At 44.1% G+C, this 72,089-nt stretch overlaps 1 protein-coding gene across 1 annotated transcript; it reads right to left on the reverse strand.

The window, feature by feature from the left end:
* Positions 1-27,951: 27,951 nt before the first annotated feature.
* Positions 27,952-38,680, reverse strand: LOC310857248 (alpha-1,3-mannosyl-glycoprotein 4-beta-N-acetylglucosaminyltransferase C-like; the record flags this gene model as incomplete). The annotated part of the gene is made up of 6 exons (XM_083762858.1): positions 27,952-28,428; positions 29,667-29,927; positions 30,296-30,717; positions 31,459-31,501; positions 31,614-31,721; positions 38,552-38,680. 6 exons carry the CDS (start codon positions 38,678-38,680, stop codon positions 27,952-27,954), a joined length of 1,440 nt encoding a protein of 479 aa, XP_083618984.1.
* Between the last annotated feature and the right edge of the window lie 33,409 nt (positions 38,681-72,089).

Below are 72,089 nucleotides of genomic sequence, written 5' to 3' on the forward strand. Positions count from 1 at the left end.
GCTGGGCAGCGGAGAGCTGGGCAGCGGAAAGCTGGGCAGGCTGGGCAGCGGAAAGCTGGGCAGGCTGGGCAGCGGAGTGCTGGGCTGGAGAACTGGAGAGGTAGTGGGCTGAAGAACAGGAGAGGCCGGTGGGGCTACCTCCGGCAGCTGGGGAAAAATGGCTCCCCGACTCTCCCATCTGAAAAAACCCATGTATTGGGCAAATTTCGGATCCCGTCTCCAATATCTTTCCAGTTGCTCGAGGAACTGGGGATCTTCATTGAATACATCCCTGGTTACACCAAAATCCTCAGGGGAAAATGGTAGGCGGGGCTGATGGCTATTGGCCATGGTGGACAGCCAAAGCAGCTTGGCAAAAATCAAAAAAACAAACCTCTGTCCGCTGGGTCCAATATGGTCAGGTCCTTCTGTCACGGTTTGAGACAAGGAGAGATAGGACCCAAGTGCAGGACAGACAAACGGACGCTAAGTACGATGCAAGAGGTTTTAATAGTAGAATTAAATACACGAGGAGAAACACTAGGAATAAACACGCTGACTTACATTGATGACCTGACAAGGGACCGAAACACACTGGGGCATATATATACACACAAAGACTGACTAGACACAGGTGAACAACTAACAAAATCAACACAGGGATTGGCTGAGAGACAAACAAGACACAGGTGGAGAAAACTAACAATCACAGGTGGTGAGACAACACAGGTAACAAAAGCAACAGAGGAAACCAAGGGACCAAAAATACTACAAAACAAAAGCACAACAGAAAACGTCACGGATCGTGACAACAACATGCAGTCATAACAGAACCATCTAAACACTACAACATGCAGTCATAACAGAACCATCTAAATACTACAACATGCAGAGGAGAAGTCATAACAGAACCCTCTAAACACTACAACATGCAGAGGAGAAGTCATAACAGAACCATCTAAACAGTAAACACTACAACATGCAGTCGAGAAGTCATAACAGAAACATCTAAACACTACAACATGCAGAGGAGAAGTCATAACAGAACCATCTAAACACTACAGCATGCAGTCATAACAGAACCATCTAAACACTACAACATGCAGAGGAGAAGTCATAACAGTACCATCTAAACACTACAGCATGCAGTCATAACAGAACCATCTAAACACTACAACATGCAGTCATAACAGAACCATCTAAACACTACAGCATGCAGAGGAGAAGTCATAACAGAACCATCTAAACACTACAACATGCAGAGGAGAAGTCATAACAGAACTATCTAAATACTGCAGCATGCAGAGGAGAAGTCATAACAGAACCATCTAAACACTACAACATGCAGTCATAACAGAACCATCTAAATACTACAGTATGCAGAGGATAAGTCATAACAGAACCATCTAAATACTACAGCATGCAGAGGAGAAGTCATAACAGAACCATCTAAATACTACAACATGCAGAGGAGAAGTCATAACAGAACAATCTAAACACTACAGCATGCAGAGGAGAAGTCATAACAGAAGCATCTAAATACTACAACATGCAGAGGAGAAGTCATAACAGAACCATCTAAATACTACAGCATGCAGAGGAGAAGTCATAACAGAACCATCTAAACACTACAACATGCAGAGGAGAAATCATAACAGAACCATCTAAACACTACAGCATGCAGAGGAGAAGTCATAACAGAACCATCTAAATACTACAACATGCAGTCATAACAGAACCATCTAAACACTACAGCATGCAGTCATAACAGAACCATCTAAACACTACAGCATGCAGAGGAGGAGTCATAACAGAACCATCTAAACACTACAGCATGCAGAGGAGAAGTCATAACAGAACCATCTAAACACTACAGCATGCAGAGGAGAAGTCATAACAGAACCATCTAAACACTACAGCATGCAGAGGAGGAGTCATAACAGAACCATCTAAACACTACAACATGCAGTCATCCCTGCGACATACTAGCGTCATGTCCAGGGGGTGTACTTGTACATCAAGCTGCCTCACGCTACAGGAACAGGAGATAGGCTCCTGCCCTATGGGCCTCATGGCTACACAAACAGGAGATAGGCTCCTGCCCTATGGGCCTCATGGCTCGCCAAGGCTACTTACTTTACAAATACAAGTTATATAACCAATACGTGCATCGTTTTCTTTAAAGACCTACTGAAATGAAAACTACGTTTTTCACACTTCTAGAGCATATCGGTGCTCATGGTCATCATATGGACACACCTAACAATGTCTGTGGTCATGCTCCACGGTTTGGTCATGTTCCGTTTCCCAAAGTGGGGTCCGGGACCCCCAGGGGTTCTTGAGGGAATTCCAGGGGGTCCCCATCAGCTAAATGATAGTTTAGGAACAAAACGGACCCTTATGGGTCTGTTACTCAGAGTGTACAAATTAACATAGATTTTACAATATAAATCAGAAGTAGTCTGCACACAGTTTTCGTAGCTCCCACAGGACATTTATTTAGAATCTAATCCTTATATTCTAAATGAATTTCCTGTGGGAGCAACAAACAGTGTGTGGCTTACTTACTTACTTACCTGGTAAGATGGTGGCTTGGTGAAAATATTTTCCCCTCAACTTATTTCAATGTGTCGTTCTTTACGCATCATGGTGGGGGTAAACTTTTTTTTTTTTTAATAATTTTTGATCCCACGATTTTGTAACCCATTTTTCACCCCTGTGTCAATTATCTAATGTGATCCTGGGCTCTACACACCCTCCACCAACCTAGTCCCCATATATGGGGGACAAGGGGAGAGCAACGGACTTTAACTCATGCTTCCTTCATGCCTGAGTGTCCAAGTTGCTCCTTTACACCTGACAGGGGGGAGTTTCCCTGGTTGGACGTAGTGCGTGGAAGGAACACGTTATTCCGACCAGTTCCTTACTCCTCAATCAGGCACCCCGGCTGGCCAGAGGGAGGCAATATAGAGACCAGTTCCTTTCCCCTCCATCAGGCGCCCCGGCTGGCCAGGGGGAGGCAGTATAGAGACCAGTTCCTTTCCCCTCCATCAGGCGCCCCGGCTGGCCAGGGGGAGGCAGTATAGAGACCAGTTCCTTTCCCCTCCATCAGGCGCCCCGGCTGGCCAGGGGGAGGCAGTATAGAGACCAGTTCCTTTCCCCTCCATCAGGCGCCCCGGCTAGCCAGGGGGAGGCAGTATAGAGACCAGTTCCTTTCCCCTCCATCAGGCGCCCCGGCTGGCCAGGGGGAGGCAGTTTAGGGACCAGTTCCTTTCCCCTCCATCAGGCGCCCCGGCTGGCCAGGGGGAGGCAGTTGAGTGACCAGGATTACTGCATGTTTTTGGTGAGGGTAAACCTACACCCTAGGGGACACGGGGGGGAGAACATGCAAATTCCACACGGACACGGTAAACATTTTTCAAAGCTTTTTTCATATGTTTTCTTTTATAACCAGCGTCTTTCCTCCCAGCATGTGAATCATGGCTGCTTCATATAGTCTAATATATGGCCTTTCCTGTGAGAGATATACAATCTATCTATCTATCTATATATATATATATATATATATATATATATATATATATATATATATATATATAAAGCTGTAGAGTGTATCTATGCCCCGCAAACAACAACAACCCGCTCAACCCGCTCATTAACCCATTTCCGACTGAGGCCGAATCTACAAAATTAATGTTTTCTAAATCCTGAAACTTTTCTCGAAAAAAGACCTTGTTTCTATGTCAGTCGTCCTCAAACATTTTCATGTCAAGGACCACCAAAAATACATCAAATTTGACCCTCGTCTGAAAATATGTTGTTCCAGGGACCACCCCCAATAAGAAGCAACGATTTGTGTTAAAAAAAAACGTTGCTCTGAAAGAATATACAACATACCAAAGATTTGCCAGCAAGGGCAGAATCCATTTTCTTGCGACCGGCGGCTGTCGCGACGGAACTGTCCGTCGGGGGGTCCGCCGGTCCGTCGGGGGGTCCGCCGGTCCGTCGGGGGGTCCGCCGGTCCGTCGGGGGGTCCGTCGGTCCGTCGGGGGGTCCGTCGGTCCGTCGGGGGGTCCGTTGGTCCGTCGGGGGGTCCGTCGGTCGGTCGGTCCGTTTTTGCGTCGCGACGGACCGTCGGTCGCAGGGTTAGGGTGGATGGATTCTGCCCTTGCTGCCCAAATGGTAACTCTGTCATTTCTCTACCGTTTTGGACGGGGGTGGTCTCTTTGGAATCGTGTGGCCCCCCTGGAGGTTTCTATGGGGGTCTCGAGGTTCGGGGACCCCTGGGGACCCCCACGGACCCCCAAATGGTAACTCTGTCATTTCTCTACCGTTTTGGAGGGGGTGGGCTCATTTGAATCGTGTCGCCCCCCTGGAGGTTTCTATGGGGGTCTCGAGGTTCGGGGACCCCTGGGGACCCCCAGGGACCCCCAAATGGTAATGTCACCTGTGGACACTAACTGTAATTGTCTCGCTGTCTCGCTGCTGCGCTGCGCCGCACAGACAGCAGCTTGTGTCAGTTGTGTGTAACATGTGCGTTCGTGCCGTGTTGCTGGTATATTATTATTATTATATTTTTTGCGCCGCCGCGTTGTCTCGCTGCTGCGCTGCACAGACAGCAGCTTGTCCTTCCCAGCCTCCCCGTCCTGGACGGCGCAGAACAGCGTTGGATCGCCGGCCGCCTATCGTTGATCGCCCGCCGTCTCCTCGAGGACCGCCGACGCAGATGGTTTACTGCTATATGCCTTAGTGTTTATTATAGCTACTATTATTACACACTGTGCTATTATCCAGATTCCTGAGGTGGACATTTCAAGAGGAGCTTGTGATTATTGCTTGCCTATAGATACAGTGCCTATTTATATTGCTATTTGCTACGTTTTAATAATTGCCAGTCATACAGTATAAATTGCCACATTGTTATACCTATACATTTACGTATTTTACTTGTATAGTGTTATATTTGATATCCTGCTACATGATTTTATACTTGCCTGTTTTATCTCCGAGCTTATAATAAACTTTGTTACTTTTCTATATACGACCTGCCTGCTGCCCTTATCCGTTTTTCTCAAGCAATGACAATTTCACTGGAGCGCAGCGCTATATGCACGCAGACAGCACATGATACAGGCCTACATCCCGTCCCAAACACTGAGGACAGTGAGGAGGTAAAGTAAACTTGTTTATAATGTGGCAAGAAAAATATATTCCAATTACTTTTCGGTGCGCACTCACCATGAATCCAAGCAGAGGTCCTATAGGTAAAACACCGCCGCCACAGTCCCAATGGCCCGTGCGCAAAAAGTTGATATTTAACATTGGCTATAATCTGCCAAATCTCAACCGATTGGTATAATTCCAAATGGTATACACTCAATGAAATTTATATTTTCCATTTTTCATGGGCGTATAAGTCATAGAGCCAGAGAAAGGAGAGATATGGTATAGGGAAGCACTAAGCCCTGTTAGCCATGCAGCCTATTATGTTTCATGAGCTGTGGTGGCTTCACTGATATACAACCTTTATTCAAATAGTTGCAAATGTATTAATAAAAATACTGAGCATGTATGTTTGATATAAGGCCAAACCTCATTTGAAAGAATATATTCAGAGTATACTCTTCATTAGCAAACTGTACCAAACGAAGGAAAAACCCCCGCGGGGATAACTGACGTTATAAGAAGATAACGCCCCTGCATGACACCTCCCTGGCCACCGTATAGCGCATTGACAGGTCTGTCTGTCTGTCTGTCGTAGCATGCAGATAGACAGGGGGGGGGGGGCAGTTTGACAACAGCGGCTGACACATGTTCATTGATTATGATTAATAGGCCTACTGTATACAGCTACTGTGCTGCTGGATCGTCGATAAATGGACTATAGGCCTACTGGACTTTGACGTTAACGTTAAAACAGAGGCCAGCCAGCGGTACCGTGACCACACCGTTCGTTGTGTGTGTGTGTGTGTGTGTGTGTGTGTGTGTGTGTGTGTGTGTGTGTGTGTGTGTGTGTGTGTGTGTGTGTGTGTGTGTGCGCGAACTTCGAGACGAGTTGGTGACAGTGGTTTGTATTTTGATTTGAAATAAATAATGATGAATAGATGTCTACTGTTCATGCTTGTGTGTGTTTTTTTTAGACAATAGACCACTTAGCAATTGCTTTAACTATGAAAGAAATGAAGACGATGAAGGATATCGATGAAATGTATGTTTCACTATATATAAAATATATACCTTGACTCTCCCTCTGAATGAAATTAAAAATCGGGTCCTAATAATTAACCCTAAAAATCTATAGACCTACCCTTAGTTTTAGCTGGAACACACGCTCAGCATCGCGGGGTTAATGGTAGGCCTACTTGGTAACTATACTTAAAAGGTCTACTTTATCCCATCACAACTATAGTGATTTTGCAGCTATTTTCAATGAACAGTATGGTCTATTGTTGATTAATGTGGTCATTTCAATCTAGGCGCCGTAATGCGCAAAATGGAGTCGACCGGTGGCCACTGATGGCCTATTATTCCTATAAATTCATATCATGCCTGTTGGTGAAATATAAACATCTAAAATGGTTCAGTAATAATTAGCATAAGTTATTATTAACGAAAAACATCTAATACTATTTTAAATTGGTCTAGTAAAGTTAGTAACTAATCAGAAGTTGTTTCAAACAACTGTTTGAAAAAACTGTTTGTTTTTCGTTAATAATAATACATGCTAATTATTATTGAACGGTAAGTATGCTGGTATGTACGCTATGGTACACTATAAGCTTGTATATCTGTTTATTTTAAGAATGCGCCGCTGCATTCTGTCAGAATCTCGTGTGTGTGTGTGTGTGTGTGTGTGTGTGTGTGTGTGTGCGTGTGTGTGTGTGTGTGTGTGTGTGTGTGTGTGTGTGTGTGTGTGTGTGTGTGTGTGTGTGTGTGTGTGTGTGTGTGTGTGTGTATGTGCACACATGTGTCACACATGATGTGTGCTATATATTTTATAGCTCTAGAGACGCAGAGACAGAGACATATTTATTTAAAATCATCCTGGCACGTAGGCCTATAGACAACGGCGTCAACTCCGCGCAAGAGCCAAAGCACCCGCTGGCAAAATAATAATAAGTTAATATATATAGGCTACTCTAAGGTGGGCACCTGTCGTTATAAACCTTCTGCACTTGCCTATAAAGCCAATGAACGGAGCTCATTTCTCTCTCTCTCTCTCTCTCTCTCTCTCTCTCTCTCTCTTTCTCTCTCTCTCTCTCTCCATCTGCCGTGCACATGCAAAGAGCGCATGCAGGTATCCAACTATCCAACATTGATAAACTGGTTCGCTTATATCCGTGCAGTATAACATCAAAGTCCAGTAGGCCTATAGTCCATTTATCGACGATCCAGCAGCACAGTAGCATATACAGTAGGCCTATTAATCATCATCAATGAACATGTGTCAGCCGCTGTTGTCAAACTGCCCCCCCCCCCCCTATCTGTCTATCTGCATGCTACGACAGACAGACAGACAGACCTGTCAATGCGCTATACGGTGGCCAGGGAGGTGTCATGCAGGGGCGTTATCTTCTTATAACGTCAGTTATCCCCGCGGGGGTTTTTCCTTCGTTTAGTACTTTATTTACAGTTTGCTAATGAAGAGTATACTCTGAATATATTCAGCAGCAGGCAGGTCGTATAGAAAAGTAACAAAGTTTATTATAAGCTCGGAGATAAAACAGGTAAGTATAAAATCATGTAGCAGGATATCAAATATAACACTATACAAGTAAAATACGTAAATGTATAGGTATAACAATGTGGCAATTTATACTGTATGACTGGCAATTATTAAAACGTAGCAAATAGCAATATAAATAGGCACTGTGTTGAGATTTGACGGGATGTATGTCCTCACTTGTGTATTGTGTGTAATTCTGTACTGCTGTTCTGTGTGATATGCAGTGTTGTGCTTGTGCCACTGTGAGGCGCCAAGGCGCAAGGTATGGGATGCATGTTTGTCTCCTATGGCGTGATCAGGTAACTCGGGTCACATGACCACTGCCTGTGTGTGGAGCGGACCGGTGTTTTTTCATTCAGTGATTGTATTGTATTGGGTCTGTCACCGTGAGAATGATGCGTGACAGGGAGCCCTTAATATAATAATAAATATGCCATGCTTGGCTAAATGGATCTAATCTTTTCTCCGAATGCAACGTGTAAGCTGCAGAACTTCTCATAACTTAACACACTGTATCCTAAGCAATAATCACAAGCTCCTCTTGAAATGTCCACCTCAGGAATCTGGATAATAGCACAGTGTTTGTTCCCACCCAATCTCCTAAGCAGCCCAAAGATTGATTAGTGCACATATATTATCGATTATCGTATACACATTAGTACACACGACCACAAAAGATGCCACGGCAAATCAAGTGCACACCAACGATCACTGCAATAAGCCTATATCAAAATAGGATAACACTTCTATCGAAAATCACAGCAGTAAAATACAAACATGCGTGTTCACCAATATAGGGGCGCTAAGAGACAGGTGAAGCCAACCCTGAGAATATTCCACCCCTGTAAGCAGCCCTCTGAAGCCTGAATGACCACTGTACCCAATGTACTGTACACTACAATAATACGTGCCACACCGTTAAGTTAGCAAATGCCCAATAATAATAGTAGCTATAATAAACACTATGGCATATAGCAGTAAACCATCTGCGTCGGCGGTCCTCGAGGAGACGGCGGGCGATCAACGATAGGCGGCCGGCGATCCAACGCTGTTCTGCGCCGTCCAGGACGGGGAGGCTGGGAAGGAGGATATGATATATAATAATAATAATAATATCTATACCAGCAACACGAACGCACATGTTACACACAAGCTGCTGTCTGTGCAGCGCAGCAGCGAGACAACGCGGCGGCGCAAAAAATATAATAATAATAATATACCAGCAACACGGCACGAACGCACATGTTACACACAACTGACACAAGCTGCTGTCTGTGCGGCGCAGCGCAGCAGCGAGACAGCGAGACAATTACAGTTAGTGTCCACAGGTGACATTACCATTTGGGGGTCCCTGGGGGTCCCCAGGGGTCCCCGAACCTCGAGACCCCCATAGAAACCTCCAGGGGGGCGACACGATTCAAATGAGCCCACCCCCTCCAAAACGGTAGAGAAATGACAGAGTTACCATTTGGGGGTCCGTGGGGGTCCCCAGGGGTCCCCGAACCTCGAGACCCCCATAGAAACCTCCAGGGGGGCCACACGATTCCAAAGAGACCACCCCCGTCCAAAACGGTAGAGAAATGACAGAGTTACCATTTGGGCAGCAAGGGCAGAATCCATCCACCCTAACCCTGCGACCGACGGTCCGTCGCGACGCAAAAACGGACCGACCGACCGACGGACCCCCCGACGGACCAACGGACCCCCCGACGGACCGACGGACCCCCCGACGGACCGACGGACCCCCCGACGGACCGGCGGACCCCCCGACGGACCGGCGGACCCCCCGACGGACAGGTCCGTCGCGACGGCCGTCCGTCGCAAGAAATGGATTCTGCCCTCCCTCAGATTTGCGCCACATTTTCACGATTCTTTTTCTAAAAAATAGCAGACCTACAAGCTCATAGCACGGCACCGAGTGCCGCGCTATGAGCTTATAGATCTGCTATTTTTCAATAGCTAAAGTATAACATAATGCTTTTGAACACCAAAAGGGTTTCCCGGCCAGAACAAGTTAAGTATGCAGTAAATAAAGAAAGCAGAATAAAGCAGATGAACATTGAACATGAATAATGTATATCTTTGGCTTCGGGGCTCTTATAGACAAAACACAGTTTCCCTCACTGCAACATACTTTTCAAGAAACTGCAAAATGTTCACTGCATGGTTGCATAACGTATACGTTCTCCTTCCATTTATTGTATTTGCACTGCAACGAGAGGGGTGGCCAAATTGCATGATCTACAATTATTTATAAACAATATTTTTCTTTTAAAGGTGCAGTGAAATGAAAAAGACGTTTTTCTCACTTTTAGACCATATCCGTGGTCATTATATGGGCATACCTAACAATGGATGCCAGAAAAATGTGAAAATTCTCATGTCTGTGTGTTTTTATATCAAAGGTCCATAAAAACGATTGTATTATTTATTTATTAAAACGAAAACGCGCTGCGTGATGATGTGTAGAGATACACATCGATAAAAGCCAATAACAATGAAGCTCACCCGTTTAATTTCCCATATTTGCGCGTCCATCCAGCACAGCTGCTACTGATTACAGAAATCCTCCGTTTATTACCATCCAATATAACATCCAGACAGTGTATTACTCGGTTTCAACTTAATCATCACGCTAAAATATGTATCCGAAAACATTATAGGGTAGAAATAAGCCACATAACAGTAAACTGGTGTAGCTGGCCGACAATCTGATTGGTAAACAAACAGACACCATGCGAGTTGCGTATAGCATAGCTAACGTCCCTAGCTACCGTCCCATCGCCTGAAAGGATGCGACGCTCTGATTGGTTCAGAAACTTCAGACCGGTGTTTCATGTGGAAACACCATTTTCATGTTGTTCACCATTTCCGTTTCACTGCACCTTTAAATATCAAAACCAAACATGTTCAAGCAAAGACAGAGAGAGGGGACAAAACATCGGATTTGGGGCCGTGTACAGTAGATTGTGTACAGTAGATCGTGTACAGTGGATCCTGTGTACAGTGCTACAACTCTCTGCTGTCGGGAAAAGAAACCTCTTAACTCCAAATGGTTCCTTTTTCAGGAAATGGAAATAATAAATTTTTTCAGGAAATTAAGAAAACCTCATATTCTTTTCAAAACAAAGCAAAACTAACGCCCCATCAGAGTGGGTGTTGTGAGTTTATATATTGTCAATTACTTCCATGAGAAGGAGAGAGGTGGTGAAGTTAGCTGCTTTAGCAGACAGTTTGAGAGGGAGAGAGGTGGTGGAGTTAGCTGCTTTAGCAGACATTTTGACGGTCCAATGGGGTTAACCCACCCTGGGCGAAAACCCTTTTTGGTGTTTTAAGCATTACGCCATGCTTTAGCTACTGAAAGATAGCAGATCTACACGCCCTATGAGCTTGTGTAGGTCTGCTATTTTTGAAAAAATCGTGAAAGTGTCGCAGAGCTTTGAATATATTCTTTCAGAGCGAACGTTTTCAGATCTTTGCTTCTAGGAGGTCCCTGGAACAGGTCCCTGGGGGGGGGGGGGGGGGGGGGCATATTACATTTAATGTTTGGGGTCCTTGACATGAAATATTGAGAACTACTGATCTAAAAACATGAGGTTTTTCAGAAAAAATACATTTAAAAAGGTTTTGTCCAAAGCACGTTTTACTATACTTTCCATTGGTTCAGTATTTCCGAAACAACACACAGATGTAAAGGGTGTTCAGTAGCACTGATTTATTCCAAAATACCTCAAAAATGGAGTTATGAGGTTTCCTCCCGGCCGACAGAAACCGTTTCTGATCACTCAAACCCAAATCCATGCCCTGAATCTGCAGTGGTTTTCATAATCTATCTAGATTCATCTGGGTATAGTCAATGCAATTCTCCCCCCCCACCAGAACATCGGCATTATTAATTAGTTTTTTAATCTAACATCTTTTTTTTTCTCGTAATAGTTTGTACAATACAACATTTGAAATGATACGTGTAAAAATATATATGTCATCATCATTATCTTACAATACGTACCATTTAAAGAACAATGGAAATAGATCAAAACAAACACAGAAACAACATCTTTACACACTCTCTCCACTCAACGATATACGACACGTGTGAAGCTTTAAAGGTGGAGCGCTGTGATTTATTTATTTCCAGTTTTTCACATGTTTATATGAGGTGATCCATTAGGTCTTGGTGTGGTTCTTAAAACACATTTAGTGCCGGGAAGTGCATCAAAATAGAAGCTCCGGGGTGCCAGAGTTGTCTGATCGCTTTTACTCTGAAAGCCATGAACCGGAAACACTTTCCTAAAAAGTTGACTTTACAAAGTGACCTCACATCCCCCGATCATCTTAATTAATTGTTTTACGCTCCAAAAAGCGTTCATATTTTTGCGGGAGAGACGGATGAGGAGCAGAAATTAAGCGCCAGCATATTGATCCATTCATCACCACGGAGAGCGCCCTGGATTAGGAGATATGAGTCATTCTTTCCGCCGTGCTAACATGGGAGTCAATGACAAGCTAATAGTTGCACAGAGCGTTAGCGTACGGAAAGCGAAAAGCGAAAAGCGAAATGCCAAAAAAAAAAATAGGAAAAATTCTTCCTGGAGGCTGAAACCTGACAGTCCAAAGAACGTGCACAATGAAAGAAAACAGTGATATAGTAACATCACAATATCATCCCCTCCCCCTTTATCATACAACAACAGCTGTGGTGTGGCTTCAGTTCAGGTGGATCACCACCCATCACCACCCACCAGGCAAACCAGGCATACTTAAAACAGTTTCCGTGCCGGGAATGTTTAATCCAGGTTACTGTCGCTGCGATATACGACATACCCGCCTTTTGTTTTATGTTTAATCCGCTGTATTGTAATAAATAAAAATAAAATCGTCTTCGTCGCGGAGATAGAGACTAGATGCATTCGCTTTGATGACGAAACCGAAATCGTCACATGCTGTGGGCTGCTAGGGCTTCTGGGAAATTGAGGCCAATGGAAATGCATGAGGTGCAACGCCTCATTGAGACGAGTCTTGTGTGCGTCTTCCGGGTGCACCAAGATGGTGGATGATACCGCCCTCGGATCACAACAAACCGAGGGAGCTTTTTTCGCTGGATTTTCGCGATTAAAAGCCCAAATAATTCAGCGTATGCTCTAAAGGTAATATAACAATCTCGGCAGTGAAGGGGGGTTGATTAAATGCGGGTTAAGCGTGTAAAACAGTCAAACTGTTAATGAACTGGTTGGTGTGTCTGTCCACATAATAAAAACAAATACTGTACACTTGTTTGAAAAAAAAAAACATTCTTCCTCCTAATATAATAATAATAATAATAATACCTGATGATTTTAGGGTGGAAAAAATGACCACACGCGCTCCATTTTTAACCTGTTTCAGAAGGTAGTTTTTCTAAACGTCGTACACAACTGGGCACAATGTCAGTCGCTGACGTTGAACGATAATAACATTAGGCCATGGACCCTTTGAACATACAAAAGGAGTATTGTTTATTTCACAGAAAGAAAAATGCTTTGTTCATCTCATGCACTTTGTACATGCACCACTGGAAGACGGATCACATCGTCCACCATCACCACCCCCCCCCCCCCCCCACACCCCCCCCCCCCCCCCCCAAAAAAGATATATATATGCTAATGACGTTTAGACGATTTAGAACACTTTCTCACTCACTTACTTCCTGGACTACAATTCCCATAATGCTTTGGTGCACTGCTCCTCCTTGTGGATAGGGGGAGGGCCGGACAGGATGGGACACTGTCCTTAAAAAAGATATATGTAATGACGTTTAGAAGATTTAGAACACTTTCTCACTTACTAACTTACTTCCTGGACTACAATTCCCATAATGCTTTGGTGCACTGCTCCTCCTTGTGGATATAGGGGGGCGGGGCTGTCTTACTGAGACAACATGTAGTCCAGGAAGGAAGTGAGCCCAGTGTCCATGACATCAGAGACACTGGGCTAACTGCTAAAACTCTATAATATCTAAAACCACATATTACACACGTAAAGACCCCCCAGGAAAGTGATCTAAATCAATGCAAAAAAGGGTGAAGTGTCCCTTTAACTCATTTATATTTCCATCTGGTAAGTGTACTGCAGCAGCGCCAGCCAGTCATTTAATTCGGCACGACTCTTAGTTTGAAAGCCATTTCACTCGGAAACCGAGACCCAGGAAGTGAATTATCGCTGTGTAACGCTAGGTGCCTCTATTGTTATTTAAATTAATTCACACAAAACATACATTTCTTAGCGGGTGGTTCACACTCTTGTTCACTCTTGTTCACATAGACAGCATAAGCCAGTGGAATTTGCCCTTATAGTTAGTTTTCTTTTCCATCGCACCGCAAGCGGAGGAAACACATGGACTCACTGGCCTTGGAACGTCTCGGGATCCCCCCAGGAGGAAGTCACTAATGTTGCTCTGGAGAGGGAAGTCTGGAGCTCTCTGGTGGAGCTGTAGCCCCAGCGACCCGACTACGGATAAGCGGTTGAAGATGGGTGGATGAATGGACAGCAAGCGGAGTGTTACGAGTGCATACAGAGAACCGTAATCAATTGATATTAAAAAAAAAAAATGCGTGGAAAGGCGATCTCGGCAAGGCGGGCGTTCGGATCAGGAGGCGCCACAAAAAAAAGGCGATATCGGCGCTATAAAAGAGTTGACAGTGGACGAGTTTACAGTTTAAAGAGTTGACAGTGGACAAGTTTACAGTTTTAAGAGTTGACAGTGGACGAGTTTCGCAAACTTCTAACTTTTTTCATTCTGGCAGCTCGAAGGTCTGCCAACGCAGCTTACAGACGCCTGTTATCCCATTCAGGACGGGAACCCCATTTGGGCGCTTTAACTAAAGCATTATGTCATACTTTAGCTGTTGAAAAATAGCAGATCTTCAAGCTCATAGCTCGTAGCCACCGAGTGGCGCACTACGAGCTTGTAGGTCTGGTATTTTTTTTAAAGAAAAATCGTGAAAATGCGGCACGGATCTTTGAATATATATTCTTTCAGAGCGAATGTTTTTTTTGAGTGTGAGGAACAGCAATGTCTGTGTTCACCTATACCATATGTGACTATGAGCACCAGTATGACTATGAGTACCAGTAGGCGCTGTTGTGCCAAAAACAGAGAGAGAGAGAGATAGTGCTGCACTGTTGCCTGCTAATGAGAGAGAGAGAGAGAGAGAGAGGAGAGGGGAGTTGCACCACACAGTTTACACGGGAGTGTAAACTGGCCTAAATGGGTTATTCCAGCGCTGGGACAGCCAGAGGGGCCATTATTCCCTCATCAGTAATCAGAAGAGAGGCGGATGGATTACCGATCGCGGGCGTACGGCTCAACGTCAGGCTAACCCCCGATTATAGATCGCTCTTTGAAAAACAGGGAGTGCCGACAGTGAAGAATGCCTCACGCAGCACTCTGCCCTGCAGCGGGGAGCGCCAGGTTGGAGGGATTTATGCAGCTATTGTTGTTTTTTTCCCCCCAAGATGTAAATCTGTCGGCAGATTTTGCAGCGTGTTCAGCTGGTTTTCAGCACGCCACACTTTTCCTCAAGACACACGTATACGCTCTCCGTCTCAGAATATCAGCTATACGCAACGACAACTAGGATTACCAGATGCAGGGACGTGCCGTCTGTAAAACAACTGCCCTTTTACCCGTCTGTAAAACAACTGCCCTTTTACCCGTCTGTAAAACAACTGCCCCTTTTACCCGTCTGTAAAACAACTGCCCTTTTACCCGTCTGTAAAACAACTGACCCTTTTACCCGTCTGTAAAACTACTGCCCCTTTTACCTGTCTGTAAAACAACTGCCCTTTTACCCCGTCTGTAAAACAACTGCCCTTTTACCCCATCTGTAAAACAACTGCCCTTTTACCCGTCTGTAAAACTGCCCCTTTTACCCGTCTGTAAAACAACTGCCTTTTTACCCGTCTGTAAAACAACTGCCCTTTTACCCGTCTGTAAAACAACTGCCCTTTTACCCCGTCTGTAAAACAACTGCCCTTTTACCCCGTCTGTATCCCTCTATAAGATGTCTCTTTAAGCCTGTTAAAAGACTGAGAAATATCCCCCTATTAGCCCCTCTCGGGACCCTACGTAAAACTTTTCTGATATTTTGTTGAGTTTTACGTAGGGTCCCTGCTCACTACTGTATTTTCGTATGGAAATTCCTATACGCGGAAGTGGAGATTCTCTCTAAAATAGGACCCGCGGTTATTCTGAATTCGGTAACTTTAAGTAGCTATACATCTCGCTGCGAATATCTCCTGTGGCGCGGAAGCCGTTAAGTATTTTTAATCCATGTTTGACCGATTTGGTCGCTTTATTTCTTCTTGTTTGTTTACCGTTTATTGTACCGCCTCCCGGTGTGCGGTTGGCTTGTGCCGGCTACGTCCCTGCCTCTGATCTGCTGTGTCATAGCTATAGCGCCACTAGCTAGCCAGATAGGCGGTACAATGAGGTGTCAATAAACAAGGAAGGAAGAGAAGAATCCAAGCTTCCAAATCGGGCAAACATATATTAAAAATACTTAACGGCTTCCGCGCCACAGGAGATATTCGCAGCGGTATGTATGTGTACTTATACTTTACATATTCAGAAAGCCTCACACTGAATAATATCGTCATAGAGCGCGGGGAGCAGCGAAACATGTTGTTTATGTTTTAAAATGGGTGCGTATCAGGTGGCATGGTACTGCTGGAACAGGACCCCATGGTCTGTGTCGTCAAAATGTCAGAAACTTCAGTACCATTGGGTTCTGCTTGGAGGGCTATCCCCCTATAGGCTACGGTACGGTACCAAGTCGGCCTATATGGACCCGTTGGGAAGAGAAGGCCTGATATTCCAAGGGGAAATGCTGGAGAAAAGCACTGGAGCCTATACGGGTCCATTTGGTTCCATCATTTTGCACACTCTCAGAGTTAAATTATCATTGATTAACATTGATTGGTTCCAAACTATCACTTAGGGGAGCGTATACCTATGTTCCCCGGGTTCTATTCTCCCCCTTTTATAGAACCTTTTCTTTAGTTATGTGGGGAACATAGAACCTCTTTTGAGTGGGGGACATAGAACCTATTTTGAGTGGGGGACATAGAACCTATTTTGAGTGGGGGACATAGAACCTATTTTGAGTGGGGGACATATAACCTCTTTTGAGTGGGGGACATAGAACCTATTTTGAGTGGGGGACATAGAACCTATTTTGAGTGGGGGACATAGAACCTATTTTGAGTGGGGGACATATAACCTCTTTTGAGTGGGGAACATAGAACATATTTTGAGTGGGGAACATAGAACCTATTTTGAGTGGGGAACATAGAACCTCTTTTGAGTGGGGAACATATAACCTCTTTTGAGTGGGGAACATAGAACCTCTTTTGAGTGGGGAACATAGAACCTCTTTTGAGTGGGGAACATATAACCTCTTTTGAGTGGGGAACATAGAACCTCTTTTGAGTGGGGAACATAGAACATATTTTGAGTGGGGAACATAGAACATATTTTGAGTGGGGAACATAGAACCTATTTTGAGTGGGGAACATAGAACCTCTTTTGAGTGGGGAACATAGAACCTCTTTTGAGTGGGGGACATATAACCTATTTTGAGTGGGGAACATATAACCTCTTTTGAGTGGGGGACATATAACCTATTTTGAGTGGGGAACATAGAACCTCTTTTGAGTGGGGAACATAGAACCTCTTTTGAGTGGGGAACATAGAACCTCTTTTGAGTGGGGGACATATAACCTATTTTGAGTGGGGAACATATAACCTCTTTTGAGTGGGGGACATATAACCTATTTTGAGTGGGGAACATAGAATCTCTTTTGAGTGGGGAACATAGAACCTCTTTTGAGTGGGGAACATGAACCTCTTTTGAGTGGGGAACATAGAACATATTTTGAGTGGGGAACATAGAACCTCTTTTGAGTGGGGGACATAGAACCTATTTTGAGTGGGGAACATATAACCTCTTTTGAGTGGGGGACATAGAACCTATTTTGAGTGGGGAACATATAACCTATTTTGAGTGGGGAACATATAACCTATTTTGAGTGGGGAACATAGAACCTATTTTGAGTGGGGAACATAGAACCTATTTTGAGTGGGGAACATATAACCTATTTTGAGTGGGGGACATATAACCTATTTTGAGTGGGGAACATATAACCTATTTTGAGTGGGGAACATATAACCTTTTTTGAGTGGGGAACATAGAACCTCTTTTGAGTGGGGAACATATAACCTCTTTTGAGTGGGGAACATAGAACCTCTTTTGAGTGGGGAACATAGAACCTCTTTTGAGTGGGGGACATAGAACCTATTTTGAGTGGGGAACATATAACCTATTTTGAGTGGGGAACATATAAACTTTTTTGAGTGGGGAACATAGAACCTTTTTTTGATGGAGGGGAAAGGAACTGGTTGGAATAACGTGTTCCTTCCACGCGCTACGTCCAACCAGGGAAACTCCCCCCTGTCAGGTGTAAAGGAGCAACTTGGACACTCAAGGAAGCATGAGTTCAAGTCCGTTGCTCTCCCCTTGTCCCCCATATATGGGGACTAGGTTGGTGGAGGGTGTGTAGAGCCCAGGATCACATTAGATGATTGACACAGGGGTGAAAAATGGGTTACAAAATTGTGTGGGGGGGGGGGGGGGGGGGGGGCAGGGTGAGTGGGTAACATAGAACCTGGGGAACATAGGGGTGACCCCCTGGAACTCCATCAAGGACCCCACTTTTTAGAACGACTGAGATAAACCAATGAACAGAGAGAAGGGTGATATTCCACTGAGATAAACCAATGAACAGAGAGAAGGGTGACGCGCTGGACAGAAGCACTGAGGCATGCTGTTGTTGTTGTGGAGGTTGTCGAGGGACGTTCTAATTAGCCCATTCTGGGGCGGGAACCCCTTTTGGTGTCAGCATTATGTTATGCTTTAGCTATTGAAAAATAGCAGATATACAAGCTCATAGCGCGCCACCGAGTGGCGCGCTATGAGCTTGTAGGTCTGCTATTTTTGAAAAATCGAAGAACGACTGACATAGAAACATAGCTTTTTTCAGAAAACTGTCAGGATGTAGAAGACACTTTTTAGAATCTGATATCAGGTCAGAACGGGTTAGATTCCAGTCTCTGGGAACACAGAGGAGAGTAACAACGTAATGGTGGTTTCGTTTTGTTGTGCCCGACGGCGTGAAGGGGACTTTGTGCAGCGGCGGCGGTGGTCGTGGCATGAACCAATCAGGAAGGGGCCTTGATCTGTGACACTGAACACGTGAACCAATCAGAATAGGGTCTTGATCTGTGGCTCTGAACACGACCTCGTGGGAAATGAAGGTGACAGGTGGACCGAACAAAACATTACCGAAAAGAAATGAGGACATGACGGTGAAATGGAAAAGAGCATCTCTTCTGTTTTACAGGAGTTATATTAGAGTTATACCAACGGAAGTCAGCTTTGTGTTTAATGGCATTTCTTCTATCTCTGGGAACTATTATTGTAAGATCAAAGTTCTTTTGACTCTGAGAGTGTATATAAATGGAACCAAATGGACCTGTTACGGTCCATTTGGTTCCATCTACGACGGGTCCATTTGTGTTCCATTTGTACAACTCTCAGTTGTTGGCTGGAGGTGTAGAGAGTGAAGCCAAACAAAGAGCAATTTACTGGGGGGAGATTGTGCTGTGGTGGAAAGAATGAAAGAGATATATATATATATATATATATCACCCATTCTTGAGATAAGGGACAAAACTTTTTTCAAACTGGATTCTTTTTTTTTTTAAGATGCATTCAAATCAAATGGATGTATTTGTAGACACAGGTCTCAACTACCAATATTGAGAAGGAACAGGTTTTTCGCATAACATTTCTTTCTAAAATGGGACATTTATGCACTTAATACCCGATTCATGTCAACTCCGTCAGACACACTAAAATACCTTTTAATTGAATTTGATAATTTCAACAATAATATAAAGTCCTCAGTTCTCTTATAATGGCTTTCAGTAATCAAGTTAAGTAATACAATTATTTTAATATTGTTTTTTTCCAATATCACACTATTATGAAATATCCAATTTCTCAAATCCGTCATTTCAACCTCTATTTTCAATATTATAACATGAAAACCATGTAAAAAAAAAAAAAAATCATCATTACGTATCATTTCAGTTGGTGTTTCAATACATATGCACAAAATATTTAACATCACATTTTCTATTTCTTTGGAAATTAACAAAAACATCACGGGACGAACATCTGACGGAGTTGACGAACATCTGACGGAGTTGACAAGTTTAACTGATTTAGGTTCTAGATCACCTAGGATCTTGATTCTGGTGACTAATCCCACATTTTCAAGGATGAGGAATACAGTGGTACTATTTATATTGGCCCTGTGACCATGGCAGCCATTTTCAAAATGGCAGCCACCTGCTGTTATCTTACAATAACTCAAGTTCTACACCACCTAGGATCTTGATTCTGATGACTAATCCTACATTTTCAATGAGGAGGAATACAGTTTTATCTATTTAGATTTATCCCGTGACAATGGCAGCCATTTAAAAAAATGGTGGACCTGCTATTATTTTACCAATTTAGTCAGGGAATAGGCCTATTATCAGAATAATGTCAAATCTGTGAATACATTTCTTACCAAGAATTTTTTCACCAATGTGTTTGTAAAGGTGTCTACTAACATATCCCACATTGGTTTCTATTGAACCACCCTAGAGGCATTTTTGACAGCTGCTGAAAGTTGGGTACCATACCAAGTGGCTATGGCAAAACTAGGGAGTCTATGGCCAAACTAGGGGTCAAACCCCTTGGGCTAAATTTGGCCATATATCCACTTGCCCAAATGTGCTGACCTCATTTTGTGATGATGGCTATGGCCGTTTTCAGCCCAAGGAGTGTTCTTCGTGCATAGCTAATGCTTGGAATGCATTCAGAATCATGAAAACTCCCTAGTTTGACATGTCACATGCTACTTAAAGCATAATGAACATTTTGCCTTATATAGGTTGTTGATGGTACCCCAACTTTCAGCAGCTGTCAAAAGGTCCCCTAGGGTGGTTGAATATAAAGCAATGTGGGATATGTTAGTAGACACCCTTCCAAACACATTGGTGAAGAAAATTCTTGATAAGGAATTTATTACCAGATTGTATTAATATCCCCTGACTAAATAACTCATCTTCTAGACCACCTAGACCCGACTTCACAAACAGAGACCCGATTGACACCTAAACAACAAGTTTGGACAGCCCCACCAATTAGTGTTACGGAAAATAGCAAGTGTCTACCCTAGGCCCAGAGGGAGACACAGAACTTAGATGCGGCTCACATGTTGCACGACTCCTCAACAAGCTGCCACCAGGGATGAGAGCTGAATTCTGCCGCACAATGCTCTGCGGCCCAGGAGCAACCAACACCCTGTTGGAGTTCTCTGAGTGGTTGAAGCATGAGTCCTAGCCATATAGCCTGTGCAAAGGCAAACACCTTGAAGACCTGCTTGAGGTGAACAGTGAGCAGTGAACAGTGAGCGAAAGACTGAAGACAGAAGATCTGCCTTCAGGACTATCAGGCAGGATGTGCAGACACTGAAGGCATCAGTGTCGTTCTGTGTCCCCAGCATGTCAACCAAAGCAATGTTACCAAATCAAAGGAGCCTTCACCTCAAGTCACCTGGGGCTGGGTGAGCAATCGTATCCTGCATCTAGCCTCACAACTAAATACAGACACTTGGCCAGACTGCCGTTTGAAAGGGTCAAACCCTTCATCCTGATTGGGGAAGACCACCCCACCTAATCACACCAACCAAACAAGTGAGGTTGGGGCCTCCAGGTGGGCCAGTAGCCATCTGCACAAGACTGGGCTGGACCCTGCAGGAAAGCAATCTCCAGCCAAGACAATGTAAGTTGACTATAACAGAGCCCCAGAACACAGAGCTCATGAGAAGGATGGAGAAACACTGGCAGGAGGCCACCAAGATACAACGCCACACTGCAGTGGCCAGTGAAGTCAAACTGTGCGTCTGTACCTGAAAGAGACAAGTCAAAGGCCAGAAAGCCCACCTCCTTTTAATGTCCTGTCAGTAGCAACTCAACCTGCACCTGAAATAAGCCCTGACCCCTCCCAGAGAAAGTTCATCCTTGAAAATGTAATGATTAGTCGCCAGAATCAAGATCCTTGGTGGTCTAAAACTTGAGTTATTGGTAAAATAACAGCAGGTTGGTGGTCACTTTGAAAAACAATGGCTGCCATGGTCACAGGACAAATCTAAATAGTACCACTGTATTCCTCATCTTTTAAAATGTATTATTAGTCGGCAGAATCAAGATCCTATGTGGTCTAAAACTTGGGTTATTGTAAAATAACAGCAGGTGGCGGCCATTTTGAAAAACAATGGCTGCCATGGTCACAGGACAAATCTAAATAGTACCAATGTATCCCTCATCCTTGAAAATGTAGTCTTAGTCACCAGAATCAAGATCCTAGGTGGTGTAGAACTTGAGTTATTGTAAAATAACATCAGGTGGCGGCAATTTTGGAAAATGGCTGCCATGGTCACCACGAGACAAATCTGTGATGGCCCTATAGCCAAAAATGTTCCTTAAGGCATGCTCTAACTGTGTGCCAAATTAGAATACGTCCCATTATTCAAAAACTATAATTTTATTGTTTTAGGAACACTTTTGTCAACTCCGTCAGATACATGTCAACTCCGTCAGACACAAAACCTGACGGAGTTGACGTCTGACGGAGTTGACAAAATGTCATTTGTTTTCATCTTAACCCTCTGTAGTACAATGTAGCCATTTTGTTTTTGCTTCATTTGTTAGCTAAACCTAACCCTAAACTTTTATAATAAACATTATTTTGGAATTCTTAACAAAGATCATAATAATGTCCTGACGGAGTTGACATGTAAAAGCTGTGACCACCCTGATATCAACATTGTTTGTTTAAAATATCAAACAATTGAATGCTTTTCAGACCAGGTGCTCCACAGTTGCAACAAATACAAACGGGACTTGGAAAAGGAGTCTTCAGGCTAAATCTGTCGACAATATTTTCTGATTAATTTAAGACTTTTAAAAAACCTGACGGAGTTGACGGGAGACGTGGGACACACATTTGATATGAGATATCTAATGGAAAATATAAATTAAAATTATTGTGTATATTGTTTGCTATGTTGTTGACAATCTACTTTAATTTAGTATGTATATTTATGTGATTGTGACAGTATTAGACACTTTTTTAGCAGTTTGAAATTATGACCACTTGCTGGGGACAGGCTAAATACAGGCGTTTTTGGGTACAGTGCCTGCTTTTAACTAATTCAGATGGCATATGAAAACAATTATAATGAAATTAATGGCATAATAATACACAACTGTATTACATTTAACTTTGCAAGTGCTTTTATTTTTATTAAATTAATTTATTTTTAACAATAATAAGGCTCTTATGTGTGGGACATGTTTTTTCCACTTTTGTCCCTCATCTCAAGAATGAGTGACATATATATATATATATATATATATAGAGAGAGAGCTCTGAGAGAGAGAGAGAGAGAGCTCTGAGAGAGAGAGAGAGAGAGAGAGAGAGAGAGAGAGAGAGAGAGAGGGAGAGAGAGAGAGGCCCCAGTTCGTGCACCCCGACCAATCTAATCTGGGCTCCTGGAGAAGATGGGTGAAAACAAACATTGTTCCGTTCTGTCAGGGGCGTTCGACAGAACACAGGGAAGGAAGGACTCGAGGACTCGACCTCAGAACGGCCCACCCATGCCCCTCAGAACGGCCCACCCATGTCCCTCAGAACAGCCCACCCATGCCCCTCAGAACGGCCCACCCATGTCCCTCAGAACAGCCCACCCATGTCCCTCAGAACAGCCCACCCATGTCCCTCACAACGGCCCACCCATCTCCCTCAGAACGGCCTCACAATGTCCCACACAGCCACCACCACCTCACAATGGCCCACCCATCTCCCTCACAGTGGCCCACCCATCTCCCTCACAGCGGCCCACCCATCTCCCTCACAACGGCCCACACAGCCACCACCACCTCACAACGGCCCACCCATGTCCATCAGAACGGCCCACACAGCAACCACCACCTCACAACGGCCCACCCATGTCCATCAGAACGGCCCACACAGCAACCACCACCTCACAACGGCCCACCCATGTCCATCAGAACGGCCCACACAGCAACCACCACCTCACAACGGCCCACCCATGTCCATCAGAACGGCCCACACAGCAACCACCACCTCACAACGGCCCACCCATGTCCATCAGAACGGCCCACACAGCAACCACCACCTCACAATGGCCCCTCACAATGGCCCCACCAACGGCCCACCCATTCAGATTCAGATTCAGATACCTTTATTAGCCATTGTGTAAAACACATAGGAATTTGCTTTGACATTGACATGTGTGCATTTCTTTTTCCTTTTTTCACATATAACGAAAAAATGACAACAACACAAAAACAACACCCATCTCATGTCCCTCAGATTGGCCCACCCAGCCACCACCACCTCAGAACGGCCCACCCATCTCCCTCAGAATGGTCCACCCATCTCCCTCAGAACGGCCCACCCATCTCCCTCAGAACGGCCCACCCATCTCCCTCAGAACGGCCCACCCATCTCCCTCAGAACGGCCCACCCATCTCCCTCACAACGGCCCACCCATCACCCACCACCACCTCAGAACGTGGTCATCAAATAAAAAGATATATAAGGCATGAAGAATATTCAAGGCAGCCATATAACCTCCGATGCCTTCCTGGTGGGGTTTCCTTTCTACAGAGACTGAATAACTCCAGCATTGAATCGCTCATTGCCAAGGTTTTATCGCGCGTAACACTTATTTTGAAGGGCCAAAATATCCGTAACCGCATGTCAAAGTGACAGAATGCTGTGTGTGGTGTCTTGACCGGTTGTGGTTCTCTCGGTCTCGGTCGGTGGTGAAAAAACCTAACCGCGAGTATCACAGCGCCTCCTGCTGTCGGCCTTTCATTGCGCCGATTTGGACATACAGGCATTTGAACGCGGGCCATTGACTGCAAGTGAATGCGCGTCGCATCTTCAAAATGGCCGCGGAAAACTGTCCCACTTGGACTGTTGTTGTGCTAACGAACGGTGGCTAACAAACGATACGATTGGAAAGGAGGTCCTCGACGCACGTCCCACTGGGAGGAGACCCTGGGGCAGACCAAGGATCACGTCCCACTGAGAGGAGACCCCAGGGCAGACCAAGGATCACGTCCCACTGGGAGGACACCCCGGGGCAGACCAAGGATCACGTCCCACTGGGAGGAGACCCCGGGGCAGACCAAGGATCACGTCCCACTGGGAGGAGACCCCGGGGCAGACCAAGGATCACGTCCCACTGGGAGGAGACCCCGGGGCAGACCAAGGACCATGTCCCACTGGGAGGAGACCCCGGGGCAGACCAAGGACCACGTCCCACTGGGAGGAGACCCCGGGGCAGACCAAGGACCACGTCCCACTGGGAGGAGACCCACTGGGAGGAGACCCCGGGGTAGACCAAGGCGCAGTTGGAGGAAACACATGGACTCACTGGCCTTGGAACGTCTCGGGATCCCCCCCAGGAGGAAGTCACTATATGTTGCTCTGGAGAGGGAAGTCTGGAGCTCTAGGCTCTAGGTAGCTAGGTTTCTGGCAGACTAGACGATTAATTTAACACGGTGTTCTACGTTTCTGGCGCGCTGCATGGTAAATAACCCAGAGGGTGAATAGAGGGAGAAATCCCTTCGTGGGCTACGCTCGTTTCGTGAGCTCATTATCCATCGTAAATGTTGTTCAGGACCTAAGGAATATTTAGCGGGTTTAGAAAAAAAATATGTTGCAATGCTCTGTAATAACAATCCTTTCTTGCCATTTGTAAATAATTAGTCTACAGACAAAAATACATACGGAAAAAAACAAAACATGTGTCATTGGGAATTCATTTGTGCTTCATTAATAAACCAGTCAAAGAACGAATAAGAAAATGAGCAGCAAGACATGGACATAAACAACAGCGACATGAAACAAATGTATATAATGAATAAATTAAACAGTTCAGTTTCTGCCACTTTCTATTTTCAAATAGCTGGAAAGGAGAGATTATGTAGAGCAGTGTTTTTTTTCCACCAGTGGTCCGGGGACCACTGTCCTTGAGGGAGTTCCAGGTGGGGGTTCTTTTTTTTATATATATTTTTATCCCACGATTTTGTAACCCATTTTTCACCCCTGTGTCAATCATCTAATGTGATCCTGGGCTCTCCACACCCTCCACCAAACTAGTCCCCATATATGGGGGACAAGGGGAGAGCAACCTAGTCCTCATATATGGGGGACAAGGGGAGACCAACCTAGTCCTCATATATGGGGGACAAGGGGAGAGCAACGGACTTGAACTCATGCTTCCTTCATGCCTGAGTGTCCAAGTTGCTCCTTTACACCTGACAGGGGGGGAGTTTCTCTGGTTGGACGTAGCGCGTGGAAGGAACAAATGATTACAACCAGTTCCTTTCCCCTCCATCAGGCGCCCCGGCTGGCCAGGGGGAGGCAGTTTAGTGACCAGGATTGAGTTAAACTATTGTTAAAACATCTCTATTGCTTAATTTACAAGAAGTCAGATTAGATAATATTGTAGAAGAATTGTTATTTCGGTCAACGTTTATTGCCTGTTATCTCATCTGGTCTCTCTCGGCCAGAGACGCTGCACTCCGATCAAATGCTGATCGGAGCGATATGTGGTCGTATGCGGCCGTTAGAGGAGCGATATGTGGTCGTATGCGGCCGCTAGAGGAGCGATATGTGGTCGTATGCGGCCGCTAGAGGAGCGATATGTGGTCGTATGCGGCCGCTAGAGGCGGGATCAACGCGATGCCGGTGACGTATTGAAGCGCTGCCACAGCGCACATGTAAACACAACCTTAACACATTGAGTACGCCGACTGCCTTCAAAATATAGGCTGTAGAATACCGGAGGTGTCTGATCGCTTTTACTTTGAAAGCCATGAACCGGAAACACTTTCCTAAAAAAGTTGACTTTACAAAGTTACCTCAACATCCCCGATCATCTTAATATATTGTTTTACGCTCCAAAAAGCGTTCATATTTTGCGGGAGAGACGGATGAGGAGCAGAAAATAAGCGCCAGCATATCGCTCTATTCATCACCACGGAGAGCGCCCTGGATTAGGAGCTACGAGTCATTCTTTCCGTCTTGCTAACGTGGGAGTCAATAACAAGCTAATAGTTGCACTGAGCGTTAGCAAACGGCAGAGGGAAGCAAAGTGCCAAAAAAAAAATAATAGGAAAATTCTGAATATTCTTGCGTCGCTGGGACGTCGCTAGGACGTCGCTAAGACGTCCTCACACGTCATTGAGACTATATGATCGGGTATCCTATGACGCGCTCACACGTGTTTTGTACTGTAAGTGTTAACAGGACTACAACTGTAATGTAAACACAACCTTAACAGGACTACAGCTCTGAATTATTATGGAGATATCAGATTATTTCCCCCCGCTGGTTTGGGTTCATCGTTTCTGCCTTGAGAGAGACCAGATGGAGGTAGGAGGAGGGATTCACTTATGTGAACTCAATACTGCCGCAATCTGGCGGAGTCAGGTTAGATCCGTGGCTCACATGCTGAATAATTAATGGGCCTTGGTGTCTTAGAGTATATATTAATAGAGACGGCACCGGATTTCTCCTTCCATCCACTTGCATTAAGTTGGATTTCTCCTTCCTCACAAATGTCTGAGGTCACCTGATCACATGGTTCCCATGTGATGGAACATATAAAAAACTATAGATTGATTTGGCAATTAAAAATGACTTATCAACAGTTACATACAAAATGAATAAATAAACCTAGAAACAATTAAGTTAATAAATAATGAATAAATAAAGAATATTTGTCTCTATGACATACCGAGTCTTTTTTGTCTACAGTCCTCATTGGTTGGGAGGCCGTGTCTACAGTCCTCATTGGTTGTGAGGCTGTGTCGACAGTCCTCATTGGCTGGGAGGCCGCATCGACAGTCCTGCGTCCACAGTCCTCATTGGCTGGGATGCCGCGTGTACAGTCCTCATTGGCTGGGAGGCTGCCTGCGTCTACAGTCCTCATTGGCCGGGAGGCTGCGTCGACAGCCCTCATTGGCCGGGAGGCTGTGTCGACCGTCCTCATTGGCTGGGAGGCTGTGTAGTCCAAAGGCTTATACTCCTGATGATAATCCACTCCCTCTGTCCCGCCGTGACCACGATGCGAACGCACTCCACGTCGAAGGCGACCTTGCGGTCCACGTCCTGCACCTCGATGTTCCCGTCCCTGAACTCGCCCAGCGTGATGTACGACGAGCACGTCCGTTTCCCCTTCTCGGTCCCGACCACCTTCTCCCCCACCTCCAGCGCCCCGTGGCGCAGCACGTCGTTCTGCCGGTCGTCGGAGCCCGTGGCGACCTTTATCCGGCTGATCCTCGCCGAGCGGTTGAACACGATGACGAAGAAGTCCCCGGTGGCCGGCGGCTTCCCCCAGAAGTACTCGTCGGCGCTGCTGTAGGCCTTGGCGGCGCCGTAGCTCTCGAAGACGTCGATGTTGGTGCTCAGGCTGGCGGGCGGGTTGTCGGGGATGTCCACGGCGTCCTCCTCGAAGTCGTCGTCCTTTTTTAAATTGATTGATTGAAACATGTATTTACAGTTTGTAGAATTTCGGTACATTTCAAGCACAAACTCAATACAAAGACTGTTAACTGTGAGTGGACGACCCAATTAAAGGACCACTTCACCACTTTTCAACCTATCTTCATATAATAGGTCCTCACTAATAATCATGAAAAAATGGCACGATTTTGTTCCTACTCGGTCTGTGTCTCATAGGAGGGATGTGGGCAGTTCATAAATCGTCTTCCAGTAACATCATCATTAGGCAGATTTTTTTTTAAACAAGATGTTTTTACAAAAATGTTTAGATTTTCATTATCGTGAGAACGATGCCATCCATTTTCGCATTGCAACTTTTCAGGACTAGAAAGCCTGCAGTTTCTATTGGCTTGTATTCCCCATCGATGATGTCACTGGAAGACGGTTTCTGATCTGCCCACAGTCCTCCTATGAGACACAGACTGAGTAGAAAGAGATTTTACGGGGGCCAGTTTCGAATTGCAGCCGTCCGTAGGTGCCCTTTGAGAGCGGTTTTGATGGAGTCAAGGGATTCACATGTCTTAATGACTGTTGGTAGGGCGTTCCACATTTTGGTGGCATAGGAGCGAAAATAATTTAGTCCCTTGTTTGTGCCGAATCTGGGTTGCACATGGTTTGTTGCACTCCCTCTGGTGTTGTGGGTGTGGACTTCGTTTACATTAAGGAAGTATCTAGACAGGTACATCGGTATCTTGGTGAAGTATTTAGACAGGTACATGGGTATCTTAGTGAAGTATTTAGACAGGTACATGGGTATCTTAGTGAAGTATTTAGGCAGGTACATGGGTATCTTAGTGAAGTATTTAGACAGGTACATGGGTGTCTTAGTGAAGTATTTAGACAGGTACATGGGTATCTTAGTGAAGTATTTAGACAGGTACAAGAGACAAGAGATCCAGTTTTGTGCTGGGTTGCATGCTGAAAATAGCAGATATACAATCTCACAGTGGCTGCGACGCGTTGTGAGATTGTATATCTGCTATTTTCAGCATGCAACCAAAGTGTAAAATATGTCATTACAACGACATCAAGGCCTGTCAAAACACATTCTAAAATCATATGACATTTAGTCGACTAAAACTAGACTAAAACTAGAACATTCCAGGTGACTAAAATGTGACTAAAACTAAGTGAAAACTATTCAAGAGACTATGACTAAAACTAAAATAGAAATTTGCTGCCAAAAACAACACTGGTACCTTCAGCTTGTTCTCGGCGCCGCGGTACGAGGAGTAGTAGCCCATGTGCTGGAACAGCGAGGGCCGGAAGCGCATCACGTCCTTCTGCGCCAGCAGGCCGCGGAAGTGGATGAGCAGCCAGTCGCACGGCATCTCCTGGTAGAACATCAGCAGGAAGCGGGCCAGCCGCGGCAGGTCCCGCGAGTGGTAGAGCTTCCCGATGTAGCCCAGCTTGGAGAACTCCAGCATCACCCAGTAGGAGCCGTCGCGGGACGCGATGACCTAGATGTAGCATTTGATACATTGGACTTATATAGCATGTTATGTAGACTAGCACTAGAATTGCATTGCCATAGCACTTCATAGTACATATATGTATAGCATACTATATAGTTTATTGTATACAGTTATGTATAGTTTCATTATATAGATATTCCACTGTTATGTTCTTAGCTTACGCATGTTTCATGATAACTATCATGCTTTTTGTTCTTGCTTAATGTAAGTCGCTCTGGATTAATGTAAATTGCTCTGGATTAAGAGCGTATGCTAAATTGTAAACTGTAAACTGTAAACTGTAAACTGCAAACTGCAAACTGTAAACCGTAAACCGTAAACCGTAAACCGTAAACTGTAAACTGCAAACTAACCTTCTTCAGCGCGGTGAGGAAGTTGCGGGAGCAGCGCACGTCGTCCTCCAGCATGACGTAGAAGTGCGACAGGTCGGCGCAGAAGTCCAGCAGGAAGGCGTAGTCCACGTTCTGCTTGGAGCGGAAGCGGACGCGCTCCTCCGGGTCGCCGTAGTTCCGCTTCAGGCCGTCCAGCGCCGGGTAGAACTCCTCGGGGGCGTGGATGACCAGGAGGCGCCCGGCGATGACGTGGTGGGCGAACTTGCGCGTGATCTCCGTCACCAGGCCCTCGCACCACGCCACGTCGAAGTCGGCCAGGTGCACCACCACCACCATCTCCTTCAGCTCCTCGTAGGAGGACTGGTCGAAGATGGACTTGATGGTCTCCAGGAGGTAGTTCCCGCGCTTCCGCTTGACCGACGACAGGCCGACGGTCAGATACTCTGAGACGGAAACAGAAATAACATCAGTCCGTCTTTGCTTATAACCGTGTGGATATGATCTTGTTTCCTGATTCGTCGCGCTATCGAGAAGGCGCCTTCTCGATAGCGCGACGAAAACTCGCGCCTTCTCGGTAGCACGACGAAAACTCGCGCCTTCTCGGTAGCGCGACGAAAACTCGCGCCTTCTCGTTAGCGTGACGAAAACTCGCGCCTTCTCGGTAGCGCGACGAAAACTCGCGCCTTCTCGTTAGCGTGACGAAAACTCACGCCTTCTCGATAGCGCGACGAAAACTCGCGCCTTCTCGGTAGCGCGACGAAAACTTGCGCCTTCTCGATAGCGCGACGAAAACTCGTGCCTTCTCGATAGCGCGACGAAAACTTGTGCCTTCTCGATAGCACGACGAAAACTCGCGCCTTCTCGATAGCGCGACGAAAACTACAAGCTACAAAAAATCTAAAAGCTCATAGCGCGCCACTCTATGAGCTTGTAGGTCTGCTATTTTTGAAAAGTCGAAGAACGACTGACATAGAAACATAGCTTTTTCAGAAAACTGTCATTTTCAAACAGACATTTTTTTAATCTGATCTCAGGTCAAAATGGGTTAAGGGGAACTCTCCAAGGGACAGAAAAAAAAAAAAACACCTCTACGGAATCCTCATTTATTAAATAAAAAGCTTAACTCACTCTTGCGGTTCAGGGGGGACCCGGCGAGGTAGCGGTAGGTGACGTTGATAACTTACTCTTGCGGTTCAGGGGGGACCCGGCGAGGTAGCGGTAGGTGACGTTGATAACTCACTCTTGCGGTTCAGGGGGGACCTGGTGAGGTAGCGATAGGTGACGTTGATAACTTACTCTTGTGGTTCAAGGGGGACCCGACGAGGTAGCGGTAGGTGACGTTGATGCTTCCAGAGGAGTTGGTGAGGTCCCTGAGGGTGGGGGCGTAGCGCTCTGTGCTGGGGGCGAGGTGCGCGGACGCTTCCCTCAGCTGCCGCTTGTCCTGGTCCTTCAGCGCGTTGGACGGACAGAGACAAAGACAAAGACAGGACAAACACACACTTGTTTCGTGAGCTTCGTTATTATCAGTCAGGATATAATGTTGGTCAAAGGGAAATGTTTTTTGTCATTTTTCTCATTTCTTTGGTTTTTGGTTTTCTGAGCTCAATTGCACTAAAAGAAACTGGACTTTTTAACATTCAGTAGTGATATACAGTAATATATAGACCAGACAAACACACACACTTGTTTCGTGAGCGTCGTTATCAGTCAGGCAATAATGTTGGTCTCAAAGGGTCAAAGTTTTTGTCATTTTCCTATATTTTCGTTGTAGGTTTTCAAATGTTTAGGTTTTTACAAATGTTAAATCTGTATAGGCTTCATTATTATAAATAATATACATTGTGAGGTCTGTGTGGTCATCAACAGGCGGGACAAGGTATTGCAGCACTTCAAAACGCTGGTTTATTTGCAGCACAGTAAATTATACAATGTACAGACAGTACACTTATAGAACAGCAGCAGAAACCCCACGTAGGTTTCTCCTAACTTGTGTTCCAGACAGTATTGGTTTGCTTCACAGGCGTTTCCCTTCACAGCCTGGAGAGGGGTGAGAATACAATATTAGTATCACTTCAGTTTATGCAGTTTCTTACATAGCTCTTCTCCTCTCTGGAGGACTTTGTTGTTAATAAACGATATACCGTCTCCGGTCGCTCTTCTCCTCTCTGGAGGGCTTTGTTATGAATAAACGATATACAGTCTCTGATCGCTCTTCTCCTCTCTGGAGGGCTTTGTTATGAATAAACGATATACAGTCTCTGATCGCTCTTCTCCTCACTGGAGGGCTTTGGGTTAACAGATAAGCGATATACAGGTGACGTCGATGCCTTGCTTTGTGACGTCATCAGTCTTTATCTTTATCTGTAGCGGGTTTAGCTCCAAAAGAGCGCAAGTCTTCAAGCCGATCCTGCGTCTATAATGAGCGTCTGTTTGCTAGACAGGCCTCAATGTAATGTCTCAGAATTATATAAAGAATAATACGTTTCTCTCCGACCTTATTATCCGTAGTTTCCTCGTCCTCGTCGCTGTGGCGGGGTAGCCTCCTTCCCGCAGCGCGGTCCGTGGAAACTGGAGCTCCTCTTCTTTTATGCCAGACAGAACTCAATGTTATAGGAAGAATTATAGGCTTCTTCCCGACCTTGTTATCTGTAGTTCTCACGTCGCCGTCTGTGGCGGGGCTGGCTTCCTCTCGTAGCCCGATACGTGAGAACCGGATCCTCTGTCCTGTATGCCTGACAGAACTCAATGTTATATACAGAATTAATAGGCTTCTTTCCGACCTTATTTGTTTGTTCTCACGTCGCCGTCGCTGGCGGGGCTGCCTTCGTCCAGCAGCCCGCTACGTGGAACTGTGATTCCTGTTCCTATATTTCCTTTATCCAGTCCGGTGGATTCTGCCCCTCGGACATAATCCTGGACTGTATTTCCCTCATACAGTCCCGTGGATTCTGTCCCTCTGACATAATCCTAGACGGATCCTAAAAACCTGTGACGAGAGGAGAGTGACAGTTTAAGACATGCAGAGCCATACACATGAGTGTGTGTGTTTGGTGGAAGTGTGTGTGTGTCTGCTTACCCCCCGACGGCGTGCTTGTGCGTGCCTCCTTGAGCGTGTGTGTGAACCAGCCGCTGTCAGACGCACTACTAAGTCTCCCTTTTATCTGACGGGTGTGGCCGCTTGCTGATTTGGGTGCGGTCCGTCAATCAGCTCAATCTGGCGGAGGAGGGCGTTCCTAACGGCCCGAGGCGTCTTCTGTCTGACAGCGTGCCTGGTTGCCCTGGCAACGCACTTACCATCGCGGGGGTCGCTCACCAGACCCCACAACATGTTCAAGTGAATTGAATAGTGATAGAAATACAAGGTGATATATTCAGAAGACATTTATAATGCTCAGCATGATTGTATTTGTTTCTTTGTTGGTGGTGCTTGCTGCATTATAAAGCCTTTTCTTGTAGCCTGCTTTTTCAACGTATCCCTGTGTTAATAGGTGAGTGTTTTTGCTCCTACATGGGGGGGGGGGGGGGGGGTTCGTTCACTAATATATCTTGTTGTATATTAACAGTTTGACTGTTTTTTACGCTTAACCCGCATTTTAATCAACCCCCCTTCACTGCCGAGATTGTTGTATTACCTTTAGAGCATACGCTGAATTATTTGGGCTTTTAATCCGCGAAAATCCAGCGAAAAAAGCTCCCGTGGTTTGTTATGATCTGAGTGTAGCATCCACCATCTTGGTGCACCCGGAAGACGCACACAAGACTGGTCTCAATGAGGCGTTGCACCCAATGCATTTCCATTGGCCTCAATTACCCAGAAGCCCTAGCAGCCCACAGCATGTGACGATTTCCGGTTTCGTCATCAAAGCGAATGCGTCTAGTCTCTTTCTCCGCGACGAAGACGGATTTTCTTTTGATTTATTACAATACAGCGGATTAATCACATAAAACAAATGGCGGGTATGTCCGATATGGCAGCGACATTAACCTGGAGTAATCCATTCCCGGCACGGAAACTGTTAAACAAATAAAGACTTTAATCATTTAATATAGGCTATACAACTAACGACACACAGTGACAGTTGGGCTGGCAAGTATGTCTGTGCGTGCGTGCGTGCGTGCGTGCGTGCGTGCGTGCGTGCGTGCGTGCGGAGGAGGCTCGGGCAGCGAGGCGAGCGGGGGAATATTTCTTATTGTTTTTAAAATAATGGTGAAAGTGGTTCAAAGCTATAATAATGCTGATGCGTTCCAGGGTCTTTAATGTGTTATCAAAAACAAACACATTGTTCGCTTTTGGAACATTATCCTCCTGTGCCATCTTGGATCACTGTATTTTTATTACAACTGTATTAAACCATCCTATTAAAGCATCGTAGCTCTTTGACAGTTCTGAGACAAAAGGAAACATTTCCAATGCCTGCGAGGCGTACAGTAACAAGTAAACACACTTATAGACGGAAACACTGCAGAGAGAAAGAGAGACAATGTTTTAATAATTCAACCCGTTTAGATCTGAGGCCGATTCTAAAGAAAATGTCTTCTAAACCCTAAAAGCTTTCTGAAAAACCTCTGTTTTCTATATATATATGTCAGTTGGTGCTCAACCTTTTTCATGTCAAGGACCCCCAGAATTGTCTGTATTTGGTCGAGGACCCCCATCTGAAAATATGTTGTTCCAGGGAGTAGTCTTGTAGTCTTGTCGAGCTTGTAGATCTGATATTTTTTTCCAATTGCTAAAGTATAACATAATCCTTAAAACATCAAAAGGGGTTCCCGTCCAGAATGGTTTAAACAACAAATACAGACAAGGTGCCATGATCACCACGTCTTGACGCCGGCATGAATAAGACGGCATGATTTCAACTCCTCAGTCATGAAAACACCCTTTTGGTGTTAGCATCATGTCATGCTTTAGCTATTGAAAAATCGTGAAAATGTGCCTCAAATTTGGAATATAGTTTTTCAGAACGAACGTTTTGAACTCAAATCTTTGCTTCTGGAGGGTCCCTGGAACAACATATTTTCAGATGGGGGGGGGGGGTCTCAGAGGCCAATTACAGATAATTTTTGGGGTCCTTGACATGAAATATTGAGTGATATAGGCCTAGAAACAGAATTATTATTTTCAGAAAACTGTCAGGATTATAGAAGACATTTTTTTCCAGGCCTAAATGGGTTAAACATGTTTCCTTTGAAGACAAGAATCTTATGAAAGGAACAACATGGATGTTATTTACCAATACAAGCATATCTCTGGTTTGCACACGCATACTATAGGGTCACATGCATTTTAGGGGAACAAATAATAAATTAAGACCGGGAACTTGACCTAAAAAATAAGAAAGAAGGAACAAAAGCAAAGAACCCATTTCTACACACACACACACACACACACACACACACACACACACACACACACACACACACACACACACACACACACACACACACACACACACAAACACAGCCTCAAAATACAACACAGCTCAGTGTTAGGGAACGCTGTAGCAATTTACAATTCAGGCATTTAGCAGACGCTCTTAATCCAGAGTGATTTACATTAAGCAAGAACAAAAAAGCATGGGAATACATCACATAAAAATGTATCATGAAACATGCGTAAGCTAAGCTAACAGTGGAATATCTATATAATGAAACTATATTATAAACTATACTGTGGCTCAAGAGGTAGAGCAGGTCGTCCAATGATCCATGGGTCGGCGGTTCGAATCCCGGCTCCTCCTGTCTACATGTCGAAGTGTCCTTGGGCAAGACACTGGTTGGTACCTTGCATGACTTCCGCCGCAATCGATGTATGAATGTGTGTGTGAATGGGTGAATGTACACGATCTATGACAATCTATATAAATGCACTATTTATCATTTTATATATACTACTATACTATATGCTATACGTGTGGAAGACCCATAGATCCATAGACCCCAAGGTAGCCGCAATGAAGTAATACCTATAGCAATAGAGTTCAAAGGGTGCAGATGAAGAACAGCTGCACTAATTGGCGTCGTTAAGGCGTGCATGGCAACAGTTTGTGTTTTGTGTGATTTCACACCAGAAGATATAAGATGATGCACCGTGTTGAAAATGACTGTAGACGTCGAGAGAGAGAAGAGAGCGAGACAGACAGATAGACAGACAACGTGATGTTGTCTTGGACCGTTTCCAAAGCAGGAGGACCAAAGCGAGCCTATCATGCTGCTGTAGCAGTGAGGAACAAACTGTATTCCTTTGGAGTTGACTGTGATGTAGGGACCTTCAACAACATGGGACAGATGGATGTCCATGTCTTCAACACAGTGTCTTTATGCTGGAAGAAGTTACCTCCAGTGGAACCAGGAAGAGGAGACGGTCACCTTGAGGTTCCATCCAAGCGCTACGGCCACACAGCTGTGTTGGTTGAAGATACAGTCTACATCTGGGGAGGCTATCGTTACTGCAATGTGCTTTATGCATTTGATGTTGACTCCCACAGATGGTCCCAACCCAGGGTTTCTGGGACTGTTCCAGAGGAGAAGAGCTACCACTCAGCCTGTGTGTTGGAGAAGGTCATGTTTATCCATGGAGGAAACACCAAGCTGACTGGAAGCACTAATGACATGTACAAGTTGGACACCAGCACAATGGTCTGGTTTTGAATTAACACCAGAGGAATTCCACCTCCTGCTTCACAACGTCACTCTGCCACCATCATTGGTACCAAGATGTTTGTATTCGGGGGCTGTACGCCCCAGGGGGGCTACAACACCATCAGAGTGTTTGACACAGAGACAAACGCCTGGCTGGACACACCTTCTGCACAACTTGTACCAGAACGACGCTGGCGTCATTCAGCATTTACCAACAATGGAGAGCTGTACATATTTGGTGGCTGGAACGTTAACCAGAACTTCAATGATGTGTGGAAATTCAATCCAGAGACCTTCTGGAAGAAGGTTGAGCCCAAGTGGAAAGGACCATGTCCAATGATTGGTATGTGCTGTTGCATTGTGGGAGATCGTATCATCCTCTTTGGAGGAAGAGGAGATTACACTATCTCTGATGAGCTGTTCATCTTAGACTTGAGTCCTCGTCTTAAGACGTTATGTAAGCTAGAAGTTATTCAGTACGCTCTGGACCAATCAGAACTCCCACACGACATCAGGTGGGAACTGGCAGCCATGGCAACCAACGACAGCAACAATAACAACAGCAAGCTAAAATGATTCAACAAACCAGCACGCCAGAGACCAGAATACTACAAACCCAAACAAATAGTTAAAAATAGAGCTACAAAACATGTTGGAGATTAAACAACAGATAACAGCCAGCACCAGCAACTGTGTTTATTTAATCACATGTGAAAAATGTGGCTTACAATATATTATGTCGGAGAAACGAGTAAAACAATAGCTGCAAGGCTGAGACAACACAGATACAATATTAACAATGCAAAAAAGACAACTAAAAGGATTGTTCAACATTACATGGCACATGGCATTGAAGCTCTAACAGTATCTTGACTTCAACACAATCCCATCTGGACAGTAGGACAAAGACGTTTTAATGGAAAACAGTGGATTAAGAACCTCAACACGGATTTTCCTGGAGGTTTAAACATGCCAAAATATTAGACAAGTTGTTTGTCAACAATCAACAATGTCAACAATTGTCAGCCAACAATCAATGGAAATCAGACTTTGAATATAGGGGACAAATTAGCACATTCCACAACAAGCCAACCTGGGACACGAAGCAAGAGTGTACAGTGCACTGAAGTCCCCTCAGTCAACCCCCGCCACTCATGGCCCTCTCTCTCTCTCTCTCTCTCTCTCTCTCTCTCTCGCTCACTCACTGCCTTGCTCTCTCCCACAATGTTAATGCTAAGTTAGTAAAGTTACACCTATTTTATGTAAATAACATGGTAAAATGTGCAGCATTGGGAGGTAAAGGGGAGACACTTTAATTGTGAAGGGACGACAGGATGAGGAAAGGTGTTGTTGTTGCTAATTGTCGAGAGTAACGGCTGCGTGTGATATTGAACAGTCAAACTATTCGTATCAATATATAATATATATATATATATATATATATATATATATATATATATATATATATATATATATATAATATATTATATAATATATAATATATTTTGTATCAACAAAATAATGATGTCATAGGTATATATGGGGCCCTCATATTTGGTCTTGAAATGGGCCTCCAGATTCCTGAGGCCGCCCCTGACTACATGTCACAGCCCTATAGTGCCTCTAGATACTCACAAGGACGTATCCGTCTTCGATGTAGAGGTTGAGGAAGAGGAGGAAGGTGATGAGGAAGCCCAGGAGGGGGATGGCGGAACGCTTCCTCAGACACCTCATCTTGTCCAGGGATTTCCACACCAGCCTCATGGCGGAGGAGACGCTCTGTCTCTCTGCTGAGGAGGACAGGCTCTGTCTCTGCTGAGGAGGACAGGCTCTGTCTCTGCTGAGGAGGACAGGCTCTGTCTCTCTGCTGAGGAGGACAGGCTCTGTCTCTGCTGAGGAGGACAGACTCTGTCTCTGCTGAGGAGGACAGACTCTGTCTCTGCTGAGGAGGACAGGCTCTGTCTCTGCTGAGGAGGACAGACTCTGTCTCTGCTGTGGAGGACAGGCTCTCTCTCTCTGCTGAGGAGGACAGGCTCTGTCTCTGCTGAGGAGGACAGGCTCTGTCTCTGCTGAGGAGGACAGGCTCTGTCTCTGCTGAGGAGGACAGGCTCTGTCTCTGCTGAGGAGGACAGGCTCTGTCTCTGCTGAGGAGGACAGGCTCTGTCTCTCTGCTGAGGAGGACAGACTCTGTCTCTGCTGAGGAGGACAGGCTCTGTCTCTGCTGAGGAGGACAGGCTCTGTCTCTCTGCTGAGGAGGACAGGCTCTGTCTCTGCTGAGGAGGACAGGCTCTCTGTCTCTGCTGAGGAGGACAGGCTCTGTCTCTGCTGAGGAGGACAGGCACTCTGTCTCTGCTGAGGAGGACAGGCTCTGTCTCTTTGAGGAGGACAGGCTCTGTCTCTGCTGAGGAGGACAGGCTCTGTCTCTCTGCTGAGGAGGACAGACTCTGTCTCTCTGCTGAGGAGGACAGGCTCTGTCTCTGCTGAGGAGGACAGACTCTGTATCTGCTGAGGAGGACAGACTCTGTCTCTGCTGAGGAGGACAGGCTCTGTCTCTGCTGAGGAGGACAGGCTCTGTCTCTGCTGAGGAGGACAGGCTCTGTCTCTGCTGAGGAGGACAGGCTCTGTCTCTGCTGAGGAGGACAGACTCTGTCTCTCTGTGGAGGACAGGCTCTGTCTCTGCTGAGGAGGACAGACTCTGTCTCTCTGTGGAGGACAGGCTCTCTCTCTCGCTGCTGCGGCCGGGATCTGAAAACAGAGAGATCGAGAGAGACACACGTTAGGCGTCATAGGCCATTTGCAGACGGCGGCCATGTTTTCCATCAGAGTTTGGGAAGCACTCGTTTGCAGGAAAGCAAAACGTCCTGCTGCCTCCTGCATTATGTCATGTGCTAATTCAAAACAGGTGGTACGCACGCACGCACACACGCACGCACACACACACACACACACACACACACACACACACACACACACACACACACACACACACACACACAGGGGCAGTCGAGTTGAGTGATATCTAACGAGCACTTCCAAAAACTGCAACACTATAGGAAAATAATCACCTGCAAGGACAGAAAGTTATAGCTCATAACAACATGATTTATAACGGTGGATTTATATGAAACAAACACTTTGAGGATAGAAAGAGGATAATTCAAGCTTTCCGTAACAGCTGCAATGTTGGTGAGTTTGACGTTGTTTAATACAATCATTTTCGGTGGTGAGGTGACCACCGCTCCGGTGGTGAGGTGACCACCGCTCCGGTGGTGAGGTGAACACCGCTCCGGTGGTGAGGTGACCACCGCTCCGGTGGTGAGGTGACCACCGCTCCGGTGGTGAGGTGACCACCGCTCCGGTGGTGAGGTGACCACCGCTCCGGTGGTGAGGTGACCACCGCTCCGGTGGTGAGGTGACCACCGCTCCGGTGGTGAGGTGACCACCGCTCCGGTGGTGAGGTGACCACCGCTCCGGTGGTGAGGTGACCGCCGCTCCGGAGCTGAAATAACGTTGAGCGGTGGTGAGTAAAAACAGAGAGAAGGGCTGGAGCGGTGGCGGTGGTTTGCTCTTCACCGCGGCTCGTGACGTCATGTTGTAGTTCAGTGGTCACCCCACCACCGTAAATCCAGACTATGTATGAGCCTTTAGCACCTTGCCATTAAAGGTAAATGGTAAATGGTGCATTTATATAGCGCCTTTATCCAAGGCGCTTTACATAGATTGTGCATTACATTCACCCATTCACACACACATTCACACACACACATCGATTGCGGTGGAAGCCATGCAAGGCACCAACCAGCACATCGGGAGCAATTTGGGGTTCAGCGTCTTGCCCAAGGACACTTCGACATGTAGACAGGAGGAGGAGGAGCCGGGATTCGAACCGCCGACCCATGGATCATTGGACGACCTGCTCTACCTCTACCGGATGATCTTCTAAAAGATTAAAAAATTATATCGGCCTACAGAAAAAACAAAAATCTTAAAGACTATCTGGTACACAGCAAGCTAAAAGGAATCAACACACCAGCACGCCAGGGACCAGAATACTACAAACCCAAACAATTAGACAAAAATAGAACTACAAAACGCGTGTTGGAGATTAAACAACAAATAACAGCCAGAACCAGCAACTGCATTTATTTAATCACATGTGAAAAATGTGGTTTACAATATGTCGGTGAAACAGGTAAAACTGGGACAACACAGATACAATATTAACAATGCAAAAAAGACAACCACCAGGTTGGTTCAACATTTCATGGCTCACGGCATTGAAGCTCTAAAAGGCGCTGGGTTCCAACACAATCCCAACTGGACAGTTTTAGGACAAAGACGTTTTAATGAAAAACAGTGGATTAAGAACCTCAACACGGATTTTCCTGGAGGCTTAACCATGCCTAAAATCAGATCTTGAATACAACAAAACTTTAAACTCAGGATTAAACTGGAGAAATCTAAAAGTGATTGGATCAGACTTCCTTCGGTTACATGGTTACATTACATTGTGCTTACAGTAAGCACAGTGCACTGAAGTCTTTCTGTGCCCCCCCCCCCGGGTCACCGTGTATAAGGCCTACAGTATATATAATATGCAAATCATCTGTCATCCTCTGCAGCGCCAATAAGTTCTGGGGGGGGATTCATATTAGTGGCTGCCTGCGCCGCGCCCGGCCCCCGTCGTCTGTCGTATGTCACCCTAATCTTCCTCTGGAATCATAATTACTTTTCAATAATGAGATGTACAGTAACGGGGTACTTGTTCTTCTCAGGGAAGGAGGTGGGCTGAAATTGGGCTGATTGGAATAAAGCAGCATAATAATAATAAGACGGGAGAGAATGAATGGCAGAGCTCTGACGCCTCGAAGCCGGCCGGCCGGCTGACTGGCGGCCTAAATCAAAACACGCTCAAATTCAATAATAACAAAAGATAATGGATGACGTTTTGGGCAACATATCCTGTTATCCATGATGTGAGTTAACCCAATTCTGACCTGAGATCAGATTCTTAAAAATGTCTTCCTTCTACATCCTGACAGTTTTCTTAAAAAAAGCTATGTTTCTATGTCAGTCGTTCTTCGATTTTTCCAAAATAGCAGACCTACAAGCTCGTAGCGAGCCACTCTGTGGCGCGCCATGGAGCTTGTAGATCTGCTGTTTTTCAAAAGCTAAAGCATGACATGATGCTATAACACCAAAAGGGGTTACCGGCCAAAATGTGTTAAAAAAACATTCGCACTATAATATATTCAAAGCTTTGTGCCACACATTCTCACATTTGTCTTTTTTTTCAAAATCACACCTGTGTGAACTGAGTGGTGCAACCCCCCCTCTCTCTTTATGGTGAATTCCTGTTCTGTTCTTTAGCTACATAGAAGTGTCTATTTGTACGTCTCTAAATGTTTTGATGAAATGAACATGGTGGACCCTCTCTTGTAAACAAGTGCAATGCTTTATTGGGTCGTCCACTCACAGTTAACAGTCTTTGTATTGAGTTTGTGCTTGAAATGTACTGTAATTCTGCAAACTGTTAATACATATTTCAATCAATCAAAACTCTCTCATTAGCAGGCAACAGTGCAGCACTATCTCTCTCTCTCTCTCTGTTTCTGGCACAACAGCGCCCCTACTGGTACTAATAGTCATACTGGTGCTCACAGTCACATATATAGGCGCATGGGTGGGTTAACGTCACGTAGTCAGGCAGACACGGACACTGATGTTCCTTGGAGTGGTTGCACCACTCAAAAATAGCAGATCTGCTATATTTTTCAATAGCTAAAGTATACAAATTTATCAGAAAGACTACTTTCGGATCTGAAATGTTCAACGTGCTGCTGTACTGTATGTGCAGATCTGTACAGTATATGTCCACAAACATGGCCAGCAGTCAGTCCTGCAAGGAGGGCTTAAAAAACATGTGCGCTATAATATATTCAAAGATTTGTGCCACACATTCTCACGTTTGTCCTTCTTTCAAAAATAGCAGATCTGCTATTTTTTCAATGAATTTTTTTTTTTATACATACATGTATAAAGTATACAACTTTATAAGAAAGACTTTTCGGATCTGAAATGTTCAACGTATACGGCTGTACTGTATTGTTTATTGTTTACTGAATGGATGGATCCCCATTAGTTGACGTCGTGGCGACAGCTAATCTTCCTGGGGTCCATATAAAATACATACAAAAAAAAATACATATGGTAATTACTAGGGATGCACCAAAAGGGAAATTCTTGGCCGAAACCGTTTACCGAATATAAGAAACAGTTGGCCGAAAACCGAATACCGAATATCCAAATATATTTAATAGTATATATATTTTTGCCTAAGTCATTGCCGTGCCTTAAAGCTACCTGATTTATGGTTATGGCAAAACTTAACTTCAATAATAATCACTGTTATGGGTCCATAAAACATGTATTCAGCTCATTTGAATGCATTAATTGCATACACTATTCGGTGATATATTTTCTGCCTATTCAGGCCGAAACCGAATAGGCCGAAAATGCTTTTTTAGACATTTTCTGCCGAATATTTTCTGCGGCCGAATATTCGGTGCATCACTAGTAATTACAAATACATTCAACAAAATGAAATACTGTACATGAAAGTACAAAATTACGTTTATGTATGTGCAGATCTGTACAGTAATATGTCGACAAACGTTGGCCAGCAGTCAGTCCTGCAAGGAGAGCTTAAAGGACCACTTCACCACTTTTCAACCTATCTTCATATAATAGGTCCTCACTAATAATCATGATAAAATGGCACGATTTTGTTCTACTCAGTCTGTGTCTCATAGGGGGGCTGTGGGCAGTTTAGAAACCGTCTTCCAGTGACATCATCATTAAACATTAAACATTTTGAAACAAGATTTTCTTACAAAAATGTTTAGATTTTCATTATCGTGAGAACGATGGCTTCCATTTTCGCATTGCAACTTTTCAGTACTAGAAAGCCTGCAGTTTCTATTAGCTCGTATTCCCCATCGATGATGTCACTGGAAGACGGTTTCTGAACTGCCCACGGCCCTCCTATGACAGACTGAATAGAAAAAAAGTGCATCGAATTTTTTTGAAAATTCAGGCCGACATTAGCCCGACATTTTATACGATGCCAATTCTCGGATCGTTGGGAGGAAATATTCACACTATAACGGCAGTATGAGTGGCAGCGCGAGAGAGCGAGCGAGCGCCCGGGGAGCTAGAACAGCGATTTAAATACACACATACTCACTCCTCGCCAGCCAGTCATTTGGAGGCACCGGCGGGATCTTTTGTGTCGACCGCTATACAAAAAACCCAAGGGATGTCTAATGGAACGAATACTACGCTCAAAGCCCCGTTCAATGACCGACCGCACGCACACGCACACACGCACGCACACACACACACACACACACACTCATACATCGATCACTCACGCCGGGAGTCTAGCTTGCGTCTCCGGGGAGTTTGCCTCGTCGATATACCTCTTTGAACACACTTTGAAAAGTGAATTTAACGCGTCCGTCCATCCATCCATCTCCAAGCTATTTTCAAAGCCTGACTGCATGCCCATATGTGACCAGTTTGGTCCTGACTGGTGCTTTGGACTGTTCAAACAAGTCTACAGGAGAAGCAGAGTTGACACCTTGGCAGACATCGCGACAGTGATGGCTAAAAGCTCTGAGGAGAAGGGAGTGAACCTCTCCCAGCTTGTCGGACATGAAGATGGGACAGTGCTTGTTGAAGGCTTCGACTGGCAAAAACACCTGACTCCCTACTTCCGCAAACTCCCACAGATAAAGAGCTACCAGCACTTCCGTTTTGACACCACGAAGCCTGGTGTGGTGATGGCCCAAAAACACCGTGACTCAGAAGTAGTGGCGTTTCAGCTGCTCAAAGATCCCAAGGTCTTACCCCCAGTACATGGTCTTCCAGTACAACCCCCACCTGGACTGGACACAGCCCGTCAGGAATATCTTTTTAAAGAACTCAGAAAATTCTGCCGTGATGATGCACAAGACACAACGTGCCCCAAACCGTGCCCCAAGTCCACAGCACCAAAGAAGACTGTCCGAGTGTAACATTTATAAATCTAGTCCACAGACAAAGTGAGATTTTAAACTTTATACTTTTTAGTCCCAGGGAAAGTGCACATTTAAACTGTATATATTTATTTAGTCACAGGGAAAGTGCAATGTTAAACTGTATACATTTATTTAGTCCCAGACAAAGAGATTTTAAACTTTATATTCTGTATACTCTAAGTGCAATTTTAAACTGTATATATTTCTAGTCCATAGACAAAGTGAGATTTTAAACTTTATACTTTTTAGTCCCAGGGAAAGTGCACATTTAAACTGTATATATTTATTTAGTCACAGGGAAAGTGCAATGTTAAACTGTATACATTTCTTTAGTCCCAGACAAAGAGATTTTAAACTTTATATTCTGTATACTCTAAGTGCAATTTTAAACTGTATATATTTCTAGTCCATAGACAAAGTGAGATTTTAAACTTTATACTTTTTAGTCCCAGGGAAAGTGCAAATTTAAACTGTATATATTTATTTAGTCACAGGGAAAGTGCAATGTTAAACTGTATACATTTCTTTAGTCCCAGACAAAGAGATTTTAAACTTTATATTCTGTATACTCTAAGTGCAATTTTAAACTGTATATATTTCTAGTCCATAGACAAAGTGAGATTTTAAACTTTATACTTTTTAGTCCCAGGGAAAGTGCACATTTAAACTGTATATATTTATTTAGTCACAGGGAAAGTGCAATGTTAAACTGTTAGTTGTATTTTATTCTTATGCCACTCTTATTTGTCATTGTCACAGTATGCAAATTCATGTATGTGGAAAATAAACAAACTAATTAGAATTCTCATCTCTATTTATTCTTATTTTAAGAGCCCACTTGGTTTTACTAAGTCCACTCAAGTCATTCTATGCACACTTGACACTTGACAGCTAACCTAGTGGGGGGAGTGGTTAGTGAATGGGGGGGGAGTGTTTATGCAAGTATCTATGGGTCACACCCATTCCAGGCCTCAGAGATGCTAAATACTTTGAAATCTTAGAATGGCAAATTCAGTACCTTGGTGTTTACAGTTCAACAAGTTTCAAATGGTCACATCTTCTTCATTTTCCCCCCAATTTCAATGAGCAATACATCAAATGAAAGGTTACAGTGTGCAGTTTCATAATATGTAAAGAACTGAAAAATGACCATGGCCCCCTTGTATATTAAATCACTGGCACTGGTCACATATAGAACGCTCAGAGCAAATCGCCAGTAATTATATTCCATTCGGTGTTGTTTTCTTTTGTTCTCGACTGAACCACGCTGCAGTCTCTCCGTCAACAGTGAGGTCAGAGGACGCATATATAAACATAAAGTACACACATTAAATACGATGTGGAAAACGTGCAGAAGCAGACCCGATGGAGGTGAACATAATTATACCGGCGCTGTGATGATAATAAAGGCCAAAGACACACAAACCTGTCACTTCATTGGCTCGTTCTAATCACCCTAAACACAGACAGGGGGCTCTCTCTATAAACACAGACAGGGGCCTCTCTCTATGAACACAGACAGGGGCCTTTCTCTATAAACACAGACAGGGGCCTCTCTCTATAAACACAGACAGGGGCCTTTCTCTATAAACACAGACAGGGGCCTCTCTCTATAAGCACAGACAGGGGCCTTTCTCTATAAACACAGACAGGGGGCCTTTCTCTATAAACACAGACAGGGCCCTTTCTATATAAACACAGACAGGGGTCCTTTCTCTATAAACACAGACAGGGGCCTTTCTCTATAAACACAGACAGGGGCCTCTCTATAAACACAGACAGGGGCCCTTTCTCTATAAACACAGACAGGGGCCTCTCTATAAACACAGACAGGGGCCTCTCTATAAACACAGACAGGGGCCCTTTCTCTATAAACACAGACAGGGGCCTTTCTCTATAAACACAGACAGGGTCCTTTCTCTATAAACACAGACAGGGGCCTTCCTCTATAAACACAGACAGGGGCCTCTCTCTATAAACACAGACAGGGGCCTTTCTCTATAAACACAGACAGGGGCCTTTCTCTATAAACACAGACAGGGGCCTCTCTCTATAAACACAGACAGGGGCCTTTCTCTATAGGCTGCTGACCCTTATAGCCAGCAGGAAGGAAGGAAGGAAGGAAGGAAGGAAGGAAGGAAGGAAGGAAGGAAGGAAGAAAGGAAGTAAGGAAGGAAGGAAGGAAGAAAGGAAGTAAGGAAGGAAGGAAGGAAGGGCCAGCCAGTGTTCCATGAGTTTCAGTCATGCCCATATATAGCCCATTCTGGGCGGGAAGGGAAACCCCTTTTGATGTTTTAAGCATTGTTTTATACACTTTAGCTGTTTTTGGAAAAATCGCGGAGATGTGACGCAAATCTTTGAATATATATGTTCTTTCAGAGCGAACGTTTTTTAAGTCAAATCTTTGCTTCTGGGGGAGGAGTCCCCGGAACAACATTTTTTCAGATGGGGGTCGGCGGCCAAATACAGACCATTCTGGTAAAATCACACCAGTGTGAACCAAGTGGTGCAACTCCCGTCTATTGGTTCTCTGTATCGGTCCAATTTGTATCATTCCAATTTCTTCTCTGTATCGTTTGCGTCCAGCAGGTGGCAGCCATGTCACATACTTCTCTCATTCCAATTTCACGCATGCGCACACCACTCGTGCTCATGTCGGATACGGACATGATACGGAAATTGCTGGATGTAGAAGTGGTTGCACCACTTAAAAAGGTTGAGAACCAACTGACATAATAGAAACATGAGGTTTCTGAGAAAACGTTCAGGATTTAGAATATGTTTTGTCTAGATGGGCCAGACGTGAAGAGGGGAGAGGGGGGGGGAGGGGGGAGGGGGGGGATCATTAGGGCCGCCTCAGCCAGCGGATAACACAAAGCCCCTGTAGGGACCCCCCCTCACGGATAACCCTAAGCCCCTGTAGGGACCCCCCCTCACGGATAACACTGAGCCCCTGTATATAGGCAGCTCTCTGCTCACGTTGCGCGACACAAAAAGCCGTCTATAGCACTTCCAATTCCCTCCTGGATGAAAAATGGAAACGTGTTGCTTTATAGCTGTACGACGTGTTCTTTTTAATAAACAGACACACAAGCTCTTTTGAAGGCGAACAATGCGAGGCTGGGTGGTGGGCGGGGGGGAAAAAATCAATGGGGAAATAAAAGTTATTTACGGCCTTTCCTATTGCAGGACACAGTTGTATAACAGCTGGGTGTCTTTTAAGTTCTGTGCACACTGTGATTGATCTGGTCTTTTAAGTTCTGTGCACACTGTGATTGAACTGGTCTTTTATAAGTTCTGTGCTGTGTTTTGTGGTGGGTTTCTGTCCCTGTGGTGATGCTGACGCTACGGGACAGCGTTCAGTGGCTGCAACGCTTCTGGAATTCACAACAGGACGGCACAGTGTGGAACCGATCTCTGATTTCCGTGTGGAGTTTGCATGTTCTCCCCGTGTCCCCTAGGGTAGGTACCCTCACATGTTCTCCCCGTGTCCCCTAGGGTAGGTACCCTCACAAAAATACATGCAGTAATCCTGGTCTCTAAACTGCCTCCCCCTGGCCAGCCGGGGCGCCTGATGGCGTGTTCCTTCCACGCGCTACGTCCAACCAGGTAAACTCCCCCCTGTCAGGTGTAAAGGAGCAACTTGGACACTCAAGGAAGCATCAGTTCAAGTCCGTTGCTCTCCCCTTGTCCCCCATATATGGGGACTAGGTTGGCGGAGGGTGTGTAGAGCCCAGGATCACATTAGATGATTGACACAGGGGTGAAAAATGGGTTACAATCTCCTGGTGCCCAGAAGACAATCTCCTGGAGCCCAGAACACAATTATCTTAGACCTGTGATTATTAGCGCTGTTCCCAGTTTATCATTCAGGAATCATTGAATCAATGATTTCAACCCACTGTTTCTTTTTTTCGTTCTTTTTTTTTTCAGGGGCGCTATAGCTCCTCCTATAATATACAGGTTTAATGTTTGTTTTTATAGGTCAATGTTTGTTTTAATAACGCCATGGACGATGAAGGGGAAATGTACTGTCATCTCGTCCCTAAACACAAACATGAAATGGCATTTTGATTTGATTTGGATTTGGATCTCTTTTTAGCCTTTCGGCTAATCTTCCAAGTGTCCAGAAATAAATTAAAACGTTACAAAATGCATTATAAAAGAGTACGTTGCATTTCAAAAAAATACATTTCAAATTGCACTGACACTAAACGACAGCAGTGAGTCAAATGTTACAGCGTAATAAAAAATACCTATACCTCCTAATCCTACAACTCATATCGCCGCACACACACACACACACACACACACACGCACACACACACACACACACACACACACACACACACGCACACACAGGCACAGCATATGCCTGCCCACAGACAGATACAGTTCATTCACCTACTGTATCTATGGTGGACTATGCATGGCAGGGTCATCCTCTTCCCTGAGCCAGCTGAAAACCTGACCGCATACCAATTATACCCATACCCATTCTGACCTGAGATCAGATTCTAAAAAATGTCCTCTACATCCTGACAGTTTCATTATTAACCCATTCTGACCCGAGATCAGATTCTAAAAGTGTCTTAGATTTTTTTTTAAATAGCAGACCTACAAGCTCGTATCGCGCCACTCGGTGGCGCGATATGAGCTTGTAGGTCTGCTATTTTTTCAATAGCTAAAGCATGACATGATGCTAACACCAAAATGGGTTCCCGTTCAGAATGGGTTAACAATAAAGAGAATTTAACGTTTGTTTTACATCACCTATAATCGACATGAGTTAGACTTTAATATATTAGCGCCCCTCAGTCACTTCATACGGGTGTGATTTTTTTTTAAATCACGCCTGTTTTCGACCAGCCACCAGCCCCTCTACACCAGACATCACACAGGATGCACGGGCAGGCTATACTATTGCAGCAACCCGCCACATTGAGTGCAGAGTCTGGGAACTACACCTCCAGAAATCCAGAGTACTCAATATATAAATCTATAGTCCCGTGTAAATATATTTTAACCCATTCTGACCTGAGATCAGATTCATATACGAGGTTTCCACTGGACACACACTGGTCTGATTATATTATCTTTAGAGCTATTTTTTGTAACTCCTTGTCTGATAAGCAGTAAGCCATAATAATAGTGCGGCGTGTCGATATGCCTTTGTACAAAATCTGTAGGAAGTAACGTTATTAAAATGTGTTTTAAAGCGCTATAACAGGCAGATCTTAACCAATTAACTGTTCACAGACACGCGCATGCACGCACGGCCTGCTGGTGACATAGATATATGTATTAGTGTGTGTGTGTAAAAAGTAAAAACGGTGCCTTTGACAGAAACAAATGATCTGTTTCTAGCTAAACTCAAGAAACAAGCAGGCTTTCCCCGGCTCACAGTTCTCTCCTGTTGTGCAGTGAGACTGACCTCCTTCACCTGCAGCAATCCTGCTCTGAACCCATTCTGACGCGAGATCAGATTCATATAGGTTTCCACTGGACACACACTGGTCTGATGAACCCATTCTGACCTGAGATCAGATTCTAAAAATGTCACAGTCGTTCTTCGATTTTTCAAAAATAGCAGACCTACAAGCTCGTAGCGCGCCACTCGGTGGCACGCTATGAGCTTGTAGATCTGCTATTTTTCAAAAGCTAAAGCACGAAATGATGTTAACACCAAAATGGGTTCCCGTTCAGAATGGGTTAACCAGGTGGGGCAAACCATCCTCTAATTAGCAAGTGGTCATTAGTTAACTCACCACACGGCTAACTAACCCTAGAATTAACCCATTTTGACCTGAGATCAGATTGTAATAGTGTCTTCTACATCCTGACAGTTCTCTGAAAAAGCCATGTTTCTATGTCAGTCGTTCTTCGATTTAAAAAAAATGGCAGACCTACAAGCTCGTAGCGCGCCACTCGGTGGCGCGCTACGAGCTTGTAGATCTGCTATTTTTCAACAGCTAAAGCATAACATAATGGGTTAATTAACTCACCACACGGCTAAACTATAAGCCTACGAGCAATCTTCCACTAATCTGCCACCTTCACGATACATTAAGGAAAATTAAACTATAATATTTCACATGGATACCATTCAGTGCACATTTCAGGAGCCAAACACATACAATGAAAATGAAACATGAAACATGAACAAACACCCCCCCCTCCTCCTCCTCCTCCTCCTCCTCCTCCTCCTCCTCCACAGTACTTTGTAACGGGCCTCCAATCTAGAGAGGAGTGGCAGCACTGCAGAGGAGAGACAGGTGACGAGCAATAGAGAGTATGCAGATGCATGATTTTCCTGTTTCTGTTCTACTTGCAAAAAATAGATTTACCTTACTTACTTAGATTTACCTTAACCTTACTACTACTTTGTACTACTAGGACTAAGACTAAAAAAGATGTTAAAAAAAATAAAAAAATAAAGTTTGATGAAAGAATTATAATAATTATATAATAATTATATAATAATATAAGAAATTAATAATTTACATTTTGGGGATGTCTTTCACAATAATGAATAAAACGCGTTCTAGACATTCTAATGGTCACAAAAAAACATATTACAATTATTTTACCTACTTTTATTAGGGTTAAAGGTCAAAAGTCTGTCAAAATCCAGACATTTTTAATTTGTGTGAATTTCAGCCTCTGTGGGGGGTATTTATATGCAAATATCATGACCAATGGCATTGAAATGGCATTGCAATGAACATCACTGATGACGTTTAGGTGAAAAAAGAACAGAAAGAAATTATAATAATTTAGTAATTAAATAAAATAAAATTGTTGCTAAAAAGCAACGCTGGGTGTTAGAGGGTTAACTATATAGAAGTGTCTATTTGTACGTCTCTGAATGTTTTGATGAATTGAACAAGATGGACCCTGTTGTAAACAAGTGTAATGCTTAATTGGGGTCGTCCACTCACAGTTAACAGTCTTTGTATTGAGTTTGTGCTTAAAATGTGCTGTAATTCTGCAAACTGTTAATACATTTTTCAATCAATCAAAACACACGCTATACCCCCTCATCTAGACTGAGTGACAGAACATTGAGCAGCATTATGGAGTGTTGGAGTTTGGAAGCGCTCGTTGGAAACCACTCCACCGTCCTGCCGTACCACCCGTTTCTAAATGTCACATAATGCAGGAGGCAGAAAAAATGTTGTGTTGTTGAAAACAAGCACTTCCAAACTCAGAAAACTTTGAAAAATAATCAAATGCAGGGCATTTCTTGACAGAAAGTAGCTAATATCGTTTCTATGGTGGATTTTCATGAAACAAAAACTTTGCAGATAGAAAGAGGATAATTCAAGCTTTTCGTAACAGCTGCAATGTTGGTGAGTTTAACATTGTTTAATGCAATCAGACAGGACTTCTCTGTGTGGATGAAATGGGGCTGTCATTAAAGGCCAGAAAGTAGTTTTTTGCCACTCAGTGGGCGTTCCCGCGTAACTTCCAGGTACGATGATGTCACGTGCATATATACCATCTATTCAACTTCAGTGTCAATACAACTATAAAAACTATTTCAATCATTGTGTCTATAGGCTGGCCTGGCCCGTGACATATGATTTGAATCGTACGTCTACATGTTGTGGGGATGTGGGTCCATATTTATACAGTCAGTGATACATAGTTGTACCTACTGTACGGTAGGATGTTTATATACTGTATACACATGTTCACTCTGGCAGGAATCCAGAGAAAGTCTTCAACTTGTTATGATTATTATTATTTATTTAATTTTGCAAAACGAGCTAAGTGTGTCTTAATGGTGTATAATCCTGGCAGATCTGGCAGTCCCCACACACGCGCGCGCACACGCGCTCTCTCTCTCTCTCTCTCTCTCTCTCTCTCTCTCTCTCTCTCTCTCTCTCTCTCTCTGACTGCTGCATAAACTCCTCAAAACCATTCAAGTCTTTCGAGGGTGGCAACAGCCACACACACACAAACACACACACACACACCTTGCATTGGCAGCTCTGAGCTTTGTGTGAGACCCAGAGAATCAGCACTATACACACTTCAGCGATTCAATTGGGTTCTGAGTTCCAGGGCTCCGTGATTTGATTAATTAAGGCTCTGGCAATTGTTTCGACTCGCTTTAAAAAATGATATGTTGAGTTTAGACTCGTATTTATTTCCCCCCGCTGTTCAACTGTGCAGCAACACGACTTCAGAATAAACCATACAGCATTTGTTTTGATATTTTAACCCATTCTAGGAGTCACTGAGACCAGATTCTACTAAATGTCTTCTAGATCGTGACAGTTTTCTGAAAAACCCTATATGTGTTGAAAAGGTCCAATTAGCATCATAGACTGACACCGGCGGCGGTGGCTCAGGGGTAGAGTGCCTGGATGGTAACCGTAAGGTTGCCAGTTCGAACCCGGGCTCCCCCAGAGTTACTGTCGAAGTGTCCTTGAGCAAGACACTGAACCCCTAATTGCTCCCGATGTGCTAGTTGGTGCCTTGCATGGTTTCCGCTGCCATCGGTGTATGAATGTGTGTGTGAATGGGTGAATGTAATGCACAATCTCTGTAAAGCGCCTTGGATAAAGGCGCTATATAAATGCACCATTAACCATTTACACCACAGCGCATATTCAGAGCGTCAAGCTTTGACTCCGCCCACCCCCGGGGGAAGTTGCGGCATTTCCAAAAACAATATTGCGCAGAGTAGCGATTATCAAACGTACGGTATTTGCAATGCCATACGTTGAAAGATCTGTTGCGCGCGTGGACAAGGCTATACGTTACCTCCGCAAGTTAGATATTATCGGCATAGATGTTTGTCCGTATGTGATTAAGGATTTGACCGAGTTGGATTGACAGCCATAGAAAATTCTTATACCCCGGGGCTAAAACCGGATGTGACCGGATTTGTGGGCGTTCCTGTCTAAGCTTGGTGTTGCTGTATTGGACAGACCTGATTGCGATGTGAGTCAGCTGGACCACTGCTCTAGCAGAGATCAGTTTGGTGTGCAGTTATAAGTTGGGTTGATATATGCATATCTGATGTTGTATTGTTGTATTTTGTTTCAGAACCACACCTGTAACATTAACCCATTTCAGGTGCTGTTTTTCGTGTCAGCATTACGTCATGCTTTAGCTATTGGAAAATAGCAGATCTACAAGCTCATAGCGCGCCACCGAGTGGCGCGCTACGAGCTTGTAGGTCTGCTATTTTTGAAAAATCGAAGAACCACTGACATAGAAACATAGGCTTTTTCAGAAAACTGTCATTTTCAAACAGACATTTTTTAGAATCTGATCTCAGGTCAGAATTAAGAGAATTAACCCATTCTGTACAGGAACCCGTTTTGGTGTTGGCACTATGTTATGCTTTAGCTATTTAACACTACGAAGTCTGAAAAAAAATCACTACTACTCAGTCGGCTGAACGGTCAGGGGGACCGTGTTTTTGGTGCGATTTGATTGGCCACTCTCTCCCCCACACGTCCCTCTCCAGCTGGAGAAGACATTGTTCAAGCCTGCATCCCATTTCCAACGAATTAAATCATAATATGTTTCTTAACACATGTTTTCACTCCTAAAATGTATGAAACTAATAATACATGTGAAAAATATATATTTTGCCGTTGCCCGTTAGTACTATATTGCAACATAGCCATGGAAGAGTGTCACGTTGCTGCCTTTTGTTGTTATTTTTTTCCTTCCAAAAGAGCAAGATCACTTGTCTTTTCTTGTGTGTTATCAATGAAATTAATATATGTGACTCCACGCGATGTACAGACTGCTTGACTAGGCATGTAAACATGACATAATTGTATTAATGTTTAAGTGTAATGATGTTATTGACCGGATTGTCCGTAGTCCTCCAGCCGTTAGCTTACAGTTGCTAATATTATAAGCTAACAACATTACTAAAGCCAATGTATTGCATTAAATGCGGCCTGTCCGCGGTAAATTACTTATACAAGTGAGTCGCGTTATATTTACCTAAATTACCAGCCAAAGTACATTCCAAATAAACAATTATTAGCCACGTTATGTTGTTATATCAGTTTAATTAATAAAAAAACATCGTTCAGAATACGGCCGTTAGCACTGTGAATTCAACATCCGGTGAGGAGAGGATACGGTTCGTGTATGTGTTGTGTATGGAACTCAGCGCATACAGTGGCTTACCGGATGTAAGCCTTGCACACTAAATAGACACTAAATAGAAAGCCTGCAGCCTGGTGATACAAAAAATAAACTCCACACGTGAAATGCACTGCATGTTGAGGAGAAACACCAGCTCAGCTGCTTATAACATCGTGCAGTTATTGAATTCATGAACATTTGCATGCTTCCCTGAGAGGGAGAGAGAGAGAAAAAGTTTACAGATAAAGAAGGACGGACAGGCTGAACTCTTTTGACTGACAAAGAGCTGGCGATATTGAGCCTATATGCCAGAACAAATTAATCCACAGCAGCATGCCTACATAAGTTCCACGTCGCTTGCAGAAATAACTGTTCTTTTGACTGACAAAACATTTAGCGGTTCGGGAGGTCTATGTGGTTGGAATTATTCAAACACTTTTTATTTTGTATCACGCATCGGCAAGCGTTCTCGCTTCATGGAAAGTAAATGTCGGGTCGAGTCTAACCGAGCATTCAATAATAATAATAATAATAATAATAACAATGATAATAATCATTGTATTCATATTCCTATTATCTTATCAAAATAATAAACAAATTCCAAGTTAATTAACCAGCCAAACGTAGCCTATATGATTTAATTCGTTGGACATGGAATGCAGCCTTGAACAACAACAACAACAACAATGCCGTCTCCAGCTGTCTGCATGTGTTCTTTTTTTTCTCCCCACCCCTACCACCATAACCACCATAACTCGCTCATTTTTTGCTCATTTAAAAAAAATCAAAATACCATGTAAACTATGGAATTGGGGCTTTCATTTGGTATATAAATCGGTTGTGTAGGCGCTCTCTACGAAACGATATCAAGTGAAAAGGAAATGTCGGGGAATCACCATTAACACCATTATCAAGCAGCGCAAACAAAAGACGAGAGGGGGAGAAAGGGTGACGGCGGTCGATTGGGCCGATTATAGTCAGACTGAGTAAGAGATATATGCCTAAAATCATATTTGCAAAATGTTTCAAATGGAAAAAAAAACAGAGATGATTTCAACCGAATATTTAGACAAAGTCATGCAAGGGGAACTTTCTCTGGACTCCATGGGCTAAGAAAATAAACGTTGAAATTTCAAATTCGGTCAGAACGGCTGCTCAGACTTCCTAGTGTTAAAAATAGCAGATCTACAAGCTCATAGCACGCGCTACGAGCTTGTAGGTCTGCTATTTTTTTTAAATCGAAGAACGACTGACATTTTTAGAATCTGATCTCAGGTCAGAATGGGTTCATCAGACCAGTGTGTGTCCCAGTGGAAACCTCGTATGAATCTGATCTCAGGTCAGAATGGGTTAAAACACAGAAACGGCACAAAGAAATGGGGAATAGACAATGAAAAACAACACAAAAGAAAAGATAACACATCAAAGTAAATCATGTAGAACGATTATCTGATTAAGGTATCGGATTATCTGAATATCTGATTAATCTGATTAATCTGATGATCTGATTATCTGATTATCTGTAGTTGAACATAATTATCCCGTTCCGGACGTGGAACCCCTTTTGTGTGTTTTAAAGCATTATGTTATACTTTAACTATGTTATACTTTAACTATATTATACTTTAACTATGTTATTTCTTTAACTATGTTATACTTTAACTACGGCACCGAGTGCCGCGCTACAAGCTTATAGGTCTGCTGTTTTTTAAAAGTCGCTAAAATGTGGCGCGAATCTTTGAATATATATTCTTTCACGGCGAACATTTTTTAACAGGAGTCCCTGGAACAACATATTTTCAGATTGGGGGTCGGTGGCCAAACACAGATAATTCTGGGGGTCCTTGACATGAAATTGTTTGAGAACCAACTGACATACTACGGAGCCCCTAAAGTGACATAGAGCAGATATTTTTTTTATGTTGTGCGAACGTCATATATGACGTGGGCCCGTCATATAAGACGTGCGCTCGAGATCCTTATGTTGTTCGAACGTCTTATTATGACGTGCGCTCGAGATCCGCATGTCGTTCGAACGTCTTAACAAGACGTGCGCTCGAGATCCTTATGTCGTTCAAAAGCATAATAGCATTAATAGCATAATAGCCTGAATACAGGCTGGTGGCTATTTCCTTCACTACTGCCCTGCATAGGACTGCCATACAATGGAAATGCTTGATGCTATTTTGTTTTATTTTCATATTGGACTGACATACAAGGAAATCCTTGGTTCACTTGCATCCAGACATGGATTCATTATAAGTCTACGACATCTTCATAGAATTCTGAAAGCAAATGAGCTTCGCCGTCGTACTTTTGCTGACCTTGGGACAATTATAGATTTCATTGTCAGTCAACTAGATGGCCCAGGGCGTCTCCATGGTTACCATTGGATGCACACTAAATGCTTGGAAAATGGTATTCGAGCCAGAAAAGAGGATGTTCGGATGATCATTCAACTACTTGACCCAGAGAGCGTAGCGCTACGCCGTCGCCGTCGACTCCAGCGCAGACAATATTTTGCCAAAGGACCCAATTTTATTTGGCATGTAGATTCCTATGATAAACTAAAACCATACGGAATCTGCATTAACGGCTGTATAGACGGGTTTTCTCGTAGGATCATTTGGCTTAGGGCCGCGTACACAAGCAGTAACCCGCGAGTCATTGCAGGTTACTTTATGGATGCTGTGGAGAGGTTTGGTGGATGCCCGAGAATTATACGGACTGATTTTGGAACTGAGAATGGGACTGTGCGAGACATCCAAAGGTTCTTCAGACGTGACGGAGAAGACAACAGGGCAGGGGACATGAGCTACATAGCAGGTGCCAGTACTGCAAATCAACGCATTGAAAGTTGGTGGGGTATGCTGCGGAGACAAGGGGCTGAATACTGGATCGAGTTCTTTGGAGAGCTGAAAGACGAGGGCCTATTTGGTGGAGACAAGGCATTAGTGGACAAGGCATTAGTGCAGTTGTGCTTTAAAAACATAATCCAGGTGTGTACAGAATTTTGTGGTTGTATAACTTGTCTAGTAGCCTACAGTGTATAGACGAATCCACAGAGGGCTTCCCTGGCACGATTATAACGGTGTCAGAATGCACCCCGCAGCTCTCTGTGGATTCGTCTATAAGCCTAGTAGTGTTTGCCTAGGCTACTACCTTATACTTATATATGTGAAGAACCCATGATGAGACCCAGTTTTTGTAATTCTATTTTATTCATTTTTATTTTTTTTATTTTTTTCAAATTGTTTTATAGGAAGAATTGAATGAGATCGCGGCTGTTTGGAATGCGCACCGGATCCGGCCAACGAAGAACCCACACAGTCCTTGTGGTATCCCAAATGCCATGTTCATGGTACCTCAGCTATGGGGGACAGATGACTTCATGGTCTCACCAGACACCGCTGATCTACAGAGAGCCAAAGAGGCATGCATATTCCTTACTGCAGTACCTTGTGATGAAGACGTTTTTGACCTATGTACAACTGTAATGGATGAGCAGAATTTGAGTTTTTCCAATGACAGACACCAGGCTGTAGAACTTTACAATGCACTCAGGGATGCTATCCGCCCCCAGGTAGATTAATAATCAAAAATCATGGTTTTGGAAAGCAAGTCCTAGCCGTCTAACCAGTGTTGCCTGCATGTCTGTTTATTATAAGCTACTTTGGGCTTGTTTTTTCTGTAAAGTTGCTTCTAAATAATAGTTGTGGGTTTATGTTTATGTTTATTTATTTGATATGGACATAACAATCACATTGCTCATTGCACAATTGTACAACTTGTAGATGCATCGTTTACAGTGTGTTAGCACGAGTGCTAGTTTTCTTGTCCACTTGTTTCTGTTTTTTTGGCCTCGTTTTTAGTTGCCTTGTTTCCTAATGTTGTTTGAACCAGTGGTTCTCAAACATTTTCATGTCAAGGACCCCCTCATTAATATATAGGCTATTTGTAAATTCCTGGAAAAATGTGGAATGCCCTACCAATGGTTATAAAAAAGTGTGAATCCTTAACCTAGGCTACTTCAAAACCACTTACATGTGGCTGCAATTCGGAACTGGCCCCCTGTGAAAAGCCCCCCCCCCCCCCCCCCCCCCCCACCCCGAACTGTTTACTGTACATATTTGTCTTTTTGATTAGCCTACTATACTTGTTTATATATGATATGTTTGTATATTGTATTTCTGTCTGTCATTACATGTTTTGATGAATTGAATACACATAGAACCAAGCCATAGTGCTTTCTTGGGTAAAAATCCTCTTAGCAGACCATGTATTAAACTGTAGCCTACTATCCTGTGCTTTTTTTTTTGCAGACTGCTAATAAAGTATTCAATAAATCAATCAATCTATAGAATTCTTAATTGACCAGTCAATTCCCCATGGGATTCGCTGTATAGGAATGCAAGTCATTCCTTTATTCTTCTTGTTTATTAGACTATACAGGTGCTATTTGTCTTTCTATTGGTTTTAAGTTTCAATACTATTTAAATCAGTACCTATAGTGGCTGCAGTTAGACAGTTTTATTCGGAATGAATACACTTCTATTCAGAAATGCTCATGTAGTGTTATAGAATATTGGAATAGAATATTCCATTCCGGTCTGACCCGAATGAATTTGGGTTTGGAGGGGTTGTATATACCGTTTGAATCTGTATATAGCCTACCAATCGGACTTTATTCCGAATGCTCCTGTCTGTTTGGAATACATGCATTATTTTGCACATTGTCCGTGCTTATAGTAGCCTAGTGCTGTCTGTCAGAATTGGCCAAAAATAATCTCTAAATCGACCCCGCATTCAACCAGTGTGCGCACCGTGCGCTGAGCTCGGCGCAGAAAGAGGGTTTTCGTCACAGTGAATGAGTTACATTACAGCATGTTTCAAAGCTTCATAATAATTGCGGAAAAACGTGACATTCGGCATAATGAGTAGCTATAGCCTACTTTCTACTTTAAGTATATTTTGATGCCAATACTTTTTACTTTTGCCATAAATGAGCGTGCCTGGTTTCATAGACTGCAGTGTTGCTCTCTCTCCATTTATTATTATAATAACCATGAGCGGTTGGGTGTTTATGTATTGTTATTTATTATTATAACGACCATGTGCGAATGCGCGATGACGTCATCGTACCTACATGAGAAATGTGACAAGTAGGGCTAGCTCGGTTGAGCACCATGGAGAGCGCCATAACCAAAACCTATTTGCGTTCGATCAGATCACTACAGGCTACAGCTGCTGTTACTTAGGCTACTTATAAGTGCTGTTCATTATAAATACTTCCACCTCAGAAACATCAACCGCCTCCGCCCCTCCCTAACTCCCCACAGTGCCGCTATCCTGGACTACTGTAATTCCCTTCTCTTTGGTCTCCCCCACAAACTCCTGCATAAACTCCAACTAGTCCAGAACGCTGCTGCCCGTATCGTCACCAGAACCCCTGTCATCAGTCACATCACCCCTGTTTTACACCAACTCCACTTAGTCCAGTACCTGCCTGTAGACCCTATCGCAATTTGGTGTTGGGGGAATTTCTCACTTGAACTAAGTCAATGGGTCCCTAGACATGAAAGATCAATGAGGTGCTTGTCCGCCATAGTGCCACGAATGGCGCAATGGCCACATCAAAAATGGCCGCCATCGGCTATGATGAAAATCCAACCTTTTTGTTTTTTAGTGTTTAAGCACATGTAATACATTCATTTTGACTAATTGTGGTGTGTGGAATTCATTTCTGATATTGTTTTGATGATTTGGGGTGATTTTGACCTTGAAAGGTCATAGTCAAGGTCATTTTGCTATTCCACAGACCTTGGCCATAACTTGTCCATTTTTAGGAGTAAGAACAGGAACAATAAGTCTATTTCAACTAAATCTGACTCTTAAAATTAATTTCTGATATTGTTTTGACCATTAGGGATCATCCTGTCATTGAATTATTGATGTTAATGTCATTTTTCAATAATTCGATTATGATTCTTTAGTCGCTTTTACTATATATTTTCATGATTTGTTTTCTTTACATAAACAAAATACATGGGCATGAGCAAAACAACAACAGCACCATATGTGCTGTGTGAATAAGCCCATTGTACAAAAGACTCTGTCCATGGCCCAAATGAGCCAATTCATTGCTATGGCAACCCCATAGTGGAGGTAAGTCAATATATCATAAGAATCGTTCACTTGATGGTACAAGCACCAAATTTGGTACACAAGTGCTTCAGAACCTACTCTCTCAGAAAAGTACGTTGTCCACTTGAAAAACTAAATGGCCACCATTTTTCAAGATGGCCGCCAAATGAAAAGGGCCCTTTGTGGCAGTTCTGGACAACCGTGGGTCCGACCAACTCGAGACCGGGCACTGCACTCCCTGTGTGTGTGTGGAACGTGTCGAATTTGGTGAAGTCAGTGGGGCAAACGGTTCTCGGGTTACATGGATTACAGATGTACAGACACACACAGACTTGAATATATGTCAATGGGCAATGCCCATTGGGGTTTTTTTTAGATGATGGGTAAGAAGAGAGAGATGTGATGTCAGGTGGTGTGGGCTAAGAAGTGGTCAGGGCTAAGATAAAGTATATGAGATGTACAGTAAGTGCAAAGAGAGATGGTGAGGGAGGGAGAAAATTATTTGTACCAATTGACCAAACAGTAGACAGTAGTGTAACAGGTTAAGGTGAGCATAGAGATGGAAATGTTCTAGCAAGTGAAGCCAGTGTATTGAGAATATGGGACATATGTGTCAGGAGTTATTTGCCGTACGGTTGGAAACGGTGGCACTGATGAAAAGGAGGCAGAGCTGGAGGTGGCAGAATTAAGGATGCTATGCTTCTCATTAGGAGTGAAAAGGAAGGACTTGATCAGAAATGACTAAATTAGAGGATCAGCCCAGGTTAGAAGGTTTGGGGATAAAGCAAGAGAGGTGAGGTTGAGATGGTTTAGACATGTGAAAAGGAGGGATGAGGGTACATTGGGAGAAGGATGCTGAAGATGTAGCTGCCAGGTAAGAGGATGGCCAAAGACGAGGTTTAAGGATGCTGTGAGAGATGACATGAAGGTGGCAGGTCACAGAGGAAGATGTAGAAAACAAAACCAAAAGGGGTCCTCCCCTTTTCCCTGTGCGTGCACACACACACACACACGGTACTGTACAGTACACTACAGTATGTTACAGTACAGTATTGTAAAGTACAGTAACGTGCGGTACGGCATGGTACAGTATGATACCATAAGGTATGGTACAGTACAGTATGATGCCGTACAGTAAGGTACAGTATGATACCATACCGTACCGTACCTTACTGTATGGTATCATACTGTACAATACTGTACTGTACTGTACTGTACCGTACTGCATGGTACCATACTGTACCATATTGTACCTTACTGTATGGTATCATACTGTACAATACTGTACTGTACTGTACTGTACTGTACCGTACTGCATGGTACCATACTGTACCATACTGTACCATACCTTATGGTATCATACTGTACCATGCCGTACCGCACGTTACTGTACTTTACCATACTGTACTGTAACATACTGTAGTGTACTGTAGAGTACCGTGTGTGTGTGTGTGTGTGTGTGTGTGTGTGTGTGTGTGTGTGTGTGTGTGTGTGTGCACGCACAGGGAAAAGGGGAGGACCCCTTTTGGTTTTGTTTTCTACATCTTCCTCTGTGACCTGCCACCTTCATGTCATCTCTCACAGCATCCTTAAACCTTGTCTTTGGCCATCCTCTTACCTGGCAGCTACATCTTCAGCATCCTTCTCCCAATGTACCCTCATCCCTCCTTTTCACATGTCTAAACCATCTCAACCTCACCTCTCTTGCTTTATCCCCAAACCTTCTAACCTGGGCTGATCCTCTAATTCAGTAATTTCTGATAATGTCCTTCCTTTTCACTCCTAATGAGAACCATAGCATCCTTAATTCTGCCACCTCCAGCTGTGCCTCCTTTTCATCAGTGCCACCGTTTCCAACCGTACGGCATGGCTGGTCTCACTACCATCGTATACATCTTCCCTCTCACTGGTAGCCTTCTGTCACAAATAACTCCTGACACATATGTCCCATATTCTCAATACACTGGCTTCACTTGCTAGAACATTTCCATCTCTATACTCACCTTAACGTGATACACTACTGTCTACTGTTTGGTCAATTGGTACAAATCATTTTCTCCCTCCCTCACCATCTCTCTTTGCACTTACTGTACATCTCATATACTTTATCTTAGCCCTGACCACTTCTTAGCCCACACCACCTGACATCACATCTCTCTCTTCTTACCCATCATCTAAAAAAACCCCCAATGGGCATTGCCCATTGACATATATTCAAGTCTGTGTGTGTCTGTACATCTGTAATCCATGTAACCCGAGAACCGTTTGCCCCACCGACTTCACCGAATTCGACACACACGTTCCACACACACACACAGGGAGTGCAGTGCCCGGTCTCGAGTTGGTCGGACCCACGGTTGTCCAGAACTGCCACAAAAGGCCCTTTTCATTTGGCGGCCATCTTGAAAAATGGTGGCCATTTAGTTTTTTCAAGTGGACAACGTACTTTTCTGAGAGAGTAGGTTCTGAAGCACTTGTGTACCAAATTTGGTGCTTGTACCATCAAGTGAACGATTCTTATGATATATTGACTTACCTCCACTATGGGGTTGCCATAGCAATGAATTGGCTCATTTGGGCCATGGACAGAGTATTTTGTACAATGGGCTTATTCACACAGCACATATGGTGCTGTTGTTGTTTTTCTCATGCCCATGTATTTTGTTTATGTAAAGAAAACAAATCATGAAAATATATAGTAAAAGCGACTAAAGAATCATAATCGAATTATTGAAAAATGACATTAACATCAATAATTCAATGACAGGATGATCCCTAATGGTCAAAACAATATCAGAAATTAATTTTAAGAGTCAGATTTAGTTGAAATAGACTTATTGTTCCTGTTCTTACTCCTAAAAATGGACAAGTTATGGCCAAGGTCTGTGGAATAGCAAAATTACCTTGACTATGACCTTTCAAGGTCAAAATCACCCCAAATCATCAAAACAATATCAGAAATGAATTCCACACACCACAATTAGTCAAAATGAATGTATTACATGTGCTTAAACACTAAAAAACAAAAAGGTTGGATTTTCATCATAGCCGATGGCGGCCATTTTTGATGTGGCCATTGCGCCATTCGTGGCACTATGGCGGACAAGCACCTCATTGATCTTTCATGTCTAGGGACCCATTGACTTAGTTCAAGTGAGAAATTCCCCCAACACCAAATTGCGATAGGGTCTACAGGCAGGTACTGGACTAACTGGCTCCGTATACCGTATACCGTATCAACTTCAAAATCCTTCTCCACACATTCAAGGCCATCCATAACCTCGCCCCCCCATACCCGTCTGACCTCGTCCACGTCAACATCCCCACCCGGTCTCTCAGGTCTGCCTCCTCCCTCACCCTGAAGGTCCTCCCAGCCCGTCTCTCCACCATGGGCTCATGAGCCTTCAGCAGCTCTGCCCCTCACCTCTGGAATTCCCTCCCCCCTGACATCAGAAACATGGACTCCATCACCATTTTCCAAACCCACCTCAAAGCCCACCTGGTTAGGCAGGCCTATGACTCGGTGTGACCTCTGTGTCTTCTGCTGCAAGCTGTGCCCTAGTTTTATTTGTTCCTGCTTTTAACTGTGTTCTTGTACTGCTTTTAATCTGTACGGCGACCTTGAGTGCCCTGAAAGGCGCCTTATAAATAAAATGTATATTATTATTATTATTATTATTATTAAATACAATATTCAATTAATTATTTATATTCATATAATTAATATTAAATACAAACCATAATCATTTTAAAATTGCTAAATATAAAAATGAATGGTCATGACTCATATAAGTTCATAAAGCATAATTAATAATAATTTGATAAATAAAAAATTGGTTCATAGTTGATTTCATGGAAGGTTAAAAATGTAAAACATGTGATTAAAACATTTGGAACGAAAGTTATCTGTCTGTCAGTACTCAGTAACATACTGGACCTCTATTAGATTGATACATGTCATGTCACTCATAAGCCAGGTGAAGTATAGGCTAAACCTGTCAGGCAGCCAACAACTGTTGTTTTGAATCAGGGACACGTTTACGACTAGCTGGTGTTACAATGATGACGAGATCACAGACACCTCCCTGCTGAACACCGCTATAGTTATCACAGACACCAGACCCCAGCACGGGAATACAATCCACTTTATTTATGAAGCACATTTGTATACAGAGCAACATAAGGACACAATGCAGTGGAAGCAGCAACTCTTAATCAGTATGTTCAGATGCCAAGGAGTACAAGTGAGCTTTCAGACGTGATTTAAACACAGAAGCTCTGACATGAGGTGGAAGTTCATTCCACATTAACACATAACACATAACATAACATAACACATAACAGTGTAGACGCTACACAACAGGAAATGACCTATTCCCCCCCCGGGCGGGATTTGAGCTTGGATTTAGGGATCTTGAGAAGTGACTGGTCAGTCGACCTCAGGGGCCTTGACGATACTTTGGGAGCTACAAGTTCCGATATGTAGACTGGTGCCAACCCATTTAAAAGCAAACAATCCACACACACGCACACGCACACGCACGCGCACGCACACGCACACACACACACACACACACACACACACACACACACACACACACACACACACACACACACACACACACACACACACACACACACACACACACACACACAATCCCTCTGAAACCACCAGAGGATTGGTTGGTAACCAGCGCAGCCTGTGTAACACTATAGTGTCCATCATTTTGTATGAGGAAAATAAGTGACTTTTAAGGATGTATTTAATCCATTTAGCCCTGAGAACTGATTCTACAATATCAATATAATATCATGACAGTTTTCAGGAAAAAAAAAAAAAACTATGTTTCTATATCAGTGGTTCTCAAACTATTTCATGTCAAGGACCCCAGAAATGATATGTAATTGGCCGCCGACCCCCCCATCTGAAAATGTGTTGTTCCAGGGACCCCCCCCCCCCCCACCACCAGAAGCAAAGATTTGAGTTAAAAAAACGTTTGCTCTGAAATAATATTTGCGCCACATTTTCACGATCTTTAAAAAAGAATAGCAGACCTACATTTTTTCAACAGCTAAAGTTTACAATAACGGTTAAAGTGGTTAAAAAGCTATAAGGTGACACAGATGCGTCCTCTGGTCGAAATGCGTTAAAACAAAAAACAACAGCAACTCTGAAATTCCCCCCACATGCAATATAACTTCCTCTTCTGCACTAGGTATGTCTGTGTGAGGTTTTTTAACCCATTTTGGGGCGGGAACCCATTTTGGTGTTATAGCATTACGTCGTGCTTTATAGCTATTGAAAAATAGCAGATCTACAAGCTCATAGCGCGCCACCGAGTGGCGCGCTATGAGCTTGTAGGGTCACTGTGTGCCTTTGTTGTCTTGTCTTGTCTTGTCTTGTCTTGTCTTGTGTTGTCTTGTCTTGTCTTGTGTTGCGTTGTGTTGTCTTGTGTTGTGTTGTCTTGTCTTGTCTTGTCTTGTGTTGTCTTGTGTTGTCTTGTCTTGTCTTGTCTTGTCTTGTGTTGTGTTGTGTTGTGTTGTGTTGTGTTGTGTTGTGTTGTGTTGTGTTGTGTTGTGTTGTGTTGTGTTGTGTTGTGTTGTGTTGTGTTGTGTTGTGTTGTGTTGTGTTGTGTTGTGTTGTGTTGTGTTGTGTTGTGTTGTCTTGTCTTGTCTTGTCTTGTCTTGTGTTGTCTTGTGTTGTCTTGTCTTGTCTCGTGTTGTGTTGTATCTGTATGCTGCAGGGCGGGTCCTTGGGGGTCCAAAACAAATGTCTCCCTCGGGAGACAAAATAAAGAAACCTTGAACCTTGAACTACAGAAATGATGCTGTGCCTGGCATGCTCTAGTCTATCCTTTTATCTTTTTAACCCTGTATCTGTTATGTTTTAGCTTTGATCTTTTTTCTTAATAAAGTCTGTTCCTGGTGTTCCCATGTAAAGCGCTTTGGGTATTTAGAAAAGCGCTATATACATCTGAGCTATTATTATTATTATTATTATTATTATTATAGTACAATACCTTTCTGAAGAAGATGGCCAGGTTCCCCCCCACTGGGTATGGGCCAGAAGCCCCCTACGGCCGCGCGAGCACAAAGATAGTGTCCTGGGTATGGGCCAGAAGCCCCCTACGGCCGCGCGAGCACCAAGATAGTGTCCTGGGTATGAGCCAGAAGCCCCCTACGGCCGCGCGAGCACCAAGATAGTGTCCTGGGTATGGGCCAGAAGCCCCCTACGGCCGCGCGAGCACAAAGATAGTGTCCTGGGTATGGGCCAGAAGCCCCCTACGGCCGCGCGAGCACAAAGATAGTGTCCTGGGTATGGGCCAGAAGCCCCCTCTACGGCTGGTGGGTGGCGTTGGCTCAGGGGTGTAGAGTGGCTGGATGGTACAACCGATAAGGTTGCCTGTTCTAATCCCTGTGGGGGCTCCCCCAGAGTTAGTGTCGAAGTGTCCTCGAGCAAAACACTGAACCTCCTAATTGCTCCTGATGGGCCGGTCGGTGCCTCGCATGCATGGTTTGTGAGTGGGTGAATGTAATGCATGTAAAGCACCTTGGATAAAGGTGCTATACAAATGCACTATTTACCATCTACGGCCGCGCGAGCACCAATATAATCCGTGTCCTCCCAGGCAGACGCTCTCAGTGAGACATTGACCATCTCTCTCTCCTCCAAAGCCACGGCCGGCCAGACTGACTGATGTGGAACATCCTCCTGTATCCCTCTGCATCCACCATCCATCCACCAAGTCTCTACCAGACTGACTGATGTGGGAACATCCTCCTGTATCCCTCTGCATCCACCATCCATCCACCAAGTCTCTACCGGCATGAATATTCGATGAGGGAGGGGTGTGTGTGTGTGTGTGTGTGTGTGGGGCCGCAGCCAATCGCTAAGAGGCATTTATCCCCCCCCCCCCAATACCCCCCTGACTGGGCAATCCCCTAAAGCTGTATCGGTATCTCTCTCTCTCTCTCTCTCTATCTCTCTCTCTCTCCTCCCCTTATCTGGTGTAATCAAAAGCATGGATAAAAAGGCCTTTTCATAGACCCCGGTGATGCCGTGTGTGTAACGCGCGTTGTGGTGGAGATTAGCCGTGCTATACAACACGCTGTGACCATTCTGACCTGAGATCAGATTCATACGAGGTTTCCACTGGACACGCACTGGTCTGATTAACCCATTCTGACCTGAGATCAGATTCATACGAGGTTTCCACTGGACACACACTGGTCTGCTGAACCCATTCTGACCTAAGATCAGATTCATACGAGGTTTCCACTGGACACACACTGGTCTGATTAAGAGATGTTCTGATCTGATGGAAACGGGAAGGAGATTTTCTTTTTTTAATCCAGATTTTATTTATTTATTTATGGAGAACTAAACAAACAGACGGATCAAAGCAGAGTGTGCTGTATGTGTTGAATTTAATTCATTCTCTCTCCTCCTGTGTTCGCTTTCCTTTCAGTCCCCAGAAGAAGAAGAAGACGACATGGCGTGATGCAGAACACCATGCACCAGGCGTTGGACACATGCAAGCACGCACGCACACACACACGCACACACACACACACGCACACACGCACGCACGCACACACGCACACACACACGCACGCACGCACGCACACATGCACGCACGAAAACCTCGTGCAAGAAAACCCTTCCAATTCCGTTTCTCCCCGGCTCTGTTACCCATTCCAAGTGTGTTTGTCTTATGTTATGTAACACCATCGCCGCCATGTTCCAAAGTCCCCTCAGGTATAATACATGTTTGAACTCTTTTACAGCAATGGCATACTACAGTATTTATTGATGAGCCGAGAGAGAGAGAGAGAGAGAGAGAGAGAGAGAGAGAGAGAGAGAGAGAGAGAGAGAGAGAGATATTTGTCATTATAACAAATCAATACAGTGCCTGCTTATTTATTTCTTTTAAACATTGACCAAAAAGGTGTAGGCTGAAGCCTAAGCTTATAGTGCCTATACCCTTCTAACAGATAAATGTCTTGCATAGGTAAAATAATACAACGAAGCAAACAGAAGGGGGAAAAAACAAGAAAACAAAAACAAACAAAACAAAACAAAACAAAACAAAAACAAAGACAGACAGGACAATACAGTTAACAGGAACAAGACTAAAAAGAACAAAAACAACAAAACAAAACACAAAACGAGAAAACAAAACATCATATCAATGTTCTACAGTATATGTGTCTACTATTTTTGATCCATACAAAAATAGTAGATACATATAGTGGTACAGTATATCTTTACAACTCAGTAGCAGAGCAGTGGTATAACAGTATATCTTTACAACTCAGTAGCAGAGCAGTGGTATAACAGTATATCTTTACAACTCAGTAGCAGAGCAGTGCTGACAAACAGCATATAATGCTCTGAAATCCTCCCCGGATCAATTATGTTAAAACTATAAATAAGGACTTATTGTTGGTGCCAATAATTCAGTCTTTTCATGTTTGCTTTGATTGCTCTGCATCCAGCGCCATAATGCCACATTATCATTACCAATGCCTTCGTCTGTCCGTTAGTGTTCTTCTGTCACTTCCACTGGAAACGGCAGAGGCTGTTTTTGCTGCTATAACTCATTTAGACCCGATTCTAAAAATAAAATGTCTTCTAAACATAGTTTTCAGAAAAACCCTATGTTTCTATATCGGTGGTGTACTCATGTCAAGGACCCCCAGAAATATATGTAATTGACCCCCCATCTGAAAATATGTTGTTCCAGGGACCCCCCATCTGAAAATATGTTGTTCCAGGGACCCCCCATCTGAAAATATGTTGCTCCAGGGACCCCCCATCTGAAAATATGTTGTTCCAGGGACCCCCCATCTGAAAATATGTTGTTCCAGGGACCCCCCATCTGAAAATATGTTGTTCCAGGGACCCCCCATCTGAAAATATGTTGTTCCAGGGACCCCCCATCTGAAAATATGTTGTTCCAGGGACCCCCCATCTGAAAATATGTTGTTCCAGGGACCCCCCCCCCCCCCCCAGAAGCAAAGATTTGAGTTAAAAAAACGTTCGCTCTGAAATAAGATTTTCACCACATTTTCACGATTAAAAAATATATATATATATAGCAGACCTGCAAGCTCATAGCGCGGCACCGAGTGCCGCGCTATGAGCTTGTAGATCTGCTATTTTTCAATAGCTATAAGGTATATAACATAATGCTTTTAAAAGGGCTTTCCCGTCCAGAACGGGATATAATCAGACAGCCAAATGAGGAAACCAAATCAACTGTAACTCAATTACACTTTAATTAACGGGAGCTTTAACTGCTCGCTGACGTTTATATGCTCAGAGCAGAAAGACTAACAACTTTTCCATAAAGATGACATCGGCTAATTTCCCGTGTCTGACTCTCTCTCTCTCTCCGGTTTCTCTCACACCGCCTGGAGAATCAATTACAATCACGTCTATCCCATTCTGGGCGGGAACGCCTTTTTGTGTTTTTAAAAGCATTATGTTTTACTTTAGCTATATTCAACAATAGCAGATCTACAAGCTCAGCTTTAGCTATTGAAAAATAGCAGATCTACAAGCTCGTAGCGCGGCACCGAGTGCCGCGCTACGAGCTTGTAGGTCTGCTATTTTTTTTTTAATCGTGAAAATGTGGCGCAAAACTTTGAATATATATTCTTTCAGAGCGAACGTTTTTAACTCAAATCTTTGCTTCTGGGGGAGGTCCCTGGAACGACATATTATCAGATGGGGGTCGGCGGCCAATTACATACATTTTTGGGGGTCTTTGACATGAAACGTCTGAGAACCAACTGACATAAAAACATTGGGATTTTCAGAAATCTGTCAGAATATAGAAGGCATTTGTAGAATCGGTCTAAATCAGGTCTAAATGGGTTATGGGAGATTATCGCTGCTCACTGTCAAAAAGAGAAGGAGGTACTATTACGATCCAGGCCTGCGTGAGCCTAGCGGTACTCTGGCCTCTAGACAACGCACGCACGTTTTAAAATGCAGTGGTGTGCAATTACTGTGGAGGTGGATTTAGAGCTGTCAGGTTGAGATGCTGACAAAGGATGGCCTTTTGCCTTTGAAGTGCTTCCTCTATAGCCTTGGGTTACAGAGTCACAGAGTTAGGGAGTTATAGAGTTACAGAGTTAGGGAGTTATAGAGTTACAGAGTTAGGGTAGTTATAGAGTTACAGAGTTAGGGAGTTATAGAGTTATAGAGTTACAGAGTTACAGAGTTACGGAGTTATAGAGTTACAGAGACCGACCTGCACAAACTTTTCTGGTTGGTTCCTCCCAGAGGGCCTCAGGGAGGCAGGCTTTACTTCAGCCAATATCTAGATATATAGATATCCCTTTGGACGGACGGACGGACGGACGGACGGACGGACGGACGGACGGACGGACGGACGGACGGACGGACGCTATAGGTCTATAGCCTAACCCTATAACATAGTCAACAACACGTCATCACAGCCAATGGCAGCTCTTCTACATACAGTATAGACTTCTATTGAGAATGGGCATAACCAGAAGTTTACTGAATGATTATAGCCTAGTAGCCAAAGAGTGAAAACGGACATGTTGAGTACACCAACGTTTTTAGACCAATGAGTGTTTTTATTCTCAAAACTAATGCCTGGAATGGATTCAGAATCATGAAAACCCCCTAGTTTGACACATCACATGCTAGCTAAAGCATTATGAAATTTAGAATATTTTGCCTTCTATAGGTTGTTAATGGTATGGTCACATATTATGCCAATTATTAAAATTGCTCAACATATGCAAGGTAGCATCCAGCAGTTTCTACATGCTGGGGGACCCAT

The sequence above is a fragment of the Protomyctophum parallelum genome (assembly GCF_964188405.1).
Source record: "Protomyctophum parallelum genome assembly, chromosome: 1".
Taxonomy (NCBI): domain Eukaryota; kingdom Metazoa; phylum Chordata; class Actinopteri; order Myctophiformes; family Myctophidae; genus Protomyctophum; species Protomyctophum parallelum.